Raw genomic sequence first — 65000 nt, forward strand, 5'->3', positions numbered from 1 at the left:
TATTATTTTATTTGTTGCCATGCCTAAAATAATAAAGTCAAGCATAGGGCTAAAACATTTTCATAAACAATAATATAATTTTTGTTATATGGTTATAATAAAAGCTTTTCTATACATTTGTCTGATTGATTGAAAACTTTATTAACAGATTGCAGAATGGGTACAATACAGTACAGCTCAATACAACAACAGTGGACTGGAGGATTTTCATTTTCATTTCAACCTTTATTTAAAATCGTAAGCATCTGAGGTTTCCCTCATTTACAGAAATGACGATTGTACAGTACATAATAAAAACAATATTCACAGAAATTTAAACACCAGAGTAAAACATTTAAAACGTTTCAAAATAATTAAAAAATATCAACTAAAACAGTTACAGGTAGTCACACAATGGTCTGAAATCATACGTTTAAACATTCCAAGGGAAGGGAGAACCTCCAATTTCAGCGTGAGTTGAAGGACATTCCATGAGTTAGAGGCATCAAAGGAAAAGGCTGACTTCCCTAGCTCAGAACAAATTTGAGGATCCCTAAGAACCATCCAGTCATTCGATCGAGTTGAATAGGTTCCAATATTCCAATCTAACAGTGAGGAGATATAAACAGGCTGCTTACCAATAAGGGCTTTAAAAATAAATAAATACCAGTGTTTGTTGCGCCTTTCTGCAAGATCATACAGGACACAATGGTGAATATCATATCTGTCACCAGTTATAAATCTGAGAGCTGAGTGATATGCAGAATCCAGAGGTTTAAGAGTTGATGCCGCACCATGCCTATAAATTACATCACCATAGTCCAAAACTGATAAGGATGAAGACCAGAAAAAGACTTTTGGCTTTTTTACATAAGGGTCCTTCATTTTCAATTCATCAAAACATTTAGAGACATACAAATATACAGTAGTTTCATAATTTTTTTTATTGTTTGGGGAAAAAAGGAAAAACATTGTGATGTGTATCGTGTATCGTGTATCGCCGAAAGGTCAGAAAATATCGTGATATCATATTTAGGCCATATCGCCCAGCCCTAATTGGCAGGTACATTTTGGCTGCACTCGTCGACAGTCCTGCGATCGTCCCGTCATCCGCTGCTGCCGCTCGGCTCGTTGGTCATCGGGGCATCTGAACCGGAGTTTCAGAACTGCACGGCGCTGGGCGGGATGTCGAACATGGACGGGTCGAGCTGCTGTCCTTTGAACGGCGAGCCCTCTGCGTCCAAACCCTTCTTCAGCATCTTGTGCACCTTCATCTCGTGGCTCTGTGGCTTGCCCTGGAGCTTCTGGTGGTAGTCGAAGGTCAGTTTGTCCAGAACGGCGTGTTCCTCCTCGTCCAACGTTGCCCTGCTGCGCTCCCTGTTGATCTGGTTCAGATCGATCTCCTTCTCCCCCTTCAACACCGCGTTCCACCAGACCTCCCCGCACTTACTGAGAGACAGGACCACCCAGCGTCCAGGCTCCAGGCTCCACAGAGAGTTCTCCTTGTTGATCTTGTGAGAGTTCTCCCTCCATGAGGACCTGCTCTGCAGCGCCCTCCGTCAGAGACACACACACACTGCTGCTCTGCATGCTGACACACACCTGTCGGCCCTTGACGATGTTTTTGGGGACATGGACACGGATCTCCACATCAGTGTAGTCCTGAGACCAGGTGTAGTTCTCCCGGACCGCTCCATTGTAACTCTCTGGGTTCTCCTGGAACTGGGCCTGATTCGCTGGTTTTGTACTGGCTGCTGCTGCAGACACCTGGCCTCGCTGCGCCGCTCAGCCCGGCCTGCTGCTCCGTGGCTCAGAGCCACCGGCTGCCCGGTTGGAGACGGACGCGGCCGCCGCAGCATCCGAAGGTGAGCTCTGCGTCTGGGCAGCCTCCTCCTGCGGCTCCGCCTGGATCTCCAGCTCCTGCTCCGCGGGGGGCACAGCTCTGGCCTCCTCTCTGGCCTCCTCCTCTCTCTGCTGAAGCTTCTTCAGCTTCCCGTCTCGGTCCTGCTCCGCCACGCGCTCAAACAGTCGGAACGTCTTTAGGACCATTTTCTCTGCCACTCCTGGAGGAAACCCCATTCGGTCGTTGGGAGCCGCCAGCAGGCGGTAGAAGTCGGTCTTGCGGTACAGAAAGCCGAAGTAAACCTGCAGAAAGCTCTGTACGTTCCCGTCATGCTGCAGGATGCCTAGCAACGCGTTGTCATACATCTCGGTCATCTCCAGTGGCGACGCCATTATTGTCGGTGCTGCTAACAATGAGATTAATAATTGATGATTGTGTGAGTGATGCCTGTGCACCGCCGGCCAACAGGAGAGGGTCTGTATTGTCTTTGTATTGTCTCTTTCCACAGCAAAACGGTAGGCAAGGCACCTTGGTTGAGAAATGCAGGCTTCAATCTATGTTGTTTAGTCTATCTGTTCAGTACTGTTCAGTCCTGTTTCAAGATGCACAATGAGATCGTCTTCTTCTTCTTCTTCTTTTGAATTTCCCGCAGTGTAGATGCACCATGGCGTATTACTGCCCTCCTCAGTTCCTATACTACGCTAGTAGTATGGTTTCCATAGTATGGTCTCTGGTAAATCAACTTTTGATTGTTTACACTCTTCTTCTTCTCATCTTCAAAACACATTATACTTCTACTTTCTTCTTCTTCTTCTTTTGAATTTCCGGCAGTGTAGATGCAACATGGCGTATACTTCTGATTGTTTACACTCTTCTTCTTCTTCTTCTTCTTCTTCTTCTTCTTCTTCTTCTTCTTCTTCTTCTTCTTCTTCTTCTTCTTCTTCTTCTTCTTCTTCTTCTTCTTCTTCTTCTTCTTCTTCTTCTTCTTCTTCTTCTTCTTCTTCTTCTTCTTCTTCTCATCTTCAAAACACATTACTATCATCTCTGTCTCCTTCTTCTCTGCTCCTCTTGTCTGTCTCCTTCTTCTCTGCTCTTGTCATACAATATTGTCAACACCCACCAAAAAGAAAAAATCACCCCCTCAGGCTCCGAAGCAGACCCAAACCCGGAACAAAAAACACCCGACAGCCCACAGTGCGGCCTCCACCCACAGCCGACCGCTCCAACACAGCACCCAACCAGAACAAAGCAAAAACCAATGAACAAAACATCTACAAAATGCAAACAAATGCACATCAAACGGTAAGGTTATGTATATAACCAAGTTTTTTTTTTATTTTTTTATTATTGCAAAACAAAATTATTAAAAGTCAGTACTCAACACACAATGCATAATGAAACTAACAATTAAGGTGGCTAAAATGACATGCAAGTACAGAAACAGAAAACAAAAAAAAAGTATATAATAATATTTTACCGTATACAGTGTATATCCAACGAAATTACCAATTATACCAATGTCTTATACAGGATATACCCCTAATACCTATTATCTAAAACCCTACACACATATGCTCCAGCTCGAACCCCCCCCTCCCGGACCCCTCCTTGGATAGTACCTCCATTATCCCTCACTCCTAACCAGACACTACCATCATAAGCTAGCTTTTATTCTCTCCACCACTTCTAACCACATTGACATTTTGGATTCGTTGAGACCCAGAATTCTTGCTGTAGATATTTCTTGATAAATCACATCGAGATATGTAAGAAACCAAACCTTCCGGCACATTTTTTCCGGTTGAAACCAGCGTGATGCGATCAGTTTTTTAGCTACTGTGATACCCGATAAAACCAATCTCTTTAGCTGTGGATTTACTGCAAACTCAAAAACATCATTCAATAGTAATACAGAGGGGTGTACTGGTATATTCCAAGATACGAGTTTTGATAATTGATGGGTCACATCTTTCCAGAATGCCTTAACTGGTGGGCAGTCCCAATACATGTGCATAAATGTCCCTTCGTCTCCATTTGAACATTGGGAGCATTTTGAGTCTTGTTTAAGACCCATTCTGTTCAGTCTTATAGGAGTCAAGTATGTCCTGTGAATATAGTTAAGATTGATTTGTTGATGGTCCGGGTTCCTTGATGTAAGACGGACATTTGCCCATGCTCCTTGCCAATCAAAGTCACTTTCCAGGTCTGGTATATCCCTCCTCCAGACAGAGTCTAGTTGGAGGGTTTCATACGAGGACGTTAGTAATTGATAATAAAAACCTGATACAAAACCTCTCGATGTCTCTCTTTCATAGACGAATTTGTGGTATCTGTGGTGTTCAACTGGTATGTCTAATGGAACACCGTGAGACCTCAAACATAGCCGTAACTGTAAGTAAAAAAGCCATGTGGACTCGGTGAGATTACATTTTGTGCATATCTCTCTATAACTACAAAAACCCTGGTTGTTAAAAACATCCCCTAATGAGTGTATGCCTTGCTCTTCCCATATAGGGAATCTTATAGGACGTTTTTCAATTAAGAGTGCATTGTTATTGAATAAGGGAGTGTGATTGTGCCATTTTTGTGGGTTAGGATATTTTTTTTGTGTTTCACGCCATATCTGGATCGCATGGGTAATTATGGGGCCAAATTTCCGCTCACAGTGCTTGATTGGTAGTTTAGTGTGTGCTATGTCCTTCAGTCTATGTGGGGCTACTATGTTTTCTTCCAATTTTCTCCAGGATACTAATGCTTGGAGATCAAACCATATTGTCAATGGTCTTAATGTGTACGCCTTAAAATATTGGAAAAAATCTGGAACTGCCATGCCACCGTCTGCTTTATTTCTCTGTGCGGTGGATCTTTTTATACGTGGTGGTTTGTTATTCCAAATAAATGTGTATGTGGAGGAGTGTAATCTTTTCCAGTAACCCTCTGGAGGGGGTAACGGTAGCATTGAACTGATGAAGTTGATTCTAGGTAGTACGTCCATCTTAACTATTGATACCCTTGCCTGTACTGAGTTTTTAAGTTTTGCCCACCTGTCCAGGTCGTCTTTGATTTTGTTCTGTATTTTTGTGTAATTGTGCTTCACCGTTTGTCTTATGGTGGGAAATATTTCCACACCCAAGCATCTAAAATGTTTTACCATAGGTATCTCACCTGGGAGGGTTGTATCTTTTTTTGCATGGGTGTTAAGTGGAAGGAAAGCCGACTTCGGCCAATTTATTTTAAATCCCGATAAATCACCAAAGTTCTCAATCAACTTGAGTAGATGAGGCAATGTGGTGTTGGGGCTTTGCATGAACAATATTACGTCGTCCGCATATAAACTAATTTTATGTTGTGTGCCCTTGATTACGATTGGTTCTATGGATTGGTATTGTCTTATATATTGTGCTAAAGGCTCTAGTGATAGATTGAATAGTCCGGGACTAAGAGGGCAACCCTGTCTGGCTGAGCGTGATACCGGAAAGATTTTGGAGATGAATGTACCTGTTGTAATCATGGCCGATGGGTCTTTGTATAATACTTTTATCATATCAATGAATCTTTTTCCTAACCCCATCCTTTCTAGTACTGCCCATATATACGACCATTCCAGCCTGTCAAAGGCTTTCATAGCATCCAGGGACAGCATCGCCTTAGGTATGGTGTCGTCCTTGTCTGCATCTAGTACGTGCAGTATTCGGCTTATGTTATCAGTGATCAGGCGACCTCTTATGAAGCCAGTTTGGTCCGGATGAACTAAAGACGTCATATGCTTTTGTAATCTGATGGCTAATACCTTAGAGTACAGTTTGACATCGGTTCCGAGGAGGCTTAAGGGTCTGTAACTACCGCACTCGGTGGGGTCTTTGTCTTTTTTGAGAAGGACTGAAATGAGTGCAATATTGTCATTTTTATGGAAGCTCCCCTCCTTGACTGAGTATAAGATCATATTTAGTAATAAGGGTCCAATTATGTCCCAACAAGAAAGGTACATTTCTGATGGGATACCGTCTCTTCCAGGAGCCTTACCATTTTGCATTTCGGATATGGCCTTCTTGAGTTCCTCTAGTGTGATCGGTGTTTCTAACTGTTTAGCGTCATCCTCTGAAAGTTTAGGGAGAATAATTTGATTAAGATATGTGTCCATTTTGTATTGATCGAAGGTCGTTTCTGATTTATATAAGTCGGAGTAGAATTCTTTGAATGTATCGTTTATTGTTTTGGGGTCTGTTTCAAGTACTTGTTGTGCTCTAATGGTAGTTATATCAGCAAATTTTGCATTAATTCTTAATCGCATGGCTAATAGGTGACTAGGTTTAGAACCTTGGGAGTATTGCTGTTGTCTTGTGCTGCGTATTTGCATTTCCGATTGTTGTCTGTATATGGCATTGATCTCTGTTTTTAGTACGTTAACTTGATTTTCTAGTCTAGTTGAGTTGTTGTATTTTAAAGAATTAAATAACGTTGAGTAAAGCGTTTCCAGTTCAGACAGTTTTGTGCATTGATTTTTGCGCATTATGGAGGAAAATCTATCAGTGAAATCCTTGATCATACCCTTTACCGACATCCATATTATTCTGGGGTCTTGAACCGAGTTTGCATTCTCCCGTAGGAATACTATGAGAGCTTCTTTGAGTTGTGTAATGAATTCCTTGTTATTAAGCAGCATCGAATTAAAACGCCATCTTGGGGCCCGGGAAGATAGTATACCAAATGTTGCTTTTAGGAGTAAATAACAGTGATCTGATAGTGCATTGGGTATCATTTCCACTTCATATTTATCAAATATCAAAGACATAATCTATTCTGGATAATGTGTTATGTCTCGGCGATCGACAAGAGTACTTTCGGGTCGTGGGATTAAGTGAACGCCATAAATCATTTACACCTGTAATTTTTTACCAATCCTTTAATGCTTTAGATGCATTTTTTTGTTCGCTGGAAAAGGCAAGGTAAGATTTGTCCATCCTTGGATTCCAAATGGCATTAAAATCCGCACCTATTATAAATGAGTAATCGGGATGGTTTAACATTTCATCGGTTAGTGTAGTGAAGAAACCCTCTTCGTACAAATTTGGGGCATATACCGCTGCCAACACTATTTTCCTGTTATTGTGTACAATCCTAGCTATAGTTATACGCCCATCCGCATCCAACCATACCCCCTTTAATTCAATATTTAACTTACGTCTGACGACTATGGCTACACCTCGAGTTCTCGTACCAAAAGAAGAGTGACTAATATTATGGTATGTGTTATCCGCTAACGTATCTATGTCTTCCTCTAAAATGTGCGTTTCGCTTAGTAGAGCCACGTCCACATGTTCTTTTTTCATCAGTGTGAGCACGCTTTTGCGTTTGTGTTGTTTGTTTATCCCACCAGTGTTCCATATCATTATATTCAAACTAGCCATAATCTATGCATGTTTTTGCGTAGTTTTTGGTAATGCTTCTGGAGTGCGAAGCTACAATAGATGTACATCCAATTATTGAGGTCCCGTTGAGAGCCGAGCTTAAAAACATATATATATACAAATAAAAATCCCCTTTTTTCCCCTCACCCAGAGAGTCGTACAGGCCTGTGTTCCAAAAACACATCCTCCGCGTATGACTCCCTCCCTTAGGCCACCGGATTGCCCAAACTGAGCTTTGTAATCCTAATCTTCCTATGCTAATTGCCATAGGATCTAACATTTTCATTCTAATACAATAGAATGTCGCTTTTGGTCTTGCGCCTTCCCTTAATGTAATGAAATATTATGAAAAATGAAAAAAAATAATAATACACTTTCATCGATATATTCATTTGAACCTTCTACTAACTTATGTAGGAAACATCAGAAAAAAGGAAAAGATTGTAGAGAAACATTAACATCTTAATATGAAGAACAATGGGAAAGAACAATGTAAGATAAAAGAGAGAAAAAGAAAATAAAAATAAGGAGTGAGAGATAGAATAAAACTCAACGTGAAGAAGCCACTAGAACAGAATTGAGTAATTAGATAAGAGAAAAACGGAGCCTTTTAGAGCTACAATGTGCCAATCTCTACATCAGTGGAGTGATTATTTAAATTGTTAGAATAACCTTGTTGTGCTCATACGTTTAGGTGTGGTTGATTTTTTTTTTTTTTAAGTCTTATTAAGGCCTGATTAAACTTCAGTCAATTGATCATATGCTTATGCTTATACACACCGGATGTTAATGTTAGAGTTGCAGACCTTCGTTGTAATGGTGCATTATATTCTAGAAGGTTGTAGAATATACTAGTATATACTAACAGACTGTTGTTATGTTCCAGAATGATCTTCCTACCCAGGGTTCATGACTACTAGTATTTTCGGGAGATTTCTAAGTGACCCAGAGCAGTCGAGCGATAAGCCCAGAATATTCCAGATTGTTCTTATTGTCAATGATATATTCTTGTCTCCACGGAGACCAGAGGTCTGAAAATATAATGCATTACGAATCATATTATACACATTATGCCTTGGTGTAGCCGGCATGCATATCATCTAGGGATGGGTACCGAATTCTGTACTTTTGAGGTACCGAACCGAAACACGTCGGTACTACCGAGTATCGAATCAAGTGAGAAACCGATTTTTAAAAAAAAATAAAAAATAAAAAAAAATATTTTTTATAATTTTTTTTTTTTTACTTTTTTTTTTTTTTTTACTTTTTTCTTTTCATGTCAACGTTCACACGCACAATATATGCTTACCTAGGATTTGACTTGATTCAACAACAAAGCAGTCGGAGCAATGACAAGCCGAAAACTGTCGAAATTGTAGTTATTTGAAGTTTTGATTTTTTTTACGACTGAGGTAGGTAAATTAAATTTCGACAGTTTTCGACAGTTATCCTCTGGTACAACTCTGAAGCATGCAGAAATGTCAGCACTGCCTCTGTGATCAACTGGTGGTTCTCATTATCCATGCCAAAGAATGATTTAAGAGAGACGGAAGATACTCCCAGCTCTACCAGACTTTTATAAAAGATTTCCCTCTCTTTCCTATACCTTTCACATTTTAGGAAGACATGCCCGACAGTTTCAGTCTCTCCACATTCACACACCCCATCTGGATGTTTGCCCACCATGAACAAGCTACTGTTCAACCCACAGTGCCCCAGCCTCAGTCTACACATCTTCACCCTATCACTCCTTGACCCATATCCCTCCACCTTGATCTTGACCCGAGGCTGCAGAGAGAAATAGTGCCTTCCCTTGGTCCCCCTTTCCCACTCATCCTGCCACTCAGCCTCAACTCCTTTCTTTATCTTATCTCTGAGTTCTACTCTTCCCATTGAAATACCTATCTCTTCCTCCCTTCCCAGGCTCTGTTTGGCAAGGGAGTCAGCCATCTCATTCCCCGCAATCCCAGCGTGTCCCGGGACCCAACAAAACTCCACTGACCAGCCTGCCTTCGCAATCCTATATAAAACCAACATTATTTCCTGAATGAGATCAGGGCGAGCTTTAGACCCACCTGCACTCAGAGCCATCAGTGCAGCAGCCGAGTCAGAGCATATAATCACCTGGCTTGGTCCCACTTCCTCCACCCACCACAATGCCCAGAGGATGGCAAGCAACTCTGTCACAAATACTGAGCTGCCATCGGATATTCTTTGTCCCTTACCGATCCCTAACCAAGGCACCCACCACCCAAATCCTGCCCTCCCACTTTCAGGACACCCACTTTCAGGAAGAGAATTGTTGAATATATATAGAACACAAATGTTCTAGAATGCTCTATTATGACATCATACTGTGAGATCACAAATGTTCTAGAATGTTCTATTATGACATCATACTGTGACATCACAAATGTTCTAGAATGTTTGCTTATGACATCATACTGTGACATCACAAATGTTCTAGAATGGTCTATTATGACATCATACTGTGACATTACAAAATGTTCTAGAATGTTTAAATTTATTGATATTTTTGCTTAATTTTATATTCGCATCCAGACCATTCCAGAGTGATACCCCACAAACTGCAATGCACATACTTTTAAGAGTTGTACGTCCGTAGGTTGCTTTAAAGCTAATGTCCCTCTAAAATTATAAACACTCTCTCTAGCCGTGATTTTTTTTTGAATGTTGCTTGGTAATTTGTTTTTTATTGCCAGAAACATAATTTGTGCAGATTTGAATTTGATTAAGTCCATGCATTTTAATGTTTGACTCCTTACAAACAGACTATTTGTGTGATCTAAATATCTACCATGATGTACTTACTATCGGCTCTTTTTTGCAGTGTGCATATCATATCTGTCACCAGTTATAAATCTGAGAGCTGAGTGATATGCAGAATCCAGAGGTTTAAGAGTTGATGCCGCAGCATGCCTATAAATTACATCACCATAGTCCAAAACTGATAAGGATGAAGACCAGAAAAATACTTTCGGCTTTTTTACATAAGGGTCCTTCATTTTCAATTCATCAAAACATTTAGAGACATACAAATATACAGTAGTTTCATAAATTTTTTTATTGTTTGGGGAAAAAAGGAAAAACATCGTAGGGAGCCAGGGGCTGGAACATCTGGTACGGGGGCTGGGGGTAAATTATGCGTGGCGGGACCAGTAGCGGAAATTGTTCCGGCTGAGGAGGAGGACCGGGACGGTTGGGGTGGTTCTGAAGAGGGTGCCACAAGTGTCTGTGTGGTGGTCCATAGTGCATGGGCAGGTCCATCATGTTCTGATTGACAGGTGGAGGGTGATGCAGCAGGTTGTTGTTGTTCAGGAGGGGAAAGTTCTGCATGAAGGGAACGTAGGGAGCCAGGGGCTGGAACATCTGGTACGGGGGCTGGGGGTAAATTATGTGTGGCGGGACCAGTAGCGGAAATTGTACCGGCTGAGGAGGAGGACCGGGACGGTTGGGGTGGTTCTGAAGAGGCGGGCCGACGCGCAGCCTCTTGACAAGGGTAGCAGGTTCTGGAGGAGGACCCTCTCTCTTACCTGAAATACCTGAAATATCTGTACTCTGACCTGTACTCTTCTTACTCAGCTCTGCCTCCCCCTCCTTCTGGATCTCCTGGATGATGCGCTCGTCATCTTGCGTGGGGTCACTCATGAGTGAGCACTTGCGGCAGTGCCTACAGCGGGCGCCGGGGGAGGGGGCGTAACCACACTGACAGAAGTGGTTGTAGCTGTTGATGGCTGGCTCTCTGCAGAGGTAACACATGAAGCCTCCACAGCGGCACCACATGTGGTTACAGCCTTCTGACTTCACCAGACCCATCCCGCACTTCACACACTTCCTCACCCGAGCCGCCGTCATACGCTCCTCAAAGAGCACCCTCATGCGGATCTCGTCTTTCTCCAGGACCTGCTCACATGTCTTCCCACTATGCTCTTTCCACTGGACATGGCACTTCCTACAGCTCTCCTTGCGACAGCGAGGATTGGGACAGCTAAACAAGGACATGCCCTTGTCCAACAACGCTGGGAAGTTGCAGAATGGACACCTCACAAGCTCCTCAGCGTAGGTAGCAGCCACAGCCTCTTCAGCCTGTCTCTCATAGTATTTGCACAGAATGTTCTCTGGCAGGACCTTCTCCAGCTCACACACTGGGTACGAATATGGACAGCCCCCCTCCATGCAGCTGAGGTCCGACTGTCCAGAGCCGAACACAGCCTCCTGAGCGTACTTCACCAGGCACTCTTGACAGAAGAGATGGCCGTCAGAACACTGGGTCATCTTCTCAAATGCAAACTCCCCGTAACAGCATCCACACTCAATCAACTGACCATCCCTTATATACTCATCCTCGTTGACCTGATGAGCTAGCAGGAAGTCCTCATGCTCTGCCCACTCCTTGGCTTTCTGCTGGTAGAAAGTGACCTCCTTCTGAACAGAATCTTCCAGAGACCTGTAGGTTTTGCAGTAGCGACGGTCGTTCTCCAGGAAAAACATCTTCCTGGTAACCTTCACTGAACCTTGCTCAAACAGGAAGTTAACATAGCAGGGCTCAGCGTAGGCTCTGCTGCGATGTCTCTTCCCAGACTCCTGCCACTTCTTCAGAGCGTCACATAAGGCCTTTCGTGTGATGGCATAGTGTCCCTTGAGGCGGTTCAGGGCCCATTTGATGTCTTGACAGCTGAGCATCCTGAAGTCAGACATCAGCAGGTCAGCAGTCTGCATCACAGCCTCTGGCCCCACTGCCTCCAGCTTGGTGTAGTCAAACAGGTCCTCAGTCACCTGTGTATTAGTGTCTCCAGCCTCCAGGAGGATACTAGTAGGTGCTGCTGTGGCTGCTGCTGCTATGCCTCTCCTGGGATACGCTGGGTTTTCCAACAGCATATTACATATAACATTCAAGTCTTTCACATTGTTCTGTTGGATCAAATCTGCAATATAGGCCTCCTGGACATCAGGGAATAGATCCAACAACCCAGTGATTAGGGTTCTCACATGGGGGGGCTGCTGCTCCACTCCCTCTGCCCCATGTGCCTCCCGTGGCACAGAGGGCCCAGGCCTTGCATCCTCTAGCCTGGGAAACATCGCAGGGGCCAGGGCCGGGTTGGCACCCTCTGGGTTGGGGGCTGGAGCCGGGGCCACAGCAACCAGATTACCAGCAATATTGCCGAAGAAGCGGGTCAAGGCTGGGGGAGCAGGTGGGTTGGGGTTGGGGTTGGGCACCCTGGCATTGGGGGCTGGTGCAGGGGCCACGGCTGGAGCCTGAACCAGATCAGGTAAATTATTGAGATGTCTGAAGTAGTGAGTCAATTGTTGAATATATATAGAACACAAATGTTCTAGAATGCTCTATTATGACATCATACTGTGACATCACAAATGTTCTAGAATGTTCTATTATGACATCATACTGTGACATCACAAATGTTCTAGAATGTTTGCTTATGACATCATACTGTGACATCACAAATGTTCTAGAATGGTCTATTATGACATCATACTGTGACATCACAAATGTTCTAGAATGTTTAAATTTATTGATATTTTTGCTTAATTTTATATTCGCATCCAGACCATTCCAGAGTGATACCCCACAAACTGCAATGCACATACTTTTAAGTGTTGTACGTACCATAGGTTGCTTTAAAGCTAATGTCCCTCTAAAATTATAAACACTCTCTCTAGCCGTGAAATTCTTTTGAATGTTGCTTGGTAATTTGTTTTTTATTGCCAGAAACATAATTTGTGCAGATTTGAATTTGATTAAGTCCATGAATTTTAATGTTTGACTCCTTACAAACAGACTGTGTGATCTAAATATCTACCATGATGTACTATCCGTATGGCTCTTTTTTGCAGTGTGCATATCATATCTGTCACCAGTTATAAATCTGAGAGCTGAGTGATATGCAGAATCCAGAGGTTTAAGAGTTGATGCCGCAGCATGCCTATAAATTACATCACCATAGTCCAAAACTGATAAGGATGAAGACCAGAAAAAGACTTTCGGCTTTTTTACATAATGGGTCTTCATTTTCAATTCATCAAAACATTTAGAGACATACAAATAGACAGTAGTTTCATACATTTTTTAATTGTTTGGGGAAAAAAGGAAAAACATTGTGATGTGTATCGTGTATCGCCGAAAGGTCAGAAAATATCGTGATATCGTCTGTCAGCCTGTCTCATAACACGCTTCCCTCGGTTTAGTCCATTTTTCCACATTTCATGGGGGTGTTCCATTACCGTATATGGTTAATCGGGGCGGTTTTGGTATGCAAATACGTGAAAGTGTGCACGAGCCTTAGCGTTGAAGCAAGGTGATATTTATCATGACAGGTGTGCGTAGGACCTGTGTTCTAGAATGGTCTATTATGACATCATACTGTGACATTACAAATGTCACAGTATATTACAAACGCGCGGCCTCTTGACAAGGGTAGCAGGTTCTGGAGGAGAACCCACTCTCTTACCTGAAATACCTGAAATATCTGTACTCTGACCTGTACTCTTCTTACTCAGCTCTGCCTCCCCCTCCTTCTGGATCTCCTGGATGATGCGCTCGTCATCTTGCGTGGGGTCACTCATGAGTGAGCACTTGCGGCAGTGCCTACAGCGGGCGCCGGGGGAGGGGGCGTAACCACAGTTGCAGAAGTGGTTGTAGCCGTTGATGGCTGGCTCTCTGCAGAGGTAACACATGAAACCTCCACAGCGGCACGACATGTGGTTACAGCCTTCTGACTTCACCAGACCCATCCCGCACTTCACACACTTCCTCACCCGAGCCGCCGTCATACGCTCCTCAAAGAGCACCCTCATGCGGATCTCGTCTTTCTCCAGGACCTGCTCACATGTCTTCCCACTATGCTCTTTCCACTGGACATGGCACTTCCTACAGCTCTCCTTGCGACAGCGAGGATTGGGACAGCTAAACAAGGACATGCCCTTGTCCAACAACGCTGGGAAGTTGCAGAATGGACACCTCACAAGCTCCTCAGCGTAGGTAGCAGCCACAGCCTCTTCAGCCTGTCTCTCATAGTATTTGCACAGAATGTTCTCTGGCAGGACCTTCTCCAGCTCACACACTGGGTACGAATATGGACAGCCCCCCTCCATGCAGCTGAGGTCCGACTGTCCAGAGCCGAACACAGCCTCCTGAGCGTACTTCACCAGGCACTCTTGACAGAAGAGATGGCCGTCAGAACACTGGGTCATCTTCTCAAATGCAAACTCCCCGTAACAGCATCCACACTCAATCAACTGACCATCCCTTATATACTCATCCTCGTTGACCTGATGAGCTAGCAGGAAGTCCTCATGCTCTGCCCACTCCTTGGCTTTCTGCTGGTAGAAAGTGACCTCCTTCTGAACAGAATCTTCCAGAGACCTGTAGGTTTTGCAGTAGCGACGGTCGTTCTCCAGGAAAAACATCTTCCTGGTAACCTTCACTGAACCTTGCTCAAACAGGAAGTTAACATAGCAGGGCTCAGCGTAGGCTCTGCTGCGATGTCTCTTCCCAGACTCCTGCCACTTCTTCAGAGCGTCACATAAGGCCTTTCGTGTGATGGCATAGTGTCCCTTGAGGCGGTTCAGGGCCCATTTGATGTCTTGACAGCTGAGCATCCTGAAGTCAGACATCAGCATGTCAGCAGTCTGCATCACAGCCTCTGGCCCCACTGCCTCCAGCTTGGTGTAGTCAAACAGGTCCTCAGTCACCTGTGTATTAGTGTCTCCAGCCTCCAGGAGGATACTAGTAGGTGCTGCTGTGGCTGCTGCTGCTATGCCTCTCCTGGGATACGCTGGGTTTTCCAACAGCATATTACATATAACATTCAAGTCTTTCACATTGTTCTGTTGGATCAAATCTGCAATATAGGCCTCCTGGACATCAGGGAATAGATCCAACAACCCAGTGATTAGGGTTCTCACATGGGGGGGCTGCTGCTCCACTCCCTCTGCCCCATGTGCCTCCCGTGGCACAGAGGGCCCAGGCCTTGCATCCTCTAGCCTGGGAAACATCGCAGGGGCCAGGGCCGGGTTGGCCGGGGCCGGGTTGGCACCCTCCGGGTTGGGGGCTGGAGCCGGGGCCACAGCAACCAGATTACCAGCAATATTGCCGAAGAAGCGGGTCAAGGCTGGGGGAGCAGGTGGGTTGGGGTTGGGCACCCTGGCATTGGGGGCTGGTGCAGGGGCCACGGCTGGAGCTTGAACCAGATCAGGTAAATTATTGAGATGTCTGAAGTAGTGAGTCAATTGTTGAATATATATAGAACACAAATGTTCTAGAATGCTCTATTATGACATCATACTGTGACATCACAAATGTTCTAGAATGTTCTATTATGACATCATACTGTGACATCACAAATGTTCTAGAATGTTTGCTTATGACATCATACTGTGACATCACAAATGTTCTAGAATGGTCTATTATGACATCATACTGTGACATCACAAATGTTCTAGAATGTTTACATTTATTGATATTTTTGCTTAATTTTATATTCGCATCCAGACCATTCCAGAGTGATACCCCACAAACTGCAATGCACATACTTTTAAGTGTTGTACGTACCGTAGGTTGCTTTAAAGCTAATGTCCCTCTACAATTATAAACACTCTCTCTAGCCGTGAACATTTTTGAATGTTGCTTGGTAATTTGTTTTTTATTGCCAGAAACATAATTTGTGCAGATTTGAATTTGATTAAGTCCATGAATTTTAATGTTTGACTCCTTACAAACAGACTATTTGTGTGATCTAAATATCTACCATGATGCACTATCCGTATGGCTCTTTTTTGCAGTGTGCATATCATATCTGTCACCAGTTATAAATCTGAGAGCTGAGTGATATGCAGAATCCAGAGGTTTAAGAGTTGATGCCGCAGCATGCCTATAAATTACATCACCATAGTCCAAAACTGATAAGGATGAAGACCAGAAAAAGACTTTTGGCTTTTTTACATAAGGGTTCTTCATTTTCAATTCATCAAAACATTTAGAGACATACAAATATACAGTAGTTTCATAAATTTTTTAATTGTTTGGGGAAAAAAGGAAAAACATCGTGATGTGTATCGTGTATCGCCGAAAGGTCCGAAGATATCGTGATATCATACATGTATTTAGGCCATATCGCCCAGCTCTAATTGGCAGGTACATTTTGGCTGCACTTGTCGACAGTCCTGCGATCGTCCCGTCATCCGCTGCTGCCGCTCGGCTCGTTGGTCATCGGGGCATCTGAACCGGAGTTTCAGAACTGCACGGCGCTGGGCGGGATGTTGAACATGGAGGAATCGAGCTGCTGTCCTTTGAACGGCGAGCCCTTTGCGTCCAAACCCTTCTTCAGCATCTCGTGCACCTTCATCTCGTGGCTCTGTGGCTTGCCCTGGAGCTTCTGGTGGTACTCGAAGGTCAGTTTGTCCAGAACTGCGCGTTCCTCCTCGTCCACTACCACACACTACATAAGGTTAACCTTTCACTATCACACTACAGAAGGTTAACCTTTCACTACCACACTACATAAGGTTAACCCTTCACTATCACACTACAGGGTTAATCCGTTCACTACACTACATTTACATTTACATGTTGTCATTTAGCTCCTTCTTCTTCTTATTTGAATTTCCGGCAGTGTAGACGCATCGTGGCGTATTACTGCCCTCCACAATTCTTTTTATGGGCTCTTCTTCTTCTTCTTCTTCTTCTTCTTCTTCTTCTTCTTCTTCTTCTTCTTCTTCTTCTTCTTCTTCTTCTTCTTCTTCTTCTTCTTCTTCTTCTTCTTCTTCTTCTTCTTCTTCTTCTTCTTCTTCTTCTTCTTCTTCTTCTTCTACTGGACCCCGTCATCAACTACATTGTCCATTGGAGTGCAGCTAATGCTGCTACTTCCTGTCTGAGCCCCCCTCCGCGGGACCCTCCTTGCCCCCTGCGATCTTATTCTGGGCTGCTTTGTCCCTCTCAGCCCCCACAGCCAATTCCCTAACCACCTCCTCCCAGTCCAGACCTTCCATTCCCAGATGTTGAACCGCTATCCTAACAATCATCTTCACCATCGCTGTTTTACCCTTAGCCTCTGCCATACCAGTAACTACCCCTGCCACGAAGGCCACAATACCTAATTTCTCCTCCCTTCCCCTCTCTCTTTCCTCCCTCTCTATACCTCTCTGCAAAATGCCCTCCTTCAACCCCCTGCACCCTTTCTTGGCTGCCCTGTCCTACCCTGCTAACCGCCTCAGCATACGACAACTTACCCTCCCTTCTCACTCTCCGATCCGCAACCTCCTTCTTCATCACCTCACACCCCCTAAACGCTACACTATGCTCCCCACCACAACTACAGCACATCGGCTTCACTCCCTCTCCACACTTCCCATATTCATGTTCCCCGCCACACCTAGCGCACCTCAGCCCCTTCCTACACGTGGTAGCTATATGGCCAAACTCCTGGCACCTATAGCACCTAAGAGGATTCTGAACAAATTCCCTAACCCTATATGTTACAAAGGATCAGATTAAACCGAATATATATATTTATTGATTGATATATATTGCATAATATTTGTATATCGTTTGATATCCCTTGTATATTCCTTGTACATATACACGGAATATCCCTTTAGCCTAGTACAGACCATAATATTTCATTCTCCTATTGGACAGCGGTCCACAGGCGCCAAGGCCATGCCTCCAAAGTCAGGTTCAAAGTCACCGCCGGGGACATGCCTGGACATGAACGGTACTGCGTAAGGATATGAGACAGGAATAAAGCTGGTACTAGTTTATTCATCTAAGCGTATAAATACGGCGCAGGTGAATACAGAAGCACTTAGTTAGAAGTCTTAGTCTTAGAGAGTTACCCAATAAGTTGAAGCCTCACCCACGATACGACGTGCGGTGCAGTATGGCCTGTTTGGCCCCAAATAGAGCATTGAGACCGCGTGCGAATTAATAACTGAAGTGTCAGAGTTTAACGCTGTACCGTCAAGTTCGACCTATTCTATTAAGTCAGTAATAGTCTATTCGTGTATAGTGTATCGTGCGGCTAAAGTTCTACAGTGACCAGCACCACCAACGTTTCCTCGTATCAGCTAGAGTGCTTATCCAGGCTGGGCTGCTTATCATGGCGCTTTCACCCGAGGGGCCCTAGACGAGGACCGTGTGGATTATGTACACTGGAGAACCTACCGACGACTGCATAGCCCTTTTCGGCTGGATTATATTTGCTTTTGGTCCTGTAATTGATGGAGCGGAGAATCGCCGACACCCACAAGTGTGTGGGATTTACCCTGTGAGGAGCCACGTCGAGTCCGCCTCTCGGAAGCCTGAGGCCGGCTAGCTTTCTTCCATGTGGAGCTACATGCTAAGGAGAACAGCTGTATTCGTCTGTGGATCAAGATCTTATTGCACCGTCTCCTGTACTCGGAGTCTCCTTATCATCGTTGACCCAGACTCTACTACCGACAGATCCTCTACCCTTGCTGGCTTACAACCGGGGGGACCCTTCCAGTATCTCCCGCTATATTACTAGTGTACCATAGATATAATTCCCTAAGATTCAGGTTGTATGATTATATCCTGCGTAATATGAGAATGGACATTCGTTATTGATTTGCCTACGCACATTCCTTTGCCTTATAAGCGCATTCAAAGTGAAGTAAAGTAAAGTATATTATGTACCTTTTGCTGCTAATAAATACTTAAATACAGCTTTGTGTGGAACCGATTCATTGTGGGGAAGTGTTCATCATTAGATACCTGTGTACTGTATGGCCAGTAGGAATGTACATAAGACGGTAGTGGTTTAATGATACCATACTTATCAATACAGTCAGGGAATTGTACCCCTCAGTTACAATTGGTCCTTCGAGCCGGAGGGTAACTAGCGTAATATTAATATAGTGGTATTAATATTGACATGGCCAATGATGAACACTCCACAAAACGGTTCTCCTAAAATAGATCGCCCGCAGCGTAGACGGCAGACACCTCAGTACTTAGAGGATTACGTTGCCAGTATACTACCTAGCTTTCTACAGACGGTAAATGCGGAAAAAGTAGATAGTAAAATTATGTCCGACCCTATCGACCAGGCTACCCCGCCAGTAGAGGCCCTAGTGGGTTCTAACGTAACTGACCAAGCTCACGGTGGGGACCAGGAGGGACCTGACATGACTTTACCCCCCGCCAAGACCGAAGAAGTAGTCCCCGGAGAGCTCCAGGATAAAGAAAGCCCTCCAGGGATGGAACTCGACCCACTACAAGAAGGGACGAGCACCCCGGAGATGGATCTCCTCGACTCGCCACAGGAGAACGGATCTCCAACGAGTACTACCAGGAGCGGATCACCTCAACCAGCGTCTTCCCCCAGCGAGGCGGACAAGATGCTGGCACAGGCCTTCCTCGCCAGCCTGGCAGCCTCAACCGAGCGCGATCGACTCCAAGCACAGACGCTTAGTGAGCGCGAACATTCTTCCATGGAAAGAGAACGCCTTCAAGCGCAGCAACGGAGTGACGAAGACCGTATACGTCTAGAGATTAGACGCCTTCAGACGGAAGAGAATATGGGAAGAGACCGGGCCGAAGCCCAGCGCGCCGCCGCCGAAGCCCAGCGCGCCGCTGCCGGTGCCCAAAGAGAAGCAGAGCGCGACCTCGCTCTCACCAAGCGCGAAGCCGAGCGCGACCGATTACAAGCGCAGATAATGGAGCAGCTGATTACCAGGGCAACCCCCCCTCCCTCCGCACGGGGCTCCAGGGCCTCGTCAAGACAAGGGTCAAGGGCACCCTCCCCTATCCGATCAAGCGACCCTGAGCCCGACCACCAGAGAGAGCCTATATCCCTCTCCGAACCCCTTCCCCGACCGGTCCAAGCGAGACCCAGCTACAGGGAAGAACCAGTCTACACCGCGGAGAGGCTAAATAGACGACTACAGGATCTAGATGACCTGCCAGAGGAAGAAGAAGAGGGAGAGGAGGAGAGTCAAGCCCAACAGCAGCACAGTACTCCACAGGACCAGGAGGTCCAGTACAGCCCAGGCTTTACCCCCGCGGCTCTGCGCTACAGACCCCCGACTCAATTCACGGGTGAGCTTGACGCACGACCAGCCCCGAGGAACAGCACCTGGGTACGCGGGCCATGGTACCCAGCAGGTACCAGCCCACCAAGACACGTAAGAGGAGACTCGCCTAGGAGGCCTCTCTTCCAACACTCACCGATGTGCCAGCCATCCATGGCATCGTACATTGGCACACTGATGTTCCCGGACTTCACACACGAGAACAGAGCACAGTACATAGAGCTACGAATGTGCTTAGAGACAATGATGTCCGATGTAGCTGTTGAACCGTACAAATATGCTATCCTACTAAAGCACCTCAAGGTGCCCCGAGCGCACAATATAGCGCTGGCATATGCCACCTCTACTACCCCATACACCGCGGCTCTAGCAGCACTCGACCAAAGATATGGACGCATATGGGACTACGTAATACAAGAGATAAGGCATATTGACCGCCTACCCCCAGCCACAGACAATCGCTCACTAGATGACCTGTCTATCAAGGTACAATCCCTGGTAGGGATGCTGGGGGCGCAAAAGGAAAAGGGTATGCACGAACTGTACGCAAACTCTAATGTCGAGAGGATTTTAGAGAAGCTTCCGCCCGCCCGACAAGAGCGCTTCAGGCGGCAAAGAGACCACCGTGATCCTAACGGTCCCGAGCCATCCCTCCTAGACCTAGCCGACTTCCTGGCGAGAGAAGTCAACAGCCTACGGTTGGATACGTTCATGCGGAGCACACCAAGCTCCAGAGAGGGACCTAGGAGAGCAAACGATGGCCGCAGATTGGTGACCGTCATGCACCAATCAGAATCAGTACCGAGCAGCAAGAACCACAGTACCCCCTCGATGAAAGAGAAGTGGAAGATGGTGTGCCCGTACTGCGAAAAGGAACACTGGCTGTCACAATGTGACACGTTCAAGAAGATGACCGCCGACGAGGTGAGTCAATGGATAAAGTCCAACCGACGCTGTTACCGATGTGCGCGCAGTCACATGGCAGCCGATTGCCGCTTAAAGAAGAGGTGTAGTCGGTGTGACGGAGCCCACCTAGACGTCCTACACGACAGTAACAGAAGAAAGCCTGCACCCTCAAGCAGCACAAAGGCAAGTGTTATGTACATTGACCCCACCAGCAGCGGGGGCGCCCGGGTGCTCTTAAAGGTGGTCCGCGTAACATTGAGTTACCAAGACAAGGTCATGGACACTTACGCCGTCCTTGACGACGGGTCAGAGAAGACCCTTCTCCTCGCGTCCGCTGCGGCCCAGCTGGGGCTGCGGGGGAGCGAAGACCAGATGACGATTCGGACAATAAGAAGAGATCTAAAGACGATAAAGGGCGAGAACGTCTCCTTCACTATCGCAGCAAGCGGGCAGCCAGAGAGACGGTATAGGATCACTAACGCTTTCACCAGCCAAGACATAGGCCTGTCGCAGTACACCTACCCCATCGCCAAGCTGATGGATAAATATGTGCACCTGCGTCAACTACCTATACCGCTCATAGACGGTGCCACCCTGACCCTGCTGATAGGCTCCGACCATGCAGACCTCATCGTCCCGATGGACCGGGTCCACACAGGGCCCAGAGGCTGTCCTGCAGCAGTCGAGACCCGCCTAGGATGGACACTACAAGGCCCCCTCGCTAGGTCTCTTAACCGAACAGCAGCCACTAGCTGCCTCCACTCCAGAGTGACAGAAGAAGACACCACCCTCCTACAGCATGTCGAGAAGCTATGGACACTAGAGACAATGCCCTTTAAGAACGAAAAGAAAGACATTCGTTCCAAGGAAGACATTTACGCTATAGCCCTCCTCGAGCAGGGGACAAAGAGAGTCAAAGTCAACGTAGTGATGAGATACGCAACTCCACTCCTGAGGCGAGAGGGTATGCCTACCTTCCACGCCCCAAAAGAAGCGACGGAGCGGTATCTATTGAACACAGAGCGGCGCCTAGCCAGAGACCCCGCTCAAGAGACTGTGTACCGCGCTGAGATTGACAAGCTAATCACAGCGGGACACATAAAGAAAATTGACATTAAAGAGGCCGTTCAGACGACCGAATCATGGTACGTGCCGCACCACAAAGTCCACCACAACGGCAAGGATCGTATTGTGTTCAACTGCAGCTACCAGATCGGATCACAAAATCTGAATAAAGAGCTCTTGCCCGGCCCAACACTCGGCCCCTCTCTACTAGGCGTGTTACTACGTTTCCGCCAAGACAAGGTGGCCATCAGCGGCGACATCAAAGGGATGTTCCTGCAGGTGAGACTAGTGGAGGAGGACAAGCCCCTGCTGCGGTTCCTATGGAGAGAGAGGATCGGGGACGAGCAACCAGCCATCTATCAATGGGAAGTCCTCCCTTTCGGAACCACATGCAGCCCATGCTGTGCTACGTTTGCACTGCAAAAACATGTCGCAGAGGACCCAGCAGCTGATGAAGAGGTCCGACAAAGTGTAGGAAATAGTTTCTACGTGGACAACTGTCTGCAAAGCGTCTCGACGCCAGAAGAAGCCGAGGCCCTTCTACTCAAGCTCCGCGCCTCCCTGATCAAAGGCGGCTTTGATCTCAGGCAGTGGGCCAGCAGCGACCCTCAAGTATTGCGCAGCCTCTCCCCCGAGGACAAGGCAGCAAGCAGCGAGACCTGGATGGCGACCATCCCAGGAGAAGCCCAAGAAATGACATTAGGACTAGTCTGGCGCTTCAAAACAGACTCGCTCCATTATAAACACACACCCCTGACCAAGGAGCAGGGAAGGTCGACTGCACTACCGACCACAAGACGGAGTGTATACAGAACACTCGCCAGACAATATGACCCGTTGGGATGTATTCTACCTTACACCACCAGGGCAAAGATGATTGTAAGAGCGTTATGGGACAAGGACCAGGGCTGGGACGACCCTATACCCGAACACCTTGCCTCCACATGGAGAGAGTGGGAGACAGAACTCAGCTCACTCCCAGGTGTCAACATATGCCGCAGCTACTTCCCACCCACAGTGAGGCCGGAGACGTGCCAGATGGACCTGCACGTCTTCAGCGATGCCTCCGAAGTAGCCTACGGTTCGGTGGCCTACTTGCGTGCCCGAGAGGAGGGAGGAGAAATACATACTGCTTTCATCCTGGCCCGCTCAAGAATAGCCCCACGCAAGCAACAATCTATCCCGCGTCTAGAGCTCTGCGCAGCCCTAGCAGGAGCGCAACTCGCCACGTTAATCCAACGTGAACTCACCATCCCGGTGCAAAGAACAATCTTGTGGTCAGACTCCACGACAGTACTCACATGGATCCGGTCTGATTCGTGTAGATACAAGGTCTTCGTGGGAGTCAGAGTCACAGAGATCCAAGATTTAACAGAAGCAGCAAGCTGGAGGTATGTGGACACAAAACACAACCCAGCTGACGTCATCACCCGGGGAATGTCCCTGGATGACCTCACCCGTCACAACCTATACAGTGACGGGCCAGAGTTCCTCAAGCTCCCGGAAGAAGAGTGGCCTACACCCACCCCACGGGAAGCGAGTAAAGAGGAGGCAGAGAACAAGAAATCTATGTTCTGTGGATTGACCACACTCGTCTCCACAGACCCCGACATAGACGATTGCCTCACCCTTGAGAGTGCGCAGCTAAAGACATTCCTGTGGCACCACCCAGAGGTTCAGCTCACTACTGACATTACTGCAGCTAACTACGAAGAAGCAGAACTTCTTCTCCTACAACGAGCCCAGAGAGACTCGTTTCCCGATGAGCTAGACTGTCTACAGGGAGCAAAGCCCGTCCCGTCAGACAGCAGATTGCTCCACCTAGCCCCCGAGAGCGACGCCCATGGTCTCATCAGAGTGGGTGGTCGTCTGCGGAGAGCTCCAGACTTACCGGATGACGTCAAGTACCCGATAGTCTTAAACAGCCGACACAAGGTCACAGAGCTGATCATAAAGAAATACGACGAGGATGTGCATCACGCCGGGGCAGAGAGTCTTCGCGGAGATCAGACGACGTTATTGGATACTGCAAGGGAGAGAAGCAGTACGACGTTTCCAGCGGACTTGTCTAGACTGTCGTAAATGGCGAGCACAGCCCAGTATACCCCGGATGGCTGACCTACCTCCCTGTCGCCTCCGACTCGGCGACAAGCCCTTTCACTCCACTGGTATGGACTGTTTCGGCCCGCTGTGCGTAAAGAAAGGAAGAGGGACCGAGAAGCGGTGGGGTATTGTATTCAAATGCATGACCACCCGAGCGATGCATATAATAATAATAATAATTAATTTAATTTATATAGCGCTTCTCAATAACCCGAAGTCGCTGACAGTAGTCGGGAGCAGGGGTACAAACAAAGAGACGAAAGCAAAGAAACAAAACAAAACAACAAAGAAACAAAAACAAAGGAACATGAGACCATGGGGGGAACGGGGGAGACAGCCTGATGGCACAAAAAAAAAAAGACTAGAGACATATCGATCAGGTTGGAGGGGAGGGGGGGGTTTAGGGGTGGGGGGGGTTGAAGGCAAGGGAGAACAGGTGGGTTTTGAGGCGAGCTTTGAAGGTGGAGAGTGTAGGGGAGTCTCTGATGGACTGGGGGAGGGAGTTCCAGAGTCGGGGTGCAGTGCGAGAGAAGGCCCGATCTCCGAAGTTTTTAAGCTTGGATGTCGGGACAGTGAGGGAGGCAGTGGAGGAGGACCGGAGGGAACGGGTTGGGCGGTAGGGGAGAAGGAGATCAGTCAGGTAGGGGGGGGCCAGGCTGTGGAGGGCTTTGAAGGTGAGGAGTAGTGTTTTAAAGTTAATGCGGTGTTTGATCGGGAGCCAGTGGAGGGAGTGGAGGACAGGAGTGATGTGTTCGCGGGACCGGGTGTTAGTGAGGAGGCGGGCGGCTGAATTTTGGACCATTTGCAGTTTATGGAGGGAGCGGGAGGTGATACCAGTGAGGAGGGAGTTGCAGTAGTCCAGGCGGGAGGAGATGAAGGCGTGAATGAGGGATTCAGCAGCGGGGGGGAGAGGCAGTGACGGATTTTTGCGATGTTGCGGAGGTGAAAGTAGGATGTTTTCACGATGGAGCAGACGTGGGGGTCAAATGAGAGGGTGGGGTCAAGGAGGACACCAAGGTTGCGGACTAGGGGGGAGGGGGTGATGGTGGAGTCGTTGATGGTGAGTGTGATGGGTCCGGATCTGGTGAGGGTGGTTTTGGTGCCAATGATATAGAACTCCTTCCAACCATGAGCACAGACTCATTCCTTATGGCCTTCCGAAGATTCACATCGCGGAAAGGCAAACCGTCTATATTATTGTCTGATCACGGGACAAACTTCAAAGGCGGAGAAAGAGAGCTGAGAGAGAGCTTCCAAGCTATGGGCCCAGAACTTAAGACCCACCTCGCTCCATACCAGATTGATTTCCAGTTTAATCCCCCGAATGCACCTCACTTCGGTGGAACTTGGGAACGAGAAGTACGTTCAATAAAGACAGCCCTGTACGCCGTGCTTGGGGCCCAGACCGTGGCGGAAGAAGTCCTAATGACAGTCCTCACGGAGATCGAGGGAGTATTGAACTCAAAGCCCCTCGGTTACGTCTCAAGTGATGTAGCAGATGTCGACCCAGTCACCCCCAACACACTCTTGATGGGGCGTCTGGACCCCGCGCTACCACAGACAGTGTACAGGCCTGAAGAAGCGAACGGCTGAAGAATGTGGAGGTACAGTCAAGTATTGGCTGACAAGTTTTGGAACAGCTTCCTACTCCACTATCTACCGTCTCTACAGACCCGCCAGAAATGGGTGAAAGAGAGAGACAATTTGACAGAAGGAACAGTCGTCATGATTATCGACCAGTCACTACCCCGAGCTATGTGGCCGGCTGGCCGCGTAAGCAAAGTGATCACCGGTGCCGACGGAAAGGTCCGAGCAGCCGAAGTGCTCGTCCAAGGGCGGATCTACACCCGACCCGTGGCGAGGCTAATAGAGTTGCCAAGGCTCCCCGATACTATTGATGACGACCATGACCCCATGACTTTGTGAACTGCCCTACCCTCACAACAGACATTGAGTAGTGGACAGTGCGGTTAATCTGTCTCTGCTTAGCTAATTAGGTGGGACTAATTAGGAGGCGGCTGTTACAAAGGATCAGATTAAACCGAATATATATATTTATTGATTGATATATATTGCATAATATTTGTATATCGTTTGATATCCCTTGTATATTCCTTGTACATATACACGGAATATCCCTTTAGCCTAGTACAGACCATAATATTTCATTCTCCTATTGGACAGCGGTCCACAGGCGCCAAGGCCATGCCTCCAAAGTCAGGTTCAAAGTCACCGCCGGGGACATGCCTGGACATGAACGGTACTGCGTAAGGATATGAGATAGGAATAAAGCTGGTACTAGTTTATTCATCTAAGCATATAAATACGGCGCAGGTGAATACAGAAGCACTTAGTCAGAAGTCTTAGTCTTAGAGAGTTACCCAATAAGTTGAAGCCTCACACACGATACGACGTGCGGTGCAGTATGGCCTGTTTGGCCCCAAATAGAGCATTGAGACTGCGTGCGAATTAATAACTGAAGTGTCAGAGTTTAACGCTGTACCGTCGAGTTCGACCTATTCTATTAAGTCAGTAATAGTCTATTCGTGTATAGTGTATCGTGCGGCTAAAGTTCTACAGTGACCAGCACCACCAACGTTTCCTCGTATCAGCTAGAGTGCTTATTCAGGCTGGGCTGCTTATCATGGCGCTTTCACCCGAGGGGCCCTAGACGAGGACCGTGTGGATTATGTACACTGGAGAACCTACCGACGACTGCATAGCCCTTTTCGGATGGATTATATTTGCTTTTGGTCCTGTAATTGATGGAGCGGAGAATCGCCGACACCCACAAGTGTGTGGGATTTACCCTGTGAGGAGCCACGTCGAGTCCGCCTCTCGGAAGCCTGAGGCCGGCTAGCTTTCTTCCATGTGGAGCTACATGCTACGGAGAACAGCTGTATTCGTCTGTGGATCAAGATCTTATTGCACCGTCTCCTGTACTCGGAGTCTCCTTATCATCGTTGACCCAGACTCTACTACCGACAGATCCTCTACCCTTGCTGGCTTACAACCGGGGGGACCCTTCCAGTATCTCCCGCTATATTACTAGTGTACCATAGATATAATTCCCTAAGATTCAGGTTGTATGATTATATCCTGCGTAATATGAGAATGGACATTCGTTATTGATTTGCCTATGCACATTCCTTCGCCTTATAAGCGCATTCAAAGTGAAGTAAAGTAAAGTATATTATGTACCTTTTGCTGCTAATAAATACTTAAATACAGCTTTGTGTGGAACCGATTCATTGTGGGGAAGTGTTCATCATTAGATACCTGTGTACTGTATGGCCAGTAGGAATGTACATAAGACGGTAGTGGTTTAATGATACCATACTTATCAATACAGTCAGGGAATTGTACCCCTCAGTTACACTATACATCCTACGCCCTACAAACACCTCCCTAGGAACAACCCCACCCTCAAACGTAATCACTACCGTCTCCGTAACTGCCCTCTCTGCTCCCGTCTTCATCCTTTCTGCACTCTTAACTATGCCATTACGCCCGTCCTCCTTTAGCTTTTCCACCAGCTGCTCTACTGTAACCTCGACCGGTACCCCAGCTATCACCCCCTTACATCCCCCCTCCCTCTTCTCCCCTACTCTCGCCACCTTACTTATACCCACCCCCCCAATGCTCCTCATCTTCCTAGCCACCTCCACCTGCCCCTCACTACCACACCCTACGGCCAGATTCCCATCCCACAAAACTCTCGCGTACTTTACCTCTCCTAATTGCTCGGCAATGAGTTTGGGCAACTCAAGCCTACCTGCTTTCCCCTCTCCCCTCTCCCCCTCAAGCCTGACCACTATATGAATCACTTCCGCTTTTGCCACATCATTTCCAGCACCCTCGACTCCCGGCCCACTTGAGCTATGGTCCCCCACTTTCTTCCTCTTCCACCCTTCTCCCCCACTCTCCTCCCCCCTACACTCACCCGACCCCTTACCATTGCCCTGGCTATCCCCATCGCTGTCGTTCCTCTCCGTCTGCTTCTTCCTCTTCTTCCCCGCGGTTTCCCACACCTCCTTCTCAATCTCTTCTTTCTCACTCTCCTCCCCACTATACTCCATTCTGTCACCACCCGACTCCTTCCCTTTGCCCTGGCTATTCTCACCCCTATCGCTGTCGCTCCTTGCTTGCAGCTCCTTTTGAGCTCTCGCCACTCTCGCCAAGACCGAGTTATACTCGTCAAGGCTCAACAATTCCCACCACTTGTTGTCACTCCCCTTCATGTCACCATCGCCGATCAATCCCTTCACTGACTCTGACTCTTTCTCCACTGAAGACTTCTTCTTTTTCCCACTCCCCTTCATCCTTTCCGTCTTCTTTCCCTCATTTAGCTCCTTCTTCTTCTTCTTCTTTTGAATTTCCGGCAGAGTAGACGCATCGTGGCGTATTACTGCCCTCCGCACTTCTTTTGATGATCTCTTCTTCTTCTTCTTCTTCTTCTTTCTTGGCGTATTTCTTCCCTCCTCATTTCTTATACTACACTAGTGGTGTTCCATCTTTAGGCCTCTTCAACTCACACTTTCTCCTTCTTCTCTGCTCCTCTTGCCTGTCCAATACTAATACATACACTAACGCTATATCCTCTGGTACAACTCTGAAGCATGCAGAAATGTCAGCACTGCCTCTGTGATCAACTGGTGGTTCTCATTATCCATGCCAAAGAATGATTTAAGAGAGAAGGAAGATACTCCCAGCTCTACCAGACTTTTATAAAAGATTTCCCTCTCTTTCCTATACCTTTCACATTTTAGGAAGACATGCCCGACAGTTTCAGTCTCTCCACATTCACACACCCCATCTGGATGTTTGCCCACAATGAACAAGCTACTGTTCAACCCACAGTGCCCCAGCCTCAGTCTACACATCTTCACCCTATCACTCCTTGACCCATATCCCTCCACCTTGATCTTGACCCGAGGCTGCAGAGAGAAATAGTGCCTTCCCTTGGTCCCCCTTTCCCACTCATCCTGCCACTCAGCCTCAACTCCTTTCTTTATCTTATCTCTGAGTTCTACTCTTCCCATTGAAATACCTATCTCTTCCTCCCTTCCCAGGCTCTGTTTGGCAAGGGAGTCAGCCATCTCATTCCCCGCAATCCCAGCGTGTCCCGGGACCCAACAAAACTCCACTGACCAGCCTGCCTTCGCAATCCTATATAAAACCAACATTATTTCCTGAATGAGATCAGGGCGAGCTTTAGACCCACCTGCACTCAGAGCCATCAGTGCAGCAGCCGAGTCAGAGCATATAATCACCTGGCTTGGTCCCACTTCCTCCACCCACCACAATGCCCAGAGGATGGCAAGCAACTCTGTCACAAATACTGAGCTGCCATCGGATATTCTTTGTCCCTTACCGATCCCTAACCAAGGCACCCACCACCCAAATCCTGCCCTCCCACTTTCAGGATCCACAGAGCCATCAGTGTACACCTCCAGAGCCCCTGATTCCAGAAGGAACCTCTCTATTTCCTCCACAATCTCGCCCTTATCCTCCTCCTTCAAGAACCTAAGTTCAATGACTCGATCAGGCAATAGCCAAAATGGCACTGATAGCCACCGAGTGTGCTCCGCCACTCCCCCCTGATGCAGTCTCAACTTCCTGGCCCACTGATCAATACTGGCCAAAAAAGGTTTATACTTATCCCCATCTCCTGAAAGTAAACACCTAGCTGGGAAGGACAGACTTGTCCCACTCAATTTTGCCCAGTACTGTAGCCCTAACTTTACTCTCCTCAGGTTTAGGGGCAACTCCCCCATTTCCACCAATAGTGCTGAAGCAGGGGTGGTCTTAAAAGCTCCACAGCAGATTCTCAAAGCCTTGCACTGAAGCACATCCAGCTTTCGCAAATTAGACTTGGCCGCAGAGCCGTACACATAACAACCATAATCAATTGTTGACCTGATCATCGCCTGGTATATCATGCACGTGGTCTCTCTATCCGCTCCCCACCCACTCCCAGCCAAACTTCTCAGCACATTCACTATTCTTTCACACTTTGCCAGGATTTTCTCTATATGAACAGCCCAATTCAATCTTTCGTCAAACCAAACTCCCAAAAATTTAAACACCTTTACTCTCTCTAAGGGAGATCCATACATAACCAGCCTTCCCCTAGGCACCCTCTTTCTAAAACCAAAAATCATATAATTAGACTTAGAGGCGGATATTTTAAAACCCCACTTGTCTCCCCATTCCTCTACATCCCCCAGAGCTCTTTGTACCTGCTTTAAACAATACTCAACATTCTTCCCTCTTTTCCATATGGCCCCATCGTCCGCAAATAAAGACAACCCATATCCTTTTCCAATTTGCCCAAAAATGTCATTAATCATCACATCGAAGAGGACCGGACTAATCACGCTTCCTTGCGGGGTGCCATTTTCTATTTTTACAGTTTTTGAGGTTTGCCCCCCCACACGTACTTGGATCGTCCTGTCTAATAGAAAATCCTTTATCCAATTAAACAATCTCCCTCTAACTCCTAGGTCATACAATTTCAAAAGCAGCCCCTCTTTCCACAAAGAGTCATACGCCTTCTCAATATCCAAAAATACACTTATTGTTATGGTTTGTAACCGACCCCAATCGCACAACACAAGACAGGTATGATGGTTTGCCAAGAAACAGATATTTATTGAGAGACAGGGAAAAAGGGCACTGTCCCTTTAAGGGAGAACACAAATACAGGAATATAACAAGAGGGGAAAAACTAGGTGCCTTTAAGAGGCGGGCAGGAAAAGGGAACACTAAGGGAAGGTTAATGAACGCTAGGGGAAACATTAAAGGAACGCTAGGGGAAGGTTAAAGGAACACTAGGGGAAGGTTAAAGGAACAGAGGAACTAGAGACTAGGAGAAGTCGGGAAGGAGAGCTAGGGAACAGGAGAACTGGGGACTAGGAGAACTAGGGACAAGGAACTAGGAGGAACTAGAAGGGGAGAACTTGGGACCAGGAACTAGGTGGAACTAGAAAGGGGAGAACTAGGGACAGAGGGGACTGAGGCCCGCGGAGGGCGCCGGAGGCGGGCTGGGGAACAGGGAGGAACTGGGGACAGAGACCCGCGGAGGCGGGCTGGGGACAGGGAGGAACTGGGGACTGGTGGGAAAACATCTGGGCCGCTCTGCAGAACAGAGGAGAGGGTTAATATTCAAAAGGGAACAAACAGAGCAGATGCAGAACAGTCCAAATAAACAAAGAAAACAAAGTAATAATATCTTCATGTGACTAACACACAGGGGGAGATGTAATGTCCAAAAATACTATCTAAGTGAGAACAAAAACAGAGTGGGAGATGAAATGTCCAAACTACTAACTAAGTGAGAACTAACGGAGGCAATACGCTGGGTGAGTGACATCACAATCAAAACTCACCCAGGCGTATGCGTAATGGTACAGGAACAGCAGCGGGAACGGGGGCAAGAGGCATTACGCTGGGTGAGTGACATCACAATCAAACTCACCCAGGCGTATGCGTAATGGTACAGGAAACAGCAGCGGGAACGGGGGCAAGAGGCATTACGCTGGGTGAGTGACATCACAATCAAAACTCACCCAGGCGTATGCGTAATGGTACAGGAAACAGCAGCGGGAACGGGGGCAAGAGGCATTACGCTGGGTGAGTGACATCACAATCAAAACTCACCCAGGCGTATGCGTAATGGTACAGGAAACAGCAGCGGGAACGGGGGCAAGAGGCATTACGCTGGGTGAGTGACATCACAATCAAAACTCACCCAGGCGTATGCGTAATGGTACAGGGACAGCAGCGGGGCGAGGGCATCGCCACCGGGTGGCTGGCTGTCCGAGCCGAGGAACAGAGTGCTGGAACAGTGGCGGTGGCGAGGGTGTCGTCCACCGGGTAGCCGACTGTCGGAGCCGAGGAACAGAGTGCTGGAACAGTGGCGGTGGCGAGGGTGTCGTCCACCGGGTAGCCGCTGTCGGAGCCGAGGAACAGAGTGCTGGAACAGTGGCGGTGGCGAGGGTGTCGTCCACCGGGTAGCCGCTGTCGGAGCCGAGGAACAGAGTGCTGGAACAGCGGCGGTGGCGAGGGTGTCGTCCACCGGGTAGCCGCTGTCGGAGCCGAGGAACAGAGTGGCGCGCCACACCTTGGTGTGCGCGTCGGAACCGAGAGACGCATCGGGGTGCGTCTGCGAGGAGGAGTGTGCCAAGCACGAGGATCTTTGGAAAATGCGCGTTGGAGACTGGAGAGCGTGCCAAGCCCTTGAAGATGCGCGTTGCGCGCTGGTGACTGGAGAGCGTGCCAAGCCCTTGCAGATGCGCGTTGCGCGCTGGTGACTGGAGAGCGTGCCAAGCCCTTGAAGATGCGCGTTGCGCGCTGGTGACTGGAGAGCGTGCCAAGCCCGAAGGTCTGAAGTGGAACACTGGAATACCTCCCGTAGAGGATTAGAGAGCGCAGTACAGTGTCTCCCTCCAGGCAAACGGCGACAGGTGGCGAAGGCTTGAGCGCATCTGGCGCGCTGGTCTGGAGTGGAACACTGGAATACCTCCCGTAGAGGATTAGAGAGCGCAGTACAATGTCTCCCTCCAGGCAAACGGCGACGGGTGGCCAAAGCTTGCACCTCGTCTCACGCCGGGCGCTGGTCTGGATGTGCGTCAGGACGACAGCTGCGCGGGGGGTCTGAAGTGGATGACTGGGATGCCTCCCGTGGAAGTCTAGGGAGCGCAGACCAGTCCCACTCTCAGGCAACGGCGACAGCAGGCGAAGGCTGGAGCATACATCTCTACGCCGGAGAATCAATACAGCATAGGCAGAACAGAGGACCTCCCGAAAGAGTCTAGATGTTTGAGAATATGATACGGCATGTTTACAACACGACCCCACGCCGAAACGAGGGGAAGAGCCCTGGTATTTAAAGCCCACAGGGGAACTAATTAGCCTGCCACCACAGGTGCGAGAGGTAATTGATAATAGTCCAGGTGTGGCCACTGAGAGTAAACGAGAGTAAAGAACGAGAGGGTGGGGGCTAGAGAGAGTGAGTGAGAAGGGAATTTCTAACAGTAGGCTTAAAGAAAACAGAGAAAGTTGGTGAGCAGCGGACAAAACCTCACACTTATCACTACTTCCTTATTGTCAAAAGCCTGTCTAATGCCCTGGTCTAGAACAGCTACTGATTCCATTGTAGACCTGCCATTTCTAAACCCATTCTGATACCCAACATAAAGATCCTTACTTTCTAAAAAGTAAACTAATCTATTAGTAATCATCCTTTCCATAATTTTACACAATACAGACGTCAAGGCTATGGGTCGGTAAGACCCTGGGTCAGCCGCTACTTTACCTGGCTTCAAAATAGGAATGATGACGGCATGCTTCCACTCCTTTGGCAAGCAGCCTTCTAGCCACACATTATTAAACAAACCCAGTATTTCAATCATTACAAATTCGTCCAAATTCTTAAATAATTCATAGGATAATCCATCTCTGCCAGGCGTCGTATTTGCACCAGCCTGGATAGCATCCCCTAACTCTTTCATTGTAAAGTACAAATTAATCGGATTATTATTTTCTGAGCTTCTTCTCAACTTCCACTCATTCTGCGATAGCAGTTCAGACCTCTTTCTCCCTCTCTCCTCCCCCAGACTCCCAGAGTTATGCACTGCCTGAAATGCCTCCACCAGCATGTCTGCCTTCTCTTTATTGGTTACTGCTTCTACCCCCCCCTTCTGAATCACTGGAATCGAGCTTTTTTTTATATATTCCAGCCATTCTGTGTACGACTGCCCACATCTGCCTCACAGAAGTCTCAGGGCCTAGTGTTTCACAGAACTTCCTCCAACTACTCTTTTTAGCATCTTTAATAACTCTTCGTGCTACTCCCCTTAACCTCTTATATTCTACTGACTGGCATAACCCTGGATACCGTCTCACCCTCTTGTATGCTTTATTCCTATTCCTTACAGCTACGTCACATTCTTTATTCCACCAGGGAACCATCCTTATAGCTCTGGGTTCCTCCTTCATAGGGATTGTGCCCTGCGCTGCCCTATGTATCATCTCACTAAGAGAAGCATTCCACTCGTCTACACTCCCCTCAGAGTCAATCTCTCCTACCCACTTTCGGGCCGCCTCCAAGAACTCTTCCCAATTAGCTTTCGAAAAATTATACCTGGGCACCCTCTCCTCGATTTCTATTATCAGATCCCTTCCAAATTTGCACAGAATAGGACAGTGGTCGCTTCCCATAGTATTACTATCCAGCGCTTCCCACTCTCCAACCCTAGCCAAACCCGAGGAGGCAAAACACAAATCTATGTGACTGCAAGTATTCCTTGTGACATCAAACCTAGTCGGTCTATCATCATTTATCATAACTAGCTCATGCTTATCCAGGATCTCCTCAACCACGACTCCATTACTGTCCTTACTATTGCTTCCCCACAATGGGTTACGAGCATTAAAATCACCGACCCATATAACTGGACATCTCACCTTCTGCATAATTTCATCAAATTCAGGCAAAATAAGTTGTTTACACGGATTATATAAATTAAGCACCGTTATGGGACTATGGCTCTGATTACTCCAAACTTCCACTGCCACACACTCAAGGTTAGATGTTATGTCCAATGCCCTATACTGGATCCCTTCTCTAACGAAAGTTGCACACCCTCCGCCTCTTCTACCAACTCTGTCTTTTCTTAAACACTCATATCCTGGAATAACAAACTCAAGGCAAGGTTTCAGCCACGTCTCCTGAATGCAAATTAACTCAGGTTTCACTATGACTTCCTCCACAAATCTTTTTAACTCCTGTCCATTAGCGATCAGGCTCCGGGCATTCCACTGAAGAATACAGAACATCAGTGATCTAATCCACTTTCTTCTTCCTCCATACTGCTGTCCCCCTCACTCTCCCTGTCTGTCGTCCGCCCCCTGCCTATCTGCCCACTTATCTTCCCATTCTCCTTTGCCCCTAGTGCACACGACTGTTCACCCCCACTTTTCTTCTCATTCTCCTTCTTCTCCCTCTCCTTTGCCCCTCCACTCCTGCATATCTGCCATTCAACCCCACTTTTCTTCTCCTTCCCCTTTGCCCCCAGTGCAGCACCCTTGCCCGGCCGCTGCCCACCCTCACCCAGCACCCCACTCTCCTTCAGTACAGTATGGATTTCTTCTCCCCTTATCCCTACCCCCAAAAACCTCTCAGCTGCATTAGCCACCCTTTTACAGACGTTAGACTTTGATTCACTGCCCTTCACTCCCGCCACCACCTCTACCATGAAAGCCAGAAACGCTGTCTTGGTCATTATCATCACCTCATCCTGAGACGCGGCTGGCAGACCAGGTCCAGACCGAGACGCATCGGAAATAATAGGAGGCGCGGCTGGCAGAGTTGGAGCAGATTGCTGACTCCCCTGCTGCACCCTGTTCACCCCCTGTCTCCTTTCCTTCTCTTTCGCAGTCGCAACTGACTTAACTGCCTCGGCATATGACACCTTGTACTGATCCCTCACAGATTGCACTTCCTTGGCCTGAGCAACATATGCACACCCACGAAACGCTACATGGTGTTCCCCTCCACAGTTACAGCATTTGGGAACCTCTGCATTGCACTCCTTGATCTCATGACCCTCGCCACACTTCGCACACCTCTGTTTCGCCCTGCAAGCCCCTGCAATATGCCCGAACTTCTGGCACTTATAGCAGCGCAGCGGTGGCCTTACATACTCTCTCACGGCGTACGACATGCTCCCTATATACACCCTGACTGGTAACACTGCGTCTGCAAATGTTACCACTACTGGCGCTCCTGAGCTCCCCTCCCTTGCCTTGAATCTATAGACACCACTGACAATTCCTCCCTTGATATGACCCTTAATGTCCTCCTCGGTCAACTCACCGCAAACCCCGTAAATGACTCCTTTTAGCCCCTGCTGTCTCTCTCCAGGGATAATTGTCTCCACCCCTATCTTCATCACCGTTGTCAACTTCCCAGCTGCTTTAAACTGTACTGAATCCTTGCAGCATACTCTCAGCACGCCGTTTGACAATGTTTTTGTCTCATATCCTGGTCCTATCTGATCATCCAAACTTTTTTCTAGCTTTAATGGATGCAGTGCGGCCGCACCTGCATTAATTTTGAATCTCACCAAGACCTCAAACTCTTCACTGCTACCCATTTTGCCAATTTTAACCCCCCCTTCCCCCTCTGGTGACCTGACTCTCTTCCTACTCCCTGTATCCATAGATCTTTCCACAGCAAAACGGTCCTTTCCACAGCAAAACGGTCGGCAAGGTCCTTTCCACAGCAAAACGGTCGGCAAGGTCCTTTTTCTCATTTAGCTCCTTCTTCTTCTTCTTATTTGAATTTCCGGCAGAGTAGACGCATCGAGGCGTATTACTGCCCTCCGCAATTCTTTTTATGGGCTCTTCTTCTTCTCCTTCTTCTCCTTCTTTTTCTTCTTCTACTGGACCCCGTCATCACCTACATTGTCCATTGGAGTGCAGCTACTGCTGCTACTTCCTGTCTGAGCCCCCCTCCGCGGGATTTCTTATACTACACTAGTGGTGTTCCATCTTTAGGCCTCTTCAACTCACACTTTCTCCTTCTTCTCTGCTCCTCTTGCCTGTCCAATACTAATACATACACTAACGCTATATCCTCTGGTACAACTCTGAAGCATGCAGAAATGTCAGCACTGCCTCTGTGATCAACTGGTGGTTCTCATTATCCATGCCAAAGAATGATTTAAGAGAGAAGGAAGATACTCCCAGCTCTACCAGACTTTTATAAAAGATTTCCCTCTCTTTCCTATACCTTTCACATTTTAGGAAGACATGCCCGACAGTTTCAGTCTCTCCACATTCACACACCCCATCTGGATGTTTGCCCACAATGAACAAGCTACTGTTCAACCCACAGTGCCCCAGCCTCAGTCTACACATCTTCACCCTATCACTCCTTGACCCATATCCCTCCACCTTGATCTTGACCCGAGGCTGCAGAGAGAAATAGTGCCTTCCCTTGGTCCCCCTTTCCCACTCATCCTGCCACTCAGCCTCAACTCCTTTCTTTATCTTATCTCTGAGTTCTACTCTTCCCATTGAAATACCTATCTCTTTCTCCCTTCCCAGGCTGCTCCTGAGAGAATTGTTGAATATATATAGAACACAAATGTTCTAGAATGCTCTATTATGACATCATACTGTGAGATCACAAATGTTCTAGAATGTTCTATTATGACATCATACTGTGACATCACAAATGTTCTAGAATGTTTGCTTATGACATCATACTGTGACATCACAAATGTTCTAGAATGGTCTATTATGACATCATACAAATGTTCTAGAATGTTTAAATGTATTGATATTTTTGCCAAATTTTATATTCGCATCCAGACCATTCCAGAGTGATACCCCACAAACTGCAATGTACATACTTTTAAGAGTTGTACGTACGTACCGTAGGTTGCTTTAAAGCTAATGTCCCTCTAAAATTATAAACACTCTCTCTAGCCGTGATTTTTTTGAATGTTGCTTGGTAATTTGTTTTTTATTGCCAGAAACATAATTTGTGCAGATTTGAATTTGATTAAGTCCATGCATTTTAATGTTTGACTCCTTACAAACAGACTATTTGTGTGATCTAAATATCTACCATGATGTACTTACTATCCGTATGGCTCTTTTTTGCAGTGTGCATATCATATCTGTCACCAGTTATAAATCTGAGAGCTGAGTGATATGCAGAATCCAGAGGTTTAAGAGTTGATGCCGCAGCATGCCTATAAATTACATCACCATAGTCCAAAACTGATAAGGATGAAGACCAGAAAAATACTTTCGGCTTTTTTACATAAGGGTCCTTCATTTTCAATTCATCAAAACATTTAGAGACATACAAATATACAGTAGTTTCATAAAATTTTTTATTGTTTGGGGAAAAAAGGAAAAACATCTTAGGGAGCCAGGGGCTGGAACATCTGGGGAGGACCGGGACGGTTGGGGTGGTTCTGAAGAGGGTGCCACAAGTGTCTGTGTGGTGGTCCATAGTGCATGGGCAGGTCCATCATGTTCTGATTGACAGGTGGAGGGTGATGCAGCAGGTTGTTGTTGTTCAGGAGGGGAAAGTTCTGCATGAAGGGAACGTAGGGAGCCAGGGGCTGGAACATCTGGTACGGGGGCTGGGGGTAAATTATGTGTGGCGGGACCAGTAGCGGAAATTGTACCGGCTGAGGAGGAGGACCGGGACGGTTGGGGTGGTTCTGAAGAGGCGGGCCGACGCGCAGCCTCTTGACAAGGGTAGCAGGTTCTGGAGGAGGACCCTCTCTCTTACCTGAAATACCTGAAATATCTGTACTCTGACCTGTACTCTTCTTACTCAGCTCTGCCTCCCCCTCCTTCTGGATCTCCTGGATGATGCGCTCGTCATCTTGCGTGGGGTCACTCATGAGTGAGCACTTGCGGCAGTGCCTACAGCGGGCGCCGGGGGAGGGGGCGTAACCACACTGACAGAAGTGGTTGTAGCTGTTGATGGCTGGCTCTCTGCAGAGGTAACACATGAAGCCTCCACAGCGGCACCACATGTGGTTACAGCCTTCTGACTTCACCAGACCCATCCCGCACTTCACACACTTCCTCACCCGAGCCGCCGTCATACGCTCCTCAAAGAGCACCCTCATGCGGATCTCGTCTTTCTCCAGGACCTGCTCACATGTCTTCCCACTATGCTCTTTCCACTGGACATGGCACTTCCTACAGCTCTCCTTGCGACAGCGAGGATTGGGACAGCTAAACAAGGACATGCCCTTGTCCAACAACGCTGGGAAGTTGCAGAATGGACACCTCACAAGCTCCTCAGCGTAGGTAGCAGCCACAGCCTCTTCAGCCTGTCTCTCATAGTATTTGCACAGAATGTTCTCTGGCAGGACCTTCTCCAGCTCACACACTGGGTACGAATATGGACAGCCCCCCTCCATGCAGCTGAGGTCCGACTGTCCAGAGCCGAACACAGCCTCCTGAGCGTACTTCACCAGGCACTCTTGACAGAAGAGATGGCCGTCAGAACACTGGGTCATCTTCTCAAATGCAAACTCCCCGTAACAGCATCCACACTCAATCAACTGACCATCCCTTATATACTCATCCTCGTTGACCTGATGAGCTAGCAGGAAGTCCTCATGCTCTGCCCACTCCTTGGCTTTCTGCTGGTAGAAAGTGACCTCCTTCTGAACAGAATCTTCCAGAGACCTGTAGGTTTTGCAGTAGCGACGGTCGTTCTCCAGGAAAAACATCTTCCTGGTAACCTTCACTGAACCTTGCTCAAACAGGAAGTTAACATAGCAGGGCTCAGCGTAGGCTCTGCTGCGATGTCTCTTCCCAGACTCCTGCCACTTCTTCAGAGCGTCACATAAGGCCTTTCGTGTGATGGCATAGTGTCCCTTGAGGCGGTTCAGGGCCCATTTGATGTCTTGACAGCTGAGCATCCTGAAGTCAGACATCAGCAGGTCAGCAGTCTGCATCACAGCCTCTGGCCCCACTGCCTCCAGCTTGGTGTAGTCAAACAGGTCCTCAGTCACCTGTGTATTAGTGTCTCCAGCCTCCAGGAGGATACTAGTAGGTGCTGATACGGAGGGCTAGGGCCTCCACGGGTTGCGTTTAATAACGCACACGTTATCCCAACGGGACGGACATTACTGCTACAGCAGCCGACCATCAGGCAGCAACACAGAGAATAGCTCGTGCACGTTAAAGGGGAGGGACTCTTAAAGGGCAGGTACAGAACGAAGTAGTCATCAGGCAGTAACACGGAGACCGGCTTGCTCACTTAAAGGGAGAGAACTCTTAATGGTCAGTAACGTTATCAGAAGACTAGAGTGCAACACTTGATCGGGGCACATCACACTGAACGATTACACAGGCATGAATCAATTACCCTTTCCTGTCAACAACAACATATGAAGGGCTATTACAGAACAAAGTAGTCTTATTAGCAGGCTTTCCTACACAGCCGCACCCAAAAGTCTACTTAGACCTTTTGAACTAAACAGGAAAGTCTCAGTGGTCCTCTGTATCCGGGAGACTCGGGAGCTGCACCGGCCGGGACACAGGGCGCAGGTATATTCTGTCCTTCACCTGGACAGCTGCGGTGCGGGTGCGCCCGTCAGTTCCAGGGTACGTGACCTTCCCTGGCTGCCAGAGTGCCCGAGGAAGCCGCGGGTCAACGATGAGGGCCACCTGGCCGAGCGGCTTTCTTGCCGTCCTTCCTCCACTTCTGCCTCTCCGGAGCCCTATCTTGGTGTGAAATGGCCCAAAATAGTCTACTCTGGTGGAATAGAATGGGGGCTTGTAGAGACGCGGGCGACAGGGCGGAAGGGCTGCCATTTTAGGCATGTCAGGCTTTGCTCGCCTGGCGTGACGTTCTCGGCAGGTGTGCTGATGCTTGCGGATTGCTCCTCTTCCATGTAGGACCCAGAGTCGGGATCGAAGATCAACGAGTACCCTCTCAGGCCCGGGGTGGAGAAGAGTTTGATCATAATCTTGGATGATCAGCTTTGTCAGGGGGTGATGTGGATCCAAGACGATTGGGTGAATGTCATCCATCTCCAAGTTCTCGGCCCCGTGCGGCCTACCGCCTACTCTGAGGAGACAGGTAGCCTTGTCGTACTCTCGAGATAGAGTGGCGAAACGACTGTCTGGGGGAAGAGGTCGGTCAGACTTGAGGGCCTTGATCTCCTCTGGGAATGAGTCCAGCTGGGTTTGTTTAAGGAGGACCTTCTCAGCGTTGAGGAAGTCGGCCGCTTCATAAGGCTGATCAGTGGTCTGGGCATCAGCCGCACCGTGAAGGGACCTGACTGTTGCTTGGACGAGATCTTTCCATGAAGAGAGGTCTTCAAAGGCAGGGAGCGGAGGACTGGGAGAGGTCCTAGGTTGAGTACTAGGTTGAGTACTAGGCTGAGTACTAGGCTGAGTACTAGGTTGAGTACTAGGCTGAGTACTGGGTTGAGTACTAGGTTGAGTACTAGGTTGAGTACTGGGCTGGGTGCTAGGCTGAGTACTAGGTTGAGTACTAGGTTGAGTACTGGGTTGAGTACTAGGTTGAGTACTAGGTTGAGTACTGGGCTGGGTGCTAGGCTGAGTACTAGGTTGAGTACTAGGTTGAGTACTAGGTTGAGTACTAGGTTGAGTACTGGGCTGAGTACTAGGCTGGGTGCTAGGTTGAGTACTAGGCTGAGTACTAGGTTGAGTACTAGGTTGAGTACTAGGTTGAGTACTAGGCTGAGTACTGGGCTGAGTACTAGGTTGAGTACTAGGCTGAGTACTAGGCTGGGTGCTAGGCTGAGTACTAGGTTGAGTACTAGGCTGGGTGCTAGGTTGAGTACTAGGCTGAGTACTAGGTTGAGTACTAGGCTGAGTACTAGGCTGAGTACTAGGTTGAGTACTAGGTTGAGTACTGGGCTGGGTACTAGGCTGGGTGCTAGGTTGAGTGCTATGCTGAGTACTAGGTTGAGTACTAGGCTGAGTACTAGGCTGAGTACTGGGTTGAGTACTAGGTTGAGTACTAGGTTGAGTACTGGGCTGAGTACTAGGCTGGGTGCTAGGCTGAGTACTAGGTTGAGTACTAGGCTGGGTGCTAGGTTGAGTACTAGGTTGAGTACTAGGCTGAGTACTAGGTTGAGTACTAGGTTGAGTACTAGGTTGAGTACTAGGTTGGGTACTGAGTTGAGTACTAGGTTGGGTACTGAGTTGAGTACTGAGTTGAGTACTGGGTTGAGTACTAGGTTGGGTACTGAGTTGAGTACTAGGTTGGGTACTGAGTTGAGTACTAGGTTGGGTACTGAGTTGAGTACTGAGTTGAGTACTGGGTTGAGTACTAGGTTGGGTACTGAGTTGAGTACTAGGTTGGGTACTGAGTTGAGTACTAGGTTGGGTACTGAGTTGAGTACTGAGTTGAGTACTGGGTTGAGTACTAGGTTGGGTACTGAGTTGAGTACTGAGTTGAGTACTGGGTTGAGTACTAGGTTGGGTACTGAGTTGAGTACTAGGTTGGGTACTGAGTTGAGTACTAGGTTGGGTACTGAGTTGAGTACTAGGGATGGTCGCACCATAGGTAGGACTCTGGGTACTGTGAGTAGCTACAGGGGGCCCTGTGTGAGATTGTAGGTTGCTCAAGTGAACCAGGCATGTTGGGAGCTGGGTTGGCGACACAGGGGGAGCGGCAGGGCGAGGCGTCGCCTGTGCTGGGTGGTGTATCACTGGAGTGATGGCGGCTGGATTAGCCGGCAGGGGATGCATGTGCTGTGGTACGGTAGGAAGGGCTAGAGGCACAGGTGCCACTACGTGGTGCTGTTGTCCAGGTGGTGGATAGGTCGGCTCAGATGTTGCTGCACGTACAAGAGCCCTCGTCTTTGACTCTTGAAGTGAGGTGACCAGTTTGGCTACTTGAAGTTCCTTCTCCTTCTTCTTAAGCCGCCTCTGCCTGTCCAGGCGTTTAACGATAGCTTCCCGTGCGTCTTGTGCTTCCTGCTCTATGCGTTGTAAACGTTTACACTCCAGGTTGGCGTCGTAGTCTTCTTGTACCTGGCGCTGTAGCTCCTCAAGCTCCATGGAGTGGATGTACTCCTGGAGGATTGCTTCCTGGGCTGGTGAGAGAGCGTGTTGTCGGTGTACACTCCCAGATGAACGATGGGAGCCAACACCTGACCTTATGGTGGGTCTAGGAATTGACAGACGTGAGGACCTACTACCTTCATACGGGGCCCTTGTGGTACTCGCCGGGTATGAACGATGGGAGCCGACATCTGACCTTATGGTGGGTCTAGGAATTGACTGATCTGAGTACTGACTGATCCGAGTACTGACTGATCCGAGTACTGACTGATCCGAGTACTGGCTGATCCGAGTACTGACTGATCCGAGTACTGACTGATCCGAGTACTGACTGATCCGAGTACTGAGTTCAGGTTCATGACCCACCCTGAGGTCACGTAGGTGGCTTGGTAGGTGGCGCTCTCTCTGCGGGTGAGCGGTGGTCTCTGTGGTGTCCTGGTCTGCCATAGCGTCTTGGAGGAGCTCTATCCGGCTTCGAAGGACCATGATACGGAGGGCTAGGGCCTCCACGGGTTGCGTTTAATAACGCACACGTTATCCCAACGGGACGGACATTACTGCTACAGCAGCCGACCATCAGGCAGCAACACAGAGAATAGCTCGTGCACGTTAAAGGGGAGGGACTCTTAAAGGGCAGGTACAGAACGAAGTAGTCGTCAGGCAGTAACACGGAGACCGGCTTGCTCACTTAAAGGGAGAGAACTCTTAATGGTCAGTAACGTTATCAGAAGACTAGAGTGCAACACTTGATCGGGGCACATCACACTGAACGATTACACAGGCATGAATCAATTACCCTTTCCTGTCAACAACAACATATGAAGGGCTATTACAGAACAAAGTAGTCTTATTAGCAGGCTTTCCTACAGGTGCTGCTGTGGCTGCTGCTGCTATGCCTCTCCTGGGATACGCTGGGTTTTCCAACAGCATATTACATATAACATTCAAGTCTTTCACATTGTTCTGTTGGATCAAATCTGCAATATAGGCCTCCTGGACATCAGGGAATAGATCCAACAACCCAGTGATTAGGGTTCTCACATGGGGGGGCTGCTGCTCCACTCCCTCTGCCCCATGTGCCTCCCGTGGCACAGAGGGCCCAGGCCTTGCATCCTCTAGCCTGGGAAACATCGCAGGGGCCAGGGCCGGGTTGGCCGGGGCCGGGTTGGCACCCTCCGGGTTGGCACCCTCCGGGTTGGGGGCTGGAGCCGGGGCCACAGCAACCAGATTACCAGCAATATTGCCGAAGAAGCGGGTCAAGGCTGGGGGAGCAGGTGGGTTGGGGTTGGGCACCCTGGCATTGGGGGCTGGTGCAGGGGCCACGGCTGGAGCCTGAACCAGATCAGGTAAATTATTGAGATGTCTGAAGTAGTGAGTCAATTGTTGAATATATATAGAACACAAATGTTCTAGAATGCTCTATTATGACATCATACTGTGACATCACAAATGTTCTAGAATGTTCTATTATGACATCATACTCTGCCATCACAAATGTTCTAGAATGTTTGCTTATGACATCATACTGTGACATCACAAATGTTCTAGAATGGTCTATTATGACATCATACTGTGACATCACAAATGTTCTAGAATGTTTAAATGTATTGATATTTTTGCTTAATTTTATATTCGCATCCAGACCATTGCAGAGTGATACCCCACAAACTGCAATGCACATACTTTTAAGAGTTGTACGTACCATAGGTTGCTTTAAAGCTAATGTCCCTCTAAAATTATAAACACTCTCTCTAGCCGTGAAATTCTTTTGAATGTTGCTTGGTAATTCGTTTTTTATTGCCAGAAACATAATTTGTGCAGATTTGAATTTGATTAAGTCCATGAATTTTAATGTTTGACTCCTTACAAACAGACTATTTGTGTGATCTAAATATCTACCATGATGTACTATCCGTATGGCTCTTTTTTGCAGTGTGCATATCATATCTGTCACCAGTTATAAATCTGAGAGCTGAGTGATATGCAGAATCCAGAGGTTTAAGAGTTGATGCCGCAGCATGCCTATAAATTACATCACCATAGTCCAAAACTGATAAGGATGAAGACCAGAAAAAGACTTTCGGCTTTTTTACATAAGGGGTCTTCATTTTCAATTCATCAAAACATTTAGAGACATACAAATATACAGTAGTTTCACACATTTTTTAATTGTTTGGGGAAAAAAGGAAAAACATCGTGCTGTGTATCGTGTATCGCCGAAAGGTCCGAAGATATCGTGATATCATACATGTATTTAGGCCATATCGCCCAGCTCTAATTGGCAGGTACATTTTGGCTGCACTTGTCGACAGTCCTGCGATCGTCCCGTCATCCGCTGCTGCCGCTCAGCTCGTTGGTCATCGGGGCATCTGAACCGGAGTTTCAGAACTGCACGGCGCTGGGCGGGATGTTGAACATGGACGGATCGAGCTGCTGTCCTTTGAACGGCGAGCCCTCTGCGTCCAAACCCTTCTTCAGCATCTCGTGCACCTTCATCTCGTGGCTCTGTGGCTTGCCCTGGAGCTTCTGGTGGTAGTCGAAGGTCAGTTTGTCCAGAACGGCGTGTTCCTCCTCGTCCAACGTTGCCCTGCTGCGCTCCCTGTTGATCTGGTTCAGATCGATCTCCTTCTCCCCCTTCAACACCGCGTTCCACCAGACCTCCCCGCACTTACTGAGAGACAGGACCACCCAGCGTCCAGGCTCCAGGCTCCACAGAGAGTTCTCCTTGTTGATCTTGTGAGAGAGTTCTCCCTCCATGAGGACCTGCTCTGCAGCGCCCTCCGTCAGAGACACACACACACTGCTGCTCTGCATGCTGACACACACCTGTCGGCCCTTGACGATGTTTTTGGGGACATGGACACGGATCTCCACATCAGTGTAGTCCTGAGACCAGGTGTAGTTCTCCCGGACCGCTCCATTGTAACTCTCTGGGTTCTCCTGGAACTGGGCCTGATTCGCTGGTTTTGTACTGGCTGCTGCTGCAGACACCTGGCCTCGCTGCGCCGCTCAGCCCGGCCTGCTGCTCCGTGGCTCAGAGCCACCGGCTGCCCGGTTGGAGACGGACGCGGCCGCCGCAGCATCCGAAGGTGAGCTCTGCGTCTGGGCAGCCTCCTCCTGCGGCTCCGCCTGGATCTCCAGCTCCTGCTCCGCGGGGGGCACAGCTCTGGCCTCCTCTCTGGCCTCCTCCTCTCTCTGCTGAAGCTCCTTCAGCTTCCCGTCTCGGTCCTGCTCCGCCACACGCTCAAACAGTCGGAACATCTGTAGGACCATTTTCTCTGCCACTCCTGGAGGAAACCCCATTCGGTCGTTGGGAGCCGCCAGCAGGCGGTAGAAGTCGGTCTTGCGGTACAGAAAGCCGAAGTAAACCTGCAGAAAGTTCTGTACGTTCCCGACATGCTGCAGGATGCCTAGCAACGCGTTGTCATACATCTCGGCCATCTCCAGTGGCGACGCCATTATTGTCGGTGCTGCTAACAATGAGATTAATAATTGATAATTTTGTGGGTGATGCCTGTGCACCGCCGGCCAACGGGAGAGGGTCTGTATTGTCTCTTTCCACAGCAAAACGGTAGGCAAGGCACCTTGGTTGAGAAATGCAGGCTTCAATCTATGTTGTTTAGTCTATCTGTTCAGTACTGTTCAGTCCTGTTTCAAGATGCACAATGAGATTTTCTTCTTCTTCTTCTTATTTGAATTTCCGGCAGAGTAGACGCATCGTGGCGTATTACTGCCCTCCGCAATTCTTTTTATGGGCTCTTCTTCTTCTCCTTCTTCTCCTTCTTCACCTTCTTTTTCTTCTTCTACTGGACCCCGTCATCAACTACATTGTCCATTGGAGTGCAGCTACTGCTGCTACTTCCTGCCTGAGCCCCCCTCCGCGGGACCCTCCTTGCCCCCTGCTATCTTATCCTGGGCTGCTTTGTCCCTCGCAGCCTTGTCCCTCGCAGCCCCCTCAGCCAATTCATTACACACCTCCTTCCAGTCCAGACCTTCCAATCCCAGATGTTGAACCGCTATCCTAACAATCATCTTCACCATCTCTGTTCTACCCTTAGCCTCTGCCATACCAGTAACTACCCCTGCCACGAAGGCCACAATACCTAATTTCTCCTCCCTTCCCCTCTCTCTTTCCACCTGCTCTACCCTCACTGCCAAATGCCCTCCTTCAACCCCCTGCACCCTTTCTTGGCTACCCTGTCCTGCCCTGCTAACCGCCCCAGCATACGTCAACTTACCCTCCCTTCTCTCTCTCCGATCCGCGACCTCCTTCATCATCACCTCGCACCCCCGAAACGCTACACTATGCTCCCCACCACAACTACAGCACTTCGGCTTCACTCCCTCTCCACATTTCCCATATTCATGTTCCCCGCCACACCTAGCGCACCTCATCCCCTTCATACACGTGGTAGCTATATGGCCAAACCCCTGGCACCTATAGCACCTAAGAGGATTATGAACAAATTCCCTAACCCTATACATCCTACGCCCTACAAACACCTCCCTAGGAACAACCCCACCCTCAAACGTAATCACTACCGTCCCCGTCACTGCCCTCTCCGCTCCCCTCTTCATCCTTGCTGCACTCTTAACTATGCCATTACGCCCGTCCTCCTTTAGCTCTTCCACCAGCTGCTCTACTGTAACCTCGACCGGTACCCCAGCTATCACCCCCTTACATCCCCCCCCCTCTTCTCCCCTACTCTCGCCACCTTACTTATACCCACCCCCCCAATGCTCTGCATCTTCCTAGCCACCTCCACCTGCCCCTCACTACCACACCCTACGGCCAGATTCCCATCCCACAAAACGTTCACGTACTTTACCTCTCCTAATCGCTCGGCAATGAGTTTGGGCCACTCGAGCCTACCTACTTTCCTCTCATCCCTCTCCCCCTCAAGCCTGACCACTATATGGATCACTTCCGCTTTTGCCACATCTTTTCCTGCACCCTCGTCTCCCGGCCCACTTGAGCTATCGTCCCCCCCTTTCTTCCTCTTCCCCCCTTCTCCCCCCCTCTCCTCCCCCCTACTCTCACTATCCCCATCGCTGTCGTTCCTCTCCGTCAATTTTGAATATATAATAGACAAATGACATGTTCTAGAATGTTTCATTATGACATCACAAATGTTCTAGAATGTACTATTATGACATCATACTTGACATCACAAATGTTCTAGAATGTTTGATTATGACATCATACTGTGACATCACAAATGTTCTAGAATGTTCTATTATGACATCATACTGTGACATCACAAATGTTCTAGAATGTTTGATTATGACATCATACTGTGACATCACACATGTTCTAGAATGTTCTATTATGACATCATACTGTGACATCACAAATGTTCTAGAATGGTCTATTAGGACATCATACTGTGACTGTTTGAGTGACATTTGATTAATATAAATAATATGTTTGGTAAGGCTGTCCCTGAAGCCTGTTTTTGGGACCCAAACCTTGTCAGGGTTCCTCGAACGGACGTTCAAACCTTAATTTTTAATAAAACAATTCAAATGATTTTATTTTTCTTATACATTTTTTTTATTTATTTTTTTATCCTCAAACTAAATCCTCAATTTGAATAAAGTGATTCAAACTTCGTCAGGGTTTTTCGAACAGACGTTCGAACCTTCGTATTTAAAAAAAAGAAAAAAAAAAAACACAAATTCTTTTTTTCCACATCATCAAACCAAATCCCCCTCAATCATCCTCAAACCAAACCCTCGTTTTCAATGAAAAAAATGTAAATAAAAAAATAGACAATTAGACAAATAGACAAAAAATAGACAATTCCGTGTGGGTGTGGGTGATGCCTGTGCACCGCCGGCCAACGGGAGAGGGTCTGTATTGTCTCTATGACAAACGGTTCAAAAGATACAAAAAGGGGGCGCGGCCTAAGGACGTGGTCAATATAGACCAATGAAAGAGGATATCCCAATGAAAGAGGATTCAAGTATTTCTATTCTATTTCTATTCTATTTAGGGTGACCAGATCCCAATAAAACAAATGTGGGACAAATGGTATGTTTGTGAGGGACAATGTGGGACCCACTCCCCAGCGCAGCGCCCCCCCCCCCTTTTTTTTGGTGGACTGTCATTTGGGACCGCTGCCGCTTGCCTGCCGCGTTCGCGGCAAAAGGGGGCGGGGGGTCGTGGCCAATCAGAGAAAAGCTGAACACAAGTTGGTTGCCTTTAATATTCACGCGTCCCTGTCCCCTCCATCAAGGCTCATCCGCCACTGTCCTCATTAAAATGACCACAAGCCTAATATGTTTTGCCCTTATTCATTTGTTTTATTTTCCTTTAGTCTAATGGGTGTTAAGTACTCAAAATAAATAAAATTACGACCCAGACTTACAATCACTTATGATTATAGGTCTGGACCCCCAGTCTTATCACACACACACACACGCACACACACACACACACGTGCGCACGCATGCACACACACACACACGCACACACACACACACACACACACACACACACACACACACACACACACACACACACACACACACACACACGCACACACACACACACACACACACACACACATAATGACCACCCAGACTATGCATAATAATGACCACCCTCACAACGCTTTTTCACTCTCCTGCCCTCCTGGAGGAGAATGAGGAGCCTCCGAGCTGCAGGACCAGCAGACTGAAAGACAGCTTCATACACCAGGCTCTCAGGAAGCTCAACTCTCTCCCAGCTCTCCCCTCCTCTACTCTGCCACCACAGAACCTGGACTAAGAACCCCCCCCCACTGACACACACACACACTTTTTGCGAGACTAAACTCTCCGCTCGGTGGCAAATTGTGTTGATGTCGGTTTTGTTTAATCAATAAATGAGGCAGAATACACAGTGACTGTATCGTTTGTTTATTGAACTTGTGCCTGCTGCAACCATAATGAAATCCTATGCGAGACATTAAAGATGGCGGCTTTCTGTTTTCGTTCAGACCAGTTCAGACTCTCCAACTAGTGACGCGTCTCTCTTCTGACCAATCAGTGGTCTGCAGTGTTTCACGTGACTTTTATAGTACCAGTTCTACCCGCTTGGCTCGCGCTTGGAACCAGACTCGAGCAGGGACTAAAAAAGTACAGAAAAAGTACCTGGTACCAGCCTGGTACCAGGTACTTTGGTAATGGAAAACCGAAAATACAGAGTAGAGTAGAGTAGAGTAGAGTAGGTACCATGCAGTGGAAAAGCGCCATTATAGTCTGCCCCCCACAGACTCTGGACTACCCTTCTGCCACTTTACTGCCATTATTTAGTTTATTTTAGTGCGCATCATATATTAGTTTACTGCCATATCCATCATCTCACTGCCACTTTACTGCCATTATTGTATTATTGTATTTTACTGCCATTATTTATTATTCATACTTACTATGTACCATCTACCATGCTGCTAAAAGTTCTCGATTACCTCTATATTTACATTCACTCATACATTAACTTTTTTTTAGCTACTGTCTACATTGTATATAGTCCTGTATACTGTCCATATGTTATTTTATGTTTATAGTATACTATATATGTGTGTGTGCTCATGTGTGCTTGTGTGTGGAGAGTTCAGTGTTCAAGGCTCTGATGGCCTGGGGGAAGAAGCTGAGCCGAAGTCTCTCTGTCCCAGTTGCTGGTGTTCGCAGGCGTTTGCCTGACCTCAGCAGCTTGAACAAGCTGTTGTTGGGGTGGTGAGAGCCTTTCGAATAATTGTTATTATTCGTTTTCAATCTAAACCGTTTGGGATTGTTTTCCCCTTTTCAAATTTGGACCAAGCGGTCTTCTCTCTCGTGCCGAGCAGCGGAGATAACAGCAGCGCGTGGAACTGATCTGATCCGTAGCGCGCGCGTTTATCCCTTAGTTGCCTGGTTTCGTCCCGCCAGCCTCGAAACGGACCCTCCGTGCGCGACAGCGTTGGGACTTGTTGTCATGTCGCCTGGATGTACAGGACGCGGTGTCACTCGCGGTCAGATACTAGTAACGTTACCGCGACGCATAGAGGTTTTTCACATTGGCTGGGGGGGGGGGGGCGTTAGACAACGTTAGACAACCAATCATGCGGGACATGGTCTCAATTTGCGTGACGCGTGAAAAGAGACAGAGATGCTGTACAATCCACGCGCAATGCGTGACATCTGGCCACCCTAATTCTATTCTATTCTATTCTACCCCACACTGCCTTTTTGCCTGGTGGCAACTGGGTGATCTTGAATGTGTCGTTCTCTTTCAGTGACTGCATTTCATCATTCATCGCATACCCACTGACGTGACTTGGTTGGCCGTATGGCATCCTGGTCATTTTGTGGTATGTCACAAACTGCTCTATACCAGTCTGTCTGCTGTATCCTCAGTCACATAATCCTGGAAGCGCACTGGCTTTCTCCTAACTCTAGGTGGGTTCCTTCTACCCCGACTCTCAGTTCACATTCAGCCTCAGAAACATTACTTTGAACACATTGACCTGATGCATTTCCCATTTTCTCATCATCATTTCCCTCACTTTCAAGGACCCTGGGGTGTAACTGCACCTCTCTGTACTGACATCCAATGTGTGATCCATGTGTCTGTGTTTCTTTTTCTTTGGCTCTCTCGTTTGTCAAAAAGAAAAAAAGAATATATATATATATTTTTTTAAATAAATCATCCTTTCCAAAAGCAAAGATGGCGCACATACCAGCGAGGCTAACTGCCTAAGAAAACTGGCACAGAGGCACTGCAAGAGGATTTCACACACTAGAGTCAAGATGTAGGCCTATCCATCAATCAAAAGTCAAAGTCGACTATACACATCCTTAGTCGGGGACAGGCCTACTTTATGAATTTCACTAACCTGTGTTTTCTGACCTTCTCTGTGTCTGGATAGTACACAAGATAAGCTGGGCTGTTCTTGTCGTAGCCAATAAAAAGACCCTGCTCACATCTGGAATCTAACTTCCCTTTCTCTTGTGTGTATAAGGCAAAACACACAGATCCGAATCTATGAAGTTTGGACATGTCTGGTTTCTTGCCTGTGAGCATCTCATATGGTGTTTTCTTTGTGCGTCTACTGTAGCACCTGTTTCTCACATAGGCTGCCGTCTGTACACCATAACTCCACAGCTTGTCTGGCAACTTACTGTCTAAGAGCAACACCTGCCCACTTCACAGAGGGTTCGCCAACCTCTCTGCTGTGCCATTTTGGTGAGGTGAATAGGGCGCAGATGTCTCATGCTTAATCCTATCTTTTGTTAACAGTGCTTTAAATTCCTTGCTTGTAAATTCACCGTCGTTATCAGATCGTAAACATTTCACTTTTCCATAAGGGGCTGAGTCTGCCAAGTACCTCTCTGTGGCGTGTACTGCATCACTTTTGGATTTTTAGAAGATACACAGTCATGGCACCTGAGTAGTCGTCTGTAAAAGACTGTGAAAAGGCTTATGACCTTCTAAGCTTGGGGTTCTCATGGGACCGGCTAAATCTGTGTGGACCATCTGTAAAGGTTCTGTAGCCTTTCTGTCTGGCTCCCTATTCCTTGTCTGGTTGAATTGACCTTTTGTACATAATTCACACAGCTGGCCTGACTAATAATAATAAAATAAAAAGTTGAATGAACACCCTCAGCGGTAGTAAAACCATCACATTATACCATTTCATCAGCCATGCATTGTCAAGCAATACCAGAAAGGTAGATGGAGGAAGGGAGCCATGGCATTAGGGGGTTAGAAGGAGGGGAGAGACGTAAGTCATATTATGAGTTTCGAAATAAAGTAGAAAGGGCTGCCATATTTAGAAAAATTTATCTGTGTGGCCTCGTGTTGTGAATCAAAATGTCTCAATATGTATAAAAGACATAACATCCCTCATCCAATGCAAATGTGAGGGGGGAGTGGCTGCCTTCCAATTAAGTAGAATGAGGCATCTGGCAATGAGCGAAGTGAAGGCCATGGCATTAGATTGCCCAGTAGATATAGCGACGTTGTCCGGCGTTAGGACAAATAATGCAATGAGAGGACATGGGTCAACATTCACAGCAAAAATTACAGTGTAGGATTTAAAAATTGAACTCCAGAAATGGGCCAATGCTGGACAGTGCCTAAACATAATAGATAAGTGAACCTGGGGCTTGGTGGCACCGGTCACATATGGGTCCCATACCAGGGGTTATCTTTGCAAGTCTAGTCTTTGACCAATACACACGGTGAAGGAGCTTGAACTGTATCAAATAATGGCGGGCACATACTGTATAGAGGATGAATGTATTCGGGAAAGATCCTTTTCCCATTCTTTGTCCGTAAATTCAAGATTTATGATTGATTCATGATCGTTCTCCCAGTTCTGTCTAATGGCCAATACAGAAGAAGGTAGGGACGAGGATATAATATTGTATGGTTTAGATACTGAGCCTTTGGTCAAAGCCTTCACCTCCAAGATACGGCCAATCTCAGTTTTTGGAGGCATATGAGGGAACTGAGCGAATTTATTCTTAACAAAATCACGTATCTGCAAATATCGGAAAGACATTTATTTTTGGTCAATTAAACTTTAGGGACAATTGTGAGAATGCCATACATGTACTGTCTTGGTACAGGTCGTTAATGCTTACAATTTCATTCTTAGACCAGTTACTAAAGGATCCATCCACCATAGAGGGGGGGGGGGGGGGGGGAGAATATTTTGTAGACGGGTGAAAACGGCGGCATGGCTTGAAAACCAAAGTGTTTTCTGAACTGGGTCCAGATCCGGAGGGGTGGTTTGTGACTGGGAGGTTGTGACTGGGAGTGGAGAGCAGTGTACTGGGAGGTTGTGACTGGGAGAGCAGAGCAGTGTACTGGGAGGTTGTGACTGGGAGTGGAGAGCAAAGTAAGGACTGCAAGGATGTTCGAGCACAAGATGCCCTTTCAATGTCCACCCATGCCTGCACCCACTGACAGAGTCCATAATGGGAATAACTCCAATAAAGAATGCTGTGAATGTTTGCAGCCCAATAGTACACTAAGAAATAGTAAAACAAATAAAAAATAAGAGCTATCCATGAGGGAGGGGTCTTTAGGAGAATCCGAAGTATATAATGAAGAATACATTTTTTATTTATTTACTATTTATTTCCAATGGGTGAATGGCAGAATTAATTTGCGTGATCAAGTTCTGAGAGGTGCAGTGTCTTAGCTGAAGCGCCAGCACTTTACTAGGTTTATCACCAAATAAAAAAAAAGACTGACGTGATTTAAGATGAAGCTGCTCAGCATAACTGGTGGAGAGGAGGTTAACCTCTTAACAGGCAGGCAGAAAAGTGGCCATTATTTAACTTGAACTTGAGGACTGCATACTTTTTTTTGCAAAGCTTAGCTTTTTACTTTATACTTATAGCACTTGCATGATCCTGGTCTCTTTTGAAATATAACATGCTGAAGTTACTAATGCAAAAAAGGAGAATCATCATTTAGTGCTAATGAAATAGAGTAACAGAGGTTTGAACTTGAGTTGAACTTGAACTTGTGTACTCACATTTTTCTTTAGTGGTTGCACGATTCCATATTCCATTATTCCAGCATAGAGGTATGAGCTGGAAAACACAGCGGTTGCATAGCCTGACGTCCTATGTAGTACAGGTCCAAATTTTTATAATATTTTCCAGCTCATACCTCTATGCTGGAATAATGGAATATGGAATCCTGCAACCACTAAAGAAAAATGTGAGTACACAAGTTCAAGTTCAACTCAAGTTCAAACCTCTGTTAGTCTATTTCATTAGCACTAAATGATGATTCTCCTTTTTTGCATGTTCAGAAAGTTCAGAGCGCCTACTGTTAAACAATTTATTGGTCTGAGATTGTGGGGCTGGATTGGAGGATGATCGATCTAGATCTGGGTTAAAAGCACAGTTGAAGTCACCTCCCATAATCAGTTGATTTGAGTTCAGGTCAGGGAGTGTGGAGATAATAATTTTTTTTATAAAATGCATGTCATCAACGAGTTCTTGAAACTATAATGAATCTGCCATTAGGGTCAGAGATCACATCAGATGAAGTAAAGGGCCTGTTTTTGTTAATGGCTGTTCCTCCTACTCTGAAAATCAGAGTGAAACACTTGACCTACCCAAGCTCAGTTCAGTTCAGTTCAGTTATTTTTTATTTCGGGTTTTGGACACATAACAATGGTCATTCCATAAATCGCCAACGTTTTACCAGCTGCTATTGCAGCATTGTCCAATTGTCCGAAAAGGGCTAGGGAGAAGCACTAGGCTTGTCGGGCCCTACCCCTGAAGGATTACATTTATTTCTTTCCTTTTTTCTTTTTTACATTTGCATACATAGTACATACATAGTAAGATATTCCTTTATTGATCCCCTTGGGGAAATTCCAGTGACACACACAGTACATACATATAGTACACATTACAGTACATACATATAGTACACATTACAGTACACATTACAGTATAGTATACCTGCAGTATATAATAGTATATATAATAGTATATAGTATATAATAGTGTATACAACACATATAATGTGATATGAGATATATAGTACATGATATATACAATATAATATAGTACCATAATATAATAGCTCTGTGTATGTGATCTGCTCTCCGCAGGTGAGTTTCTTGCAAAAATGTGAAACTAACCCCAAGCTGCTGTATGTGAGTAAGGATCCTAGTAGCCCTTTGTACCCCCTGGCCCCTTATTAGGATTAGACACTGGCATGACAAAGTGAAGAAATATTCATGACATGGGTGATGGCAGAATGGTGTTTTAGGGTGGTTACATTAAAAGAGTAAAAAGAAAATTCACTGTTGTGAATACCAGAAGCCAAAAACAAACAAACATTAACCCTTTCACTACCACACTACAGAAGGTTAACCCTTTACTATCACACTACAGACGGTTAATCTTTCATTACCTAAAGCAATCCCAAAGTGCTTCAGTACAAAATACAATGGTCTTACCTTGTAGTAGCCTAATAACTCCTGTAACGTTAACTTAAAAATGTTTTAATACATTAACTGGCCATGTCTACATTCACAGACACTGGCCAAATCCACGAAGATCGTTGCCGGTCAGCCAAAATATTCAGCACCACTTCAGCCGGGATGAAAAGTATGCGAGAAGAAAGTCCCAAATCCACTGAATACACTGTATTCCATCCACGTGTTACTGATCCTTCAGTGTAGGCAAGATTTTCTTCTCATAGAAATCCGCTGGCAGCTCTGGAGAGTTGAATGTGTGGCCTTCGGAACGTCAGACGGAGCTTAGCCGGCTGCTGCATGCCATACCAGATATCAGCCGGCTGCTGCATGCCATGCCTGAAAAAGTACCCAAAAATTATACTTAACCCATTCTCCGCCATTCACGTGTTAAGGCGGGTTTCTCCGCCATGCGTTGTCTGCCAATAACTCCGTAAGGCGTGTTTGAGATCAATATTTCATATTTTCGTCATGGTATTCATATTTCACCCACGGAGTCTTGGGTGATGCCGTCTGGGCCATCACAACTCTGCAGCGCTTCAATACCGCCACCTCGTGGCCGATCAACGAGTTGCCAAACCGGAAGTGCCCATTGTAGATCGGTCCGTCCCCTATTTTCGTCCGGCCACTCGCTTATCGTCCCGGGGCTCAAGAGTTTCAGCGTTTTTCTTTACCATTTTCGATACAAACTGCTTTGATCAATATATCACCCATACTACATGAATCATTTAACGTCGGTCATTGAATTATAAACGACCCCCCCCCCCCTCCGTTCACCCGCAGATGACCAGTCATGACGTTTAGGACCATGTACAGTTGAAATTTTTAATATAACGTTGATCGGTATCAAACTGCATTTGATCATCTAATATATGCATTTATGCCTATATCTCACGTTCTATGAAATACTGCAGAAAACGATAAAAACATATTTATACTCTAGACGGTATTTTAGTATGAATGTGTGAATGAAAAAGTAAAACGTTCCTACTGTACATCCTGAACGATAGATAATTGATGTTGAATGGGCCATAGTAATGTCAATTTAGCAATACAATTTAAAAAGTTATAGCCCTGCAAAGAAGGTGAACATCTCCATAGACTTATAGTGCTGGCAGAGAGGGTACAATGATGGGTACAATGCCCGGGAGAGAATGGGTTAAGTGAAAGTATGGGTACCGTCTCAAAATTGTACTCAAGTAAAAGTCAGAGAATCTGGCTAAAAACACACTTGAGTAAAAGTCAAAAAGTTTCTACTTTTAAATGTACTTAACTACTAAAAAGTAAAAGTAAAAACTTTTTTTCTGACTGTCTATTCTTCTGATAGCAGGTGTTTAATCAAAGATCCCCGCTTTCTAGTCTTGCACAAGGACCAATCAGCGTGGGTATGGGCGTGTTCATTTTCCATTGATGGGGATTTGATTGGCTGTTTTTAAATAAAGCGCGGCCGCAGGATTAATAACGTTAACGTTAGTTCGGCCAGATAAACAAATATACTCATTAAAATGGTTGGACCTGCGAGATTTGTACTTTGTTTAGGTCTGCATTTTAAATGTAAGGAGTAAAAAGTATGTTTTTCTTTCTCTGAAATGTAATAAAAAAGTACAAACTGTATACAAACCTAATAATACTCGAGTAAAGTACAAATCCCCAAAAACAGTACTTAAGTATTGTAACAAAGTACAATTACTCAAGTACTTTACACCCCTGCTGACATCAGACTTGTGGAGCAGATTCTTGATGTCTTTGTATGCAGCTCGGCGTCAGGAGAGGTCTGCAGAGAGATCCGGGAAGATGTGCACCGAGGCGCCCCTGGACTGTACGAGTGCTCCGTGTATCGACCCCTGCCTGAATACCTGACCATTCTACATTCATTAAATATACCCCAACTGGGTTTGAACAAGACCTGTTTCTGTATCTGCATATTGGGTTCAATACAAACAATTCTAACCCTAACTAACCTTACTGTCATGCACTTGTCCTAATAAACTAAACTACACTGTAGCACTCAACACTTTGATGAACATTGTTAGCTGATAGAGTTGTACCCTTCCTGATGACTTGTCATACAGAACTTGTAAGTCGCTTTGGATAAAAGCGTCAGCTAAATGACTAAATGTAAATGTAAATACGTCAAATCGTGACAGAAATGGTGGAACCGCACAAGCATAATGCCTCGGGGGAGCGTTTTGGTGTGGCTTGGGGGCCAGCGGGCGATGAGCACGATCGAGGATCACAGGCTTGATGAAAGCCTCCTCGCCAAACACCTCCGCGAAGAAGGCAGACATGAATGTAATAGGACTCTGCCCCTTGATTCCTTCAGGAATTCCTATTATTTTTGCATTCTGCCTGCGTGAACGGTTCTCAAGGTCGTCCAGTTATAAATCGCCAAAGTTTGACCAGCTGCTATAATATAAGGTGCACTGTTGTGAGGAATGTGATGGCATTCCCTGTGTGCACACATAGAACCTCTTATAGCGTCTACAATGTACTTATCTACTGTGCTAAAGTGAGGTTCTATGTGTGCACACAGGGAATGCCATCACATTCCTCACAACAGACACCTGTGAGACCGTGTCCTCAGCTTTTCTAAACTGTTGAACTAAGCCGTAATTCCGACCACTAGTCTTAAAGTCTGGTATCTTAAAGGGGAGATGTTGCATAGCGATATAAACATAGTCATAGCATCAAATTAGTATTTGGATAAACCACAGAAAAAAATCACGTTATAAAAATAAGCAGTTTCAAAGAAAAAACTATTTGTTATGTCCCTTTGTGTAGCATTTATCAACCAGTGTGCTGCCATTTTGTCCACGTTAAATCCTGACGTCACGGAGATGGTTTTGCCCGGAGCCTCCCACCTCAGACCTGTATCCATGGACCTAGAGGCTGTAGCTAGAATGGATCTGGAAAGTTTTGACGAGGTGGACAGACACACAGAGAGTATCAGAAACCCAGTGGCCTATGCCTTTGAGCTAGTTAGATTGACAGCAGTGAGACGTGCTCCTCCTGTCGAGCCGGACGACGATGGAGAAAGTGGTGCGCAAAACTTGCCTGAAGATGATGATGGCCGCGTTGGGAACACTGCCTGGTGCCGCTGCGGATATTGTATCCCGATGGAAACTGACGTTGAAAGCGTGTGCTGCCAAGATGAACACATGGCTAACCTAGAGCATCTCATAATCGACAACTGCATAACGAGGAGTCCAACTTATAAAATGTTGTGTCTTGAGAGAGATGTCCTGGAGGTCTCGATGTTGTCGTTGAAGGATGTCCGAGCTGAGATGCTGGAACGGCCGATAAGTAGCAGGTAAGATTATGCATAACGGTAGCTAACGTCAGACAGTAGCTAACCTCTCCATCAAATTGTTTGGACCACTGCTAGCCGGTGTTGTGCCGAATTCGAACTCCCTGCCAGAATCCGACTCCCCCTTGCGTGAACACACATCCATACACTCTATCAGCCTACCCAGCATGTAATACGTTATTTTCCCCACGTCAAATATGTGCAGTATCACTGTCAGTCGTAGCTTCAATTCATTGTTGCGAGTTGGATTGCGAGCACGGGATGCATAACGTTAGCTCCCATCATCAGTGCTACTGACAGGGTCCACTAACAGCCTCTGTAAAACAGCAGGGAGCATAATACTTTTATACGTTCCTTGTAAAACGGGGACGAATGCAAAAAAGATTAATGAAAGTCCCTGTTATTAGGCTCCTCAAATATTGTTCATAAAAAACATTTATGTAATATTTTACAGCATTGAGCAACCAAACAGGCGGATGCTGCTGCATATGTATGCTCTGTCATCTTTGAGATGGCGAGACGATGCAGTTGGCACCGTGTGAGGCCACATTTGAGCAAATTAATAATACTGCAGAATAATAATACGTGTGTAACAAAACCATTCATTGCGTTTGATGTAAGCAAACTGATGCCAGATTCAGCATTCATGCATTCGGCTGAATAGCGAGATGAAGCACATCCTACCTGTCTTTGTTAGAACTCAACTCGTTATCATTGGCGCATACACATCAGATGTCTGTCATAAAACGATAAAGCGGACAGAAATGCGGGAACTTTTTGATTATATTTAAAAGGCGTTGACATTGAATCTAAATCTATAGTTTATTATCCGTGGCCGTCAGATAGACTCATTGGTTGCTCGTAATGTAGGATAGACCGGTCTATCAAGCGAGATAGATAGACCGGTCTATTAAAAATAATTAATTAACAGGAACAATTTAAATAAATAACGTTAGTTGGAGATGATTTGTGTGTGCTAATTTAAGGCAGTCAATGAGATGTGCTCTCTCTCTCTCTATATAGACCGGTCTATCTCTCTCTCGATAGACTCATTGGTTGCGCATATATGATAGACCGGTCTATCCTACATTACGCTTGTGACGGAGACAGACTTTCAACTTTCATTTGGGAAAAATAAATAATATGTTTAATAATAAGTAAGACAACGGATCCGTTTAATGAATTCCATATAAATCTATAGTTTATTATCCGTGGCTGTCAGATAGACTCATTGGTTGCTCGTAATGTAGGATAGACCGGTCTATCAAGAGAGAGAGATAGACCGGTCTATTAAAAATGATTAATTAACAGGAACAATTTACATATAAATATAGCCAAAAACATGGCCTACTGCACTTCACTGCTAATAATACTTCTTTTGCACTTCTGTATACATGCACAAGACTATAATGCTAAAACCAGACTATTATAAACAGGGGCTCTATCTCTTGAACTAACTTTCCTCTCTCTTTCACGCGGTAAAATTAATTCAAACTGCCGGGAGCAATGCAAAAAGAACTAATTAGAATCTAATTTACGTATCTAACCAGCAGTGTAAACCGGGAGCCAGCCCAAACCATCACAGTGACGTCACCATCTAGCTAACTCTAAAATGGCACCGCCCATGGCGAAAACGGGGAAATTACATTTTAGTTTTCAGACAAATAAGCAGGATTTCACATTTGATTATAGGACCCTGTCTTACCCTATAGGTACACAACAAACAAACTAGGCTCATATTGTTCAACGCTTCATCTCCCCTTTAACCATAACCATGCATGTTTAGACTTTGTGTTAGCCTTGTTTCTGATCCTATTTCTGAAGAAGCATTTTCATTGGCTCAGTGACGACATAAAAGAAGCTTGATTCCTTCTGCTCTTGGCAGAATTTAGAAGGTCTGCACGTTGCAATGATCGATTTCTCAATTCCTTGCAATGTATAATTTTCCTGTCTGTAACTTTGTTTGATTCACTTGGAATAAACCTTCTGAAAGATGTTTCTACCTTTCATTATTGGATATTATTGATAACCATGACAATTTTGATATTGCATATGTAAGGGATAATGTATAGCTACGAGGTCATTGTCGCAAAATAATTGACCGACACGGAGTTTAGAATACCGAGGCGCCTCGCCGAGGTGTTTTAAACGTAGTGAAGGTCAATTATTTTGCGACAATGACCAAGTATAGCTATACATTATCCCGCTTATTACATGGCTAACTTACTAACAATATACTTCATTTTACACCATCGACAAGACGAGATCAAATGCAGACGCAGTTCTGTTCTGTCGCTCCGCCCTGTCATCGCCGGCAGCTTCCCCGGCAGCCGGCAGTGTCTGATTGCACTGATGTCAGTGGGCTTGACTGTGAACAGCTGCGCACAGCGGTCATTATTGCTCGGCAGAGGTCCGTTATTGAGTAATAACGGACCTCTGACGAGCGCTATTGACCAATCACAATCAAGCATTTCGGCGAATGTTAAAACGCCATGTAATAAAGTCAGATATACGTTGGGTGAAGGCCCGACAAGATTATTTGACAATTTATACGTGAGTAAATACCTCACAACAGTGGAAAATTGGTCGGGTTTTGGCTAGTTACACAGCTTTGGTAATATCGAACCATGTTTGACCACTCAAGGAGTGAACGAAAGTGATAAAAAATCAATACTCCATAGACAGCATTAAAGATCCAGATCTATTTAAAAACACATTCTTTCTATATTGAATAATAATTGTACGTTTTTTTTTAGCAGCATCTCTACACATTTATCCTCATTGAGAACGCAAGGAGCTATGAATATGCAAATTGGAACAAGGAGCCATTGATATTTACCAGAAATTCCATGTCAGAAGCTTCTATTGTTTCAAGACAGTGTCAATAAATACCTACTCAGCTCTCTGTTTATGCTGAGGCTAAAGGTGTCAAGTTACAACATATTTGACCATGATACTGTAGGTTCAACCTATTAGTGAGATCACACATGCAACTCAGATTTCAGTGAAGTAGGGGAGAACGGGGGACGTTGTCACACTTTTTACTCTAGTGTGAATTGCTCATCAAACATCTTTCAATGGTCATTCCTACAGTAAATTGAAGCTTAAGATGTTGGCTTGAAATGTGTATCCCTCTCATTTTCCAACGTATTGTAACAAAGAGTTAATCACCTATCAAAGACACTCTGACACATTGTGACAACCAACCCCATCATGGGGATGGTTGTCACACACTATGGGGTTGGTTGTCACCATGTGTTTTAAAACTTTTAATGGGAAAATCTTAAAAAGAAGACAAGATTTAGATTTCAGATAATGATTGAAGAAGTGCGTCTTTAGTCGACGGCGAAAGATTGGACGGGTTTCGGCTGTCCTAACTGGGGTGGGTAGTTCATTCCACCATTGTGGGGCAAGGACTGAGAATAGACAAGAAGGCAAAACTAAATTTGAAAGTTTAATTGCATTGACAAGTTTACAAATACATAACTTAATGCATCTTAATGAACATAAACAGGAAACACATCTTTAGGCCATCCTATATAACAAAATCAGAACACAATAAATCGGCCTAACAATAATAGCCTACACAACATGTGACAACCAACCCCAAATAAAATGTGACAACCAACCCCAACTGGAATGTCTTGATAGCATCAAGGCTAACAGCCATCTAACAACTAGTTAGCTAGCTAACAACAATCTAAACTATAGCTATCCCTTCACACTTTTTAAGCCTAATAATTGTTTCATTATAAACCAATTGTGTAAAAAGAAAAATACTGAGGAGCGGAATATTTACAAATGGACATGAAAAACACAAAAAGTCCTCTCACCTCAAATTCAGCTGTTAGTTTTATTTGTCACGGCATACAGGTATACAGTGAAATGCGGGGGGTCTCGCCCGCAACGATGTGCATAATACAAGTAATAATAATAAGAGTCCAACCAATAGAGCGACATAGTGCAATAAACAAGTAGACAAAGTAGGCATATCGGTATCTGTACCGTTGTTTCACTCCAAATATGATAATGTAGGTGAACTCTGACCCCAATTCTGGACATTTAAATACCAAAGTATGGGAGACAGGATCCTCTGGTGGTGAAATATAATGAATGTGACAACCTACCCGGGTGACAACGTCCCCCGTTCTCCCCTACAGAGAAGCTCTCCAGGGGAAGAACGTGAAGAAGGTGCTCTGGTGACAAGTTCTATACAAATGACAATCTGTGTACTCAACTCATAACTCCTAGAGCAGTTAACCATAAAGAAAACACGTGTTTGAGTGGAGAGGTCTTTAAGACCTCAAGACCTCGAAGATCAAGTTAATTTTATCCATTCATGCAGAAATTGGCTATTTCGACGATTGGATGAATAGCACTCCATGGTGAAAATGTGCCAGCAAATTCTGGCACGGTGGTTTAGTGGTTAACACTGTCGCCTCACAGCAAGAAGGTCCTGGGTTCGATTTCCACTTGGGGACCAGGTTGCCGGGTTGCCAGGTACCCAGGTGGGGTATCTCCAGGGCTTTCTTTTGTGGAGTTTGCATGTTGCAACATTGTCGCGTCCCTGACGAAGAGCCCTTGGATTGGTCCCCGTGCGCAGCCCACGTCGCAGCCCATGTCTGCTCCCAGCTGCCCTTGGGGGGAAGGACGACGGGATGGGTCAAGCGCAGAGAGGCATATTATCGGCGACCCAATGCATGTGTGTGTGTGTTCCTGTGTGTCGCCCAGCTCGCATGTGTGGGTTCATCTGCATGACAAATAAAGACTTCTTCTTTCTTCACTTATTGTCAATGTAACTAGGCAAGCCAAACATTCTCGGAATGGCCTATTGGTCTCTTGTATCTGGTTGTAAAGTTCCAAGAGGCTGTGGTTATCCTAGAGGTCACAATAGGTCATCCTATGCAATGGGGGCCTAAACCTGCATGGGACTAGCATAAATTAGGCATATCTGTGACGGTGAGCCAATTTTTATTCGTCACGAAAATGGTTGTGCCAATTCTTCCTGTCACAATTTAGCTTAACTTTGCAGCAATATCCTGCCACCTTCCTATATTTATATGATACCACTAGCCCGATAAGAGCCCATGAAAAATGGTGGTGTCAACTTCTTTGAATGGGTGTTGCTACACTGGCACGGTGCAGAGCCAGGTGCACAGAAGTGTAGGGATAAACCCTAGTCCAGCCTTTATCAATATGCAGCATCTATATACACTTAATTCAGATTCACTTTCATAACCAGTGGAATGTATTCGGAAGCCGCGGAATCTGTGTGTTTGCTCTGCTGCAAACTTATGTCCAGTATAGAAGTTGTTGGGGAAAATCAAGGAGGGCCCCCAGAACCCAGTGTCAGTTGAACGTTTTGCCACAGACGCATTTTCAAACTAATCCAGGCAAGCCTAATTCGGTGGCGTTGAACTCCTCTCCAGTCGAGGGTTAAATACAAAATGTTTCAGAGTCCTCTGCCTGTCACCTGTCGTGCCGCCTCTAGAGCCTCCTTTCCCCCCTTCACGCAAAGTTAAATCACTCTCTGAAAATGAAATCTAAGCAAGTCTGTAGTGCGACTCTGCTGCACAGACCTGTCAAATTTGATCTGCTGTCCGCGCAGACGTGTTAATTTAATAATGTTGTCTGACTAAGTATTGATACCACGAATACAGAAATTATATTTTTTTTATTTGATGAATGTGGACACAAGTAATGTACTCGGTGGAGTACACCAAGTA

The 65000-nt window shown here is 46.6% G+C and overlaps 2 protein-coding genes and 2 pseudogenes across 4 annotated transcripts; all 4 read right to left on the bottom strand.

Annotated features, from left to right (window-relative positions):
- Window positions 1-1139: 1139 nt before the first annotated feature.
- LOC311236954 (nudC domain-containing protein 3-like) lies at window positions 1140-2214 on the bottom strand (annotated as a pseudogene). The gene has a single exon. The product of its transcript is annotated as a nudC domain-containing protein 3-like (transcript).
- A 7288-nt stretch (window positions 2215-9502) lies between these two features.
- On the bottom strand, window positions 9503-16449 carry LOC311237219 (uncharacterized protein; the record flags this gene model as incomplete). Its single annotated transcript, XM_084325026.1, has 4 exons — window positions 9503-9514; window positions 10342-12500; window positions 13719-15449; window positions 16407-16449. The coding sequence occupies 4 exons, from the start codon at window positions 16447-16449 to the stop codon at window positions 9503-9505; spliced, it is 3945 nt and encodes a 1314-aa protein (XP_084181152.1).
- Window positions 16450-38336: 21887 nt separating this feature from the next.
- LOC311237220 (E3 ubiquitin-protein ligase RNF216-like) lies at window positions 38337-45319 on the bottom strand (the record flags this gene model as incomplete). Its single annotated transcript, XM_084325027.1, has 3 exons — window positions 38337-39995; window positions 43855-44319; window positions 45290-45319. 3 exons carry the CDS (start codon window positions 45317-45319, stop codon window positions 38337-38339), a joined length of 2154 nt encoding a protein of 717 aa, XP_084181153.1.
- A 50-nt stretch (window positions 45320-45369) lies between these two features.
- Window positions 45370-46446, bottom strand: LOC311236775 (nudC domain-containing protein 3-like; annotated as a pseudogene). Its single transcript has one exon. The product of its transcript is annotated as a nudC domain-containing protein 3-like (transcript).
- Between the last annotated feature and the right edge of the window lie 18554 nt (window positions 46447-65000).

Source organism: Notolepis coatsorum (genome assembly GCF_963971535.1).
Source record: "Notolepis coatsorum genome assembly, chromosome: 11".
NCBI lineage: Eukaryota > Metazoa > Chordata > Actinopteri > Aulopiformes > Paralepididae > Notolepis > Notolepis coatsorum.